Source organism: Phyllostomus hastatus, unplaced genomic scaffold (genome assembly GCF_019186645.2).
Source record: "Phyllostomus hastatus isolate PE091 unplaced genomic scaffold, TTU_PhHast_1.1 phas_contig_40, whole genome shotgun sequence".
Lineage (NCBI taxonomy): Eukaryota > Metazoa > Chordata > Mammalia > Chiroptera > Phyllostomidae > Phyllostomus > Phyllostomus hastatus.
In genome coordinates this window covers 80434949-80507037 of record NW_025333872.1, presented here as the reverse complement: position 1 = coordinate 80507037, position 72089 = coordinate 80434949, and the positions used below count along the sequence as shown (strand labels likewise).

The 72089-nt window shown below is 39.9% G+C and overlaps 1 protein-coding gene across 1 annotated transcript; it reads left to right on the top strand.

The window, feature by feature from the left end:
* Positions 1–27113: 27113 nt before the first annotated feature.
* Positions 27114–69817, top strand: TXLNB (taxilin beta). The gene is made up of 10 exons (XM_045843764.1): positions 27114–27246; positions 29725–30177; positions 38625–38716; positions 44359–44529; positions 51015–51209; positions 52918–53037; positions 56809–56883; positions 62963–63055; positions 65180–65275; positions 66513–69817. Exons 2-10 carry the CDS (start codon positions 29739–29741, stop codon positions 67323–67325), a joined length of 2094 nt encoding a protein of 697 aa, XP_045699720.1. The 5' UTR covers positions 27114–27246; positions 29725–29738; the 3' UTR covers positions 67326–69817.
* Positions 69818–72089: the final 2272 nt, after the last annotated feature.

Sequence of the window (72089 nt, the reverse complement as noted above, 5' to 3'; positions counted from 1 at the left end):
GATGTGACGGGCTGCACATTTTCAACAAGACCACACTGCCTGCTGTGTTGAAAGTAGATGGAAGGGGGCAAGGTGGAAGCAGGTAGACAAGTAATGGATTGTCTTAATAATAATTCAGGGGGGAGACGATGGTGCCTGGAGCAGGGTGATGGAAATAATGATGATCAGAAGTGGTTGGCTTCTCTAGATAGAACTGCAAGGACCTGCTGTGGGACCAGATGCGGGAAACAAAAAAAGGAGTCAGGAATGACTGACGTCAATAAATGGATGGAGCTGCCATTTTGTACAATGGAGAAACTGGAGGAGGAACTTCTTTGGAGGGGAATGTGAAGGGACATATTTAAAATTTTGTGTGCCCGTTAAATATGCTCAAGTAGATCTGTCAATAGGCAGTTGGATGTGTGAATCTGGAGCTCAAGGGAGTGATATAGCTGAGGCCATAAATGGAAACTACAAATGGAGTGAGTAGAGACAGAAAAGAGGTCCCGTGACGCAGCCCTGGAATACTCCCGCACGAAGAAGCTATTAGTTAGAATTCAAGCTGTTGGACATAACAGAAAATCCGAGTAACACTGTCTTAAAGGACTAAATCTAGAGGTAAGCCTTCCCGCACTGGTGGGCAGGTCCATGATATCAATAGAGACTCTATTCATTTTACCTCTCTGCTCCACCGTCCCAAGCATCGGGTTTCCATTCCACAGTTGCCTTGGAGGTGGAATTTGTCCACCATAACTCTAAGCAACACATCTTTTTCAGGCATGAAGAAGGAGAAGAGCTACAGGCTCTGGAGCCAAACTGGTGGGTGAGAATCCCCCCTCCACCAGTTTGTAGGCGTGAGGCCTTGGGCACATTGATTGATTTCTGCCACAGATTTGTCATCCAAAAAATGAGAACACTAATAGTTTTCCCTCTAGGTTGGTGAGTGGAATAAATGATATATGCTAAGAAAATTCCCTGCCCACAGTAAATGCTCCTTAGTGGTTTCACAGGATTAAGTTGGGATTTGATGAGCCAAGGTGCCAGGGAGGCTGAGAATCCAGATTCTAGCTGAGCACATCTCCCCCTAAATAACATGGAGAATGGAATTAGCAGTGTCTGCCAAAGAGGATGGTGTAAAAATCTCTAGAGCAGGAGTCTGGCTCTGTTGCTCCGTCAAGGGAAACTTGGATACTTCAACCACCCCGAAGGTTACTTTAGGCAACTGTTAAACAGAAACAGAAATGCCTCCTGAGATTCCTTTTCTGGGGTATCGGGAGGATCAAATGAGTTGGTGTTTGTGAAGGGTCTGTGTACTGCAAACTATCACATGAAATCAGGTATTATTCTTCATTGTCGTAAGATTCCTTTTCATTCCAATCTTACATGTGCATTCTTTCTAACATTACAATAGTACTCTTTATAATTTAGTAGATTTGCATTAAAATAACATATTTCCATTGGAGAAAAATAGAAAAAAATACAGACATATGTATAAAAAAACAGTAAAAATGATCCATAGTCCCACCAACCACCAAGAAATGACTGCTAGTTGCAGTCAGGGCTTCCTCACTGGCTGCTGTGACCGGGGAAACAAACCCATCTCTTTCCTGCTAGAAAGGGAGCAGAAACCGAAAGGAAAATAGGTGAGTGCTCAAAGTGGTGATTATTTTAACAGTAGTAAAGAAGTGATCTAATTTTATGGTCCCAAACTGGTGAGGTGGAACCTACATGCTTTCTGAAACCTGCCACCTCTGTGCCCCCACCTCTGCATGGTCTGTGACGTATTCTCCATCTCCCCAGTAATTGTTCCTGTTTGTTCTCGCTCCTCTCACTCGGAGGAGTGCCCTCTCCTTTTGACGATAAGTATTCATGGCGATTTCTAGTACCTTCCACAACAAGGCACTCCTTGCACTGCACATTCTTCCCTACATAAGCTCAGTGCTTCATCCAGGATTCCCAAGAAGATCTTGCTGATTTCAACGCTTTTGGCCATATTTTTATACAACTGAGTGTGCAAGGTTTCTTTGTTTCTTAGAGATTTGTTTTCCTTAATGTGTAGCTATATATCTGTTTTGATATTTTAAAGATTGTTATACAGTAAAATTCAACTAAATCACTAAATATTTGGTTCCTTTTTATCACTGAGTGGTGTTCCATACATACACATATCAGCATTTATTTATTTATTCACCTACTGAAAGACTTTGGGCTTGTTTCCAACATTTTGTCATTATGAAGAATTCTGTAACTATTCACGTACAGGTTTTTATTGTGACTGGGCATTGAATTTTGTCAAATATTTTTTCTATGTCAGTTGATACAATCATGTGGTTTTTTCCTTTAGACTACTAATGGTGGATTACATCAATAGGTTTCCAAATATTGAACCAGCCTTGCATTTCTAGAATAAACCTTACTTGATTATGGTGTGTTATTCTTTTCATATACAACTGGATTCAATTTGCTAGTATTTTATGGTGAATTTATGCATCTATATTTATACAAGATATTGGTCTATAGTTTTCTCCTCTTTTTTATGGGTACCATCTTTGGTGTTGGCATCAAGGGTAATGCTGATCTCACAAAATGCACTGGAAGATATGCTCTCCTCTTTGATATTCTCAAAGAGATAATGTAGAACTGGTGCTATTTCTATAAATGTTCAGTGACATTTGCCAGTGAAACAATTTGAGACTGCATATTTCTCAAAAAAATTGAAACCTCAAGGTCAATGTCTTTAATAGTTCAGGTTACCTATTCATCTTGGGTTAGTTATGGTAGTTTATGGACCTCAAAGAATTATATCTGTTTCATCCAAGTTGTCAAATTTATGTGCAGGGAGCTTTTTGTATTGTTCCCTTATTATCTTTTGAATGTCTGCAGGCTTTATAGTAACAGTCCCTGTTTATAATTTAATTCCACTGTGGTCATATGTAGGGTGCTTCTGCACATTCCTTATATCCCTATATGATTTCTAGAAGTGGTAACATTTAAAACTAAAGTTCTTCCACATTCATACAAAAACAGAAATACATTAAAATCTTTCTTCAGATTACCAGTGCCTCACCTCCCACCCAGGTCTAAGAACTTGGATTTTAGGTGCCAGAAGCAAGTTATAGAAGGATACTGAGTTTACTGGCAACAGCTGTCTGTCTCCAGAACTGAAACTGGCAGATCATAACAAGGAGGTTGTTGCCTTCATTATGTAAATATTCTTTGTGCTTTCTAGAAATTATTAAGGAGCAGAACTCTAAAGGAAAAACAGATTAAGTTCTTAAAATGCTAAGAATCCTGAATCACCAGTTCAAAAGAACCTACGCACCCCAATGTTCATAGCATCGTTATTTACAATAAGCAAGTGCTGGAAACAACCTAAGTGCCCATCAGTAAATGAGTGGATCAAAAAACTGGTACATTTATACAATGGAATACTACACAGCAGAAATAATGAAAGAACTCTTACCCTTCCCAACAGCATAGATGGAACTGAAGAGTATTATGCTAAGTGAAATAAGCCAGGTGGTGAAAAACAAATACCATATGATCTCACCTATAAGTGGAACCTAATCAACAAAACAAATAAGCAAAACAGAACCAAAGACAAGGAAATAAAGAACAAACTGACAGTGACCAGAGGGGAGGGGACAGGGGGATAATGGAGGAAAGAAGGGGAAGGGGCAAGCAAACGAACACAAATACAGGACTCAGGGGCACAGACAATGGTGGGAGGACTGACTGTGGGAGTGAAGGGGATCGGGTAGAGGTGAGCAATGGGGAAAAAGGTGGGACACCTGTAACTGAGCAACAATAAATTTTTAAAAAGGAAAAAATAAAAAAATAAAATAAATGCTGACCATTTTAACTAACAGTAATACAGATGTGATCTAATTTTATACTCCCAAATCAGTGAGTCAGAACCTGTTATACAATATTTTGGAAATCACTAGTTAAAAGGTATTACTTGGGTAACTTTAATTTAAGTGGGGGGAGAGAGAAATTGGAAACCAGGCACTAATATCTTCTAAAAGATTTAATAACAATATCACATTAAATTTTTAATAATTTTAAGAGACTTTCATTTAAAACAAAGAACACAAAACACTATTTAATAACCACAACAAATTATATTTCAATTCTCCATTATAGCTATAAGCAAAATATTTATAAGGAAGTAGAAATGTATTTTTAAACTGGTAAATTTTTGAGTTTTTACCCACCCAATCACCATTTTGGTATGTTGTGCATTGCTAAGTGTTTCCCAAATTTTCCCATCATTTCATGTTATAATTGTTTGTTAAATTCTACAATTTTTAAAAGCAATGGTCCATATTGTCATTCACTAATTAATGTGAAGTATCCATTCAAGGAATTTATTTGTTCTCAAATAAAAGAAAGGTAACCCAATTAAACCTAAATAAGATGTACTTTCTTTAGTTCCAAAAAAAGTTAATTACCTTTTATGATTTTATTGTTTTAGTCTATTCATTAAATAAACAAATATTTGTGAGTACCAATCAGTTTCAATGTGACAACAAATACTCTCAGATTTTCTGTGTGAGAAAAAATGTCTTTATTGTAACTTCATTTTGAAAAATATTTTCAGTGCATGTAGAATTCTTAACACTTATATTCTTAAAACACATTAAAAATATCATTCTATTATCATCTAGCATCTGTCACTTTGTTTCCCCTTAGAAGTACTGTATTTTGTCCTCTGGATGCTTTTACAATTTTCTCTTTGTCCTTGATGTTAAGCAATTTTACTAGGATGTGCCCAGATATGCCTTGGGCTTCACAGAGTCTTGAATCTTTGCTTCATTTTTTTGTACCAGTTCTAGAAAATGCTCAGTCAGTATGACTTCAATAGTTGTTTATCTCCCATTTTCTCCCTCTTCTCCTTCTGGGGATCCAAAGGCACATGTGCAAAAGCTTCTTACCATTTGTCATACCTTGTTCTCTCTTGTGTTTTTCACACTTTTAATTTCATATTTCCTACTTAGCACTTTAGCAGTCCTCTCTTCTGCTCTTCTAACCTGCTGTCACCTCATCTAGTGAGACCTTAACATTTGTGCTTATCAATGCTACAATTTCCAAAGGACCATAATTTTGTAGGTGCCAATCCTCTAGTAAAATTTTCTATCTTTTAAATCTATTTTCTTAAATCTATTAATCATAATTATTTAAAAGTTTCTGTCTGATAGCTCCAAAATAGAGACCACTCATGGGTCTGTTTTTATTGTTTTTGCTTTTATTTTTGGCCATTTTCCCCTGTCTCCTGGGATGCCTGTTGATTTTTTAATTAAATGCTGGTCATTGTGCATGATGAAATAAAGGGATCCTATGATATCTTGCTTCAGAAAGGACTTTTCTTTCTTCCCTAAGACAGAGATGTGCTAGATCACCATGGTCCAATTAGAGATTGAGATGACTAAAATCTAAGAGGTCCTTGGAAATGTCCAAATCTAGTTTTTTGTACCTTCAAACACTGATCTCTCAAACACTGTGACATTGCTAAAGTTCTGTTTACTATCTTAGTTTCTACCTTCTGCTTTGCTGCTTATATGCTCATCCTGTGCAGCTTATCAAATACCCCAAGGAGAAAAAGAATTGCAGGATATTAGGCTGAGTTCTCTGCAATTCCCTTTTCTCCAGGGTCTTGACCCCTGAGTCTTTCACTACCTCAGTCATGCTGAACCCCAACTTTTGCCTCCCCAGCTTTGTGAGCCTACCAAAAGCTGTGAGCCTTTCCTTTCTGCTCATCCTCTCGCCTGCGCCACTTCCATATTAGAAAATGGCTTGAAAGAATAACTACTGAAGAATGCCAGGTTTACCTCAATACACTGCTCTTGTCTCCAGGGTCTTACCCTACTAATCCTCACCAGTTCGGTTGCTCTCTGATGCCTACAAAAGCTGGTAGGCTTTTTAAAATGTTAATATATTACACTATCTTTTTCCATTGTTCTTGTCAGGGAAAGGGAATTGATGTGATACAAGGTACTCTAATCATAGCCAGAAGTAGAAAATTTCTGTGAAGATTTTTGCATTCTTCTCTATATATTCTTACCAAATTTATTTTCTCCCTATCATTTTTCACTTATTATTTCAGCTGAAAGGGATTTTACTATTATCATTAGACTATATAGTTTAGTTTTCCAATTTCTTTTGAATTTATTTAAACCTGTACCATTTATACATTCTGTTTCTTCTCAGTCTCTAACCTTAATCTTAACATCCCAATTCCCTCTATAAATTTTCTGTGTCCAAAATAGCATCCATTGTAATTCTCTTGATTAAATGGCTTATTTCTAAAGTTACACAAAAAGAATTCTGATCTTATAAAAACTGGCCCACATACATTTGATTCTGATTTATGTCAGTATAAATTCTTTTTCTTCTATCACTTATTTTATTCTCATAAAGAAGATCAAACTCCCTGGCCACAATCTCCATCCTTGCTTTTTACAGTTTCCATAAATATTCTACTTAAAGAGACTATGAAACTTGGAACTTTCCTGGGATGCTATAAATATTCTATTTGTATAAAATTTGTATTCAAGTAGTTCTTTCTTTACTATATCATTCGTATAAATAATAATCTCAGTGAGAGGTATGACAAATAATTACATGGAAGTAGATTTCTTCCAAAGAATACAAAAATAATGAATTTTACTCATAATTTACTCTGGCATGCAAGTAACACATTTTTTAAAAAATCAACTTAGTGTCTGTTCCAGATAAAGCTATTGTAAAGTCTGAAATCCCATTATGTATGGGGAAAATCTTACAAATCAATACTAGAGCCACACTCAACACCGATGGCTTAAAAAATAAGGTTGTGACTCTGTTCATATCCGGAATTTACCTCCGCGGCATGAGCTCTCCCACGTCACACTGCCCTGAGTTGTTTCTGAACGCACCACTGAGCTTTCTTTCCAATATGCTCAACAGCACATCCTACCTGTGGTTATGCTGGCCCACACCCTTGGCCAAGGCACTCTTTTCTTTTCTTTTCTGCTGATACATGTGCCAAGATCACCGTGGATACGAGAGCAGCAGCTTTCCACAAACAGTGGCCATTGCTGGTACCCACCCAACCTAAGGGACAGACCCTTCCTTTAACTCTCCACAATGCAGCTACGTTTAGGCTGCATCATTTAACAAAACCTTACTGTGGTTTCTCTTATGCAAGGTTCCCAGTGGAAAGGTATCTTATAAATGCTACCAGAGGTGGCTACCCTCACAGTTTAGTCTCCACCTGCCTTCAGGGTCCTTAGAGAGTCCCCTGAGCCATCCAGAACACCATTAAGTATTACAACCCTAGGAACAGTCTAAATATAACTGTGCCAAAGAGTCCAGGTCATTTAAGACACATTGAGAGAGAAAGATTTTCACCTTTCTTCAAGTATATGGTCTTAAGATTGTCTCCTCTTGCTCAATCACAGAGTGTGGTCTTGCATCAGACCCCACCAAAACTTAATGGTGCAGTGTTGGTCCATCTGGATTATGTCTTGAGTCATGTGACATATAGGCTGCAAACAGTCCAGCCCAGATGGGGCTGCAACAAAACCAGCCCTGTTATCTTTGACTGTTTTTTTCCCCCCCAGCATGTGGTCAAGATTCTTTCTACATGTCCTTCCTTCAGTTTATTCCAGCTCAGTGCATCCCATATGAAAATAAAACTAGCCACCACAGACTACTTGAGAAAGAGTGTATGTAGCTTCACAAGATTATACAAGAGGTATTTCAGCGGCAGATTTTAAATGAATAACTCTGGACATCACCCAAAACATCACAAAGCAGAGTCTCCGAGGCATGGCCTGGGCTTAATGACCTGGTCCAGTTTGCACAACCTGATGTATTCTCCCTGCATGCAGATCTGCCCACACATGCTTGATTAACATTTATATGACCATTATTCATTCAAGATGACTTATACAATATTAAAAAAAACTGTGCAGCTCAAAGATAAGCTGAGCCTCCATTTTAGCAAGCAGAAAACTTTGCTGCCTTTTACAATGTTTTTCCAGCTTCCACTGATTGAGATTTCAAAAAGTATTAGGGGCACATTGCCACCAGGATAAAAAGAAATCACCATTTAATGCGTATCTACAAAGCCCCAGGATCTGCACTTTGTGTATTGTGTGCTTCAGAAATCTTGTTGCAGGCAATAGAACAGATTCTTGCATATTTAAACTGAGAGAAACTTTACAGTTATCCCACTGAATCCAAGAAAAATGGAAAGCCAGGTTTGGGAAATGGTAGGAAATCTACGCAGAAGAGTCTTGGCTCAGAAATACTCTGATTAAGATTATGCTGCTAAAACCTTTTGTGATGAAAGTACTGGGACTACAGGAAACTTCTCACCCCTACTGGACACTTATCACCACTCCAGGAAATAATCTTTGTTCCCTGCAACACTACGGAACTCCCCAGGTTCAAAGTTTCAGCTGGAATTGTGTTTGGACAAGGCTAGGTCATGTGTTACCAGCTGTCGAGTGAGAAGGGAATGTATGCCCCTTTACCTTAACGGGGATGGGCAGGACCCTGCCCTCCAACAAGACTGGTGCGTTGGTGAATGAGGTTTGAAATGGAAAGAAGATTTGGATGCTGGGCAGCCAACATAATGGCAAGCATTCACTGCTATTCACTACCCATTCATTACTTTAGCTCCCTAGTATCAATATCTACATGGACCCCTCATCCTTTATGTTAAAATACAAGTTGTAGAAAAAGTAGGTTTGCAGATGCTCATGTGGAAAATAATACAACTAATTAATAAATAATACAAAAATAAACTGTTTCCCATCACAGCTGTAAACCTACTTTTGCCCCACCCTGTAAACATTTACATGTTAAAAGAAATGCTCCTACCTAATATAATACATTGGTTGATTATAGAGTAGAAAATGTTTCCAAAAGGAAATGACCCAAAGTCTGAATAGTGTTTGCATTCAGCTCCAAATTGAAGCTCTCCTGGCAATATTTATTTCTCCTCCAGTGATAATATAGCCTCACCTTTACATAACTATGGGCTAAATTGTAAAGTAAATGACCAACATAATTCATACACAAAAGTGTGGTGGGAAAGAAAAACAGGAAAATTTACTTGAAACACATGGCAAAGCAGAAAGGTAAATACAGGCAGAGGCTACAGTAGTCATATGTGTAGCTTTTCACATGATATTTATGAGATGCGGTATGTATGACTTCCCTCTTCCGCTACCGACTTCATTTCCCCTTTGCTTTCACACAGCATCTTGGTTGATCAGGGTTGGCTTTGGGTGTCCTTCCAATACAGAGAGATGTAATAGTCTTCATTAATTTTTGCAGCTGAACAGGAGTGTCACTTAGGTTCTATCCATACTTCCTCCTGTCCCTATTACACAGTGACTAGCTTACAGGATCCGGACAGCCAGAATCAGTGACTCAACACAACTTCTTAGCAATACCTCTGATGATGTGCCCCTTTGTTCAATAGCATCTAGAGCTCCAAGTAGCCAGGTATCAGTCTTGGCTTTAATTCTCATAGGACCAGAGAAGCCTTGTGGTAGCACTGCTCACTTAGATTCCAGGATCTCAAATGCAACAGAGTCCAGTGCCAAAGGGCACCCCCACTTCTACTCTTGGTTCCCAGACCTATGTGTTCTGTTTAAATGAGAGTAAGTTGTCTTAAAACACATGTCTGAGCAAAATCAATTCATCAAAAATATTTTAAGACATTTATACAAATAAAATGATGTAATTATTTCTTAGGCTTTGATAGTTCCTATAATTTGAAAAATTAAAACTTTAAATAAATGCAATATTGCCTTTAAAAAGCCCCTTGTTCAGATTTCCAGGTAATTTAAGAATGCATAATCTATTTTATCTAACCCTCTATGCATAGAGCATGGGCACAGCAGGGTGGACATTTTCAGACATTCATCACTGAGAAAATAAGCTGATGGAAAATATTCTTCAAATATTAGCAGAGCTATAGACACTTTACCTAAGCTGGAAATTTTTAACTTCAGTGTTTTTTATACTTACCCAATACCCATTTCTTTTTTTGCAAAAGAAATACATACTAAGTAAAGTTTTCTAACAATAGACATTTTCACTAAAGATAATTATAAGGAAACAGAAATCACAAGGCATAGTGTACTAAATCCTAAAAGTGCTGTAATTATTTGTGTTTGCAGTGATTGTTATTATATCAATGCCCCCCAATAAATCTTACTTCCTGGTACCCACCCTTGGGTACCTCCTTTCCTCACTGACTCTAGGTGTGGTCATGTAACCTGTTTTGACCCTAGGACACCAGCAAGCATGATGCAAATGGAGGCTCTGTTCAGTCTGGCATGTATGGCTTTCTCCCACTGAAATACAGTCACTTCCACGTGAAGAAGCTTGAACTGGCCTTCATGAAGATGGCAGACTACATGAAGGGAGAACAACCATTCAAGGTGCCCTAGCTGAGCCAAACTCGCTGATGATCCATCAGCTGCATGCCACCACTTGAGTGAGTCCACATGACTCCAGCAGGAGTCTAGTCTACCAATGGAACTCTGATAAATGAATTGTCATTGTTTTAGATCCCAAAGTGCTGGGTTGGCTTCTTATGTAGCATACTCTGATATAGTATGCTACAAATATCATGTTATTAATATTGAATCCTATTGCACAAGAATGAATAGGAGAGGAAAAGAATGAATGAGAGTAATAAGATTGTCTTGGAAACTTCTAGAAAAGCAAGAAAACTATTCCTTGGCAAAGTATGTTTCACTCTTTCATGAGAATAATCAAAAGGGCACAGTCTCTCCTGAAAATGGTACTAGAGACAATAACTACAATCTAGTTCCTTCTGTCAAATTCATGATTTAATTCACCAATATTTGCTGAATGATAATGCTGTTCTATGTGCTCTTCCCTCAATCTGTCTTACTCAATACTTTTATCAGTGACTTGGATGAAGATTTGGCAGTAAGTTCATCAAAAGTACAAATGGTAAAACCTTGAAATTTAAAACATTATGGTGGGGTCATCATTCCAAAATGTCTAAATCAACACTGGCTGGTGTGGCTCAGTGGACTGAGTGCCAGTCTGCTAACCAAAGGGTCACCAGTTGATTCCCAGTCAGGGCACATGCCTGGATTGAGGGCCAGATCCCCAGTAGGGGTTGCTCAAGAGGCAACCACATATTGATGTTTCTCTCCCTCTCGTCCTCCCTCCTTTCCGCTCTCTCTAAAAATAAATAAATAAAATCTTTAAAAAATGTCTAAGTTAAAAATGTCTAAGTTGGAATAATGAGGCAAATCTATCAGTTTAATACAGATTCAAATTAAATCCTTAGATTCAAAATATCAACTTAGTTCAAAATATACAAGTATGGAATTAGAGAATCATATTTAAAACATATCATATTAAAAAAACAACATAGAACAAAACACAGAGACCTGAGTTGGCTGCAAGTATGATGAAGTCAAGACCAAGCAGAGATAGCTTAGCTACAATGGATGTGCAGTGCCCAGGACAGGGGCAGCAACGGTCCCCTGCTCTCTGCTTCAGTCAAGCTACAACCTGCATATTGTGCTCATTTCTGCACTTCAAGACAATACGTAGGAGAAACATGGGAAAAGTAGACGAGAGAACCATGGCAGAGGAAAACAACTGAAGAAAGCAGGAATTGTTAGGCAAAAGAAATATGGTTTTCAAACATTTGAAGGGTTGTCATAAGGAAGTATTTTGGAATTTATCATCACTCTCTCCTGATAACAAATGTTCAGTTGGGGTCTGAGAGGAAAACTGTCTCCCTGCCTCAGCCAGGTGGTAGGCAGACCTTCTCACATCTTTTCACAGAGAATTCAAGGGCTGGGTCCCTGGAGCATTTGTAAACACAGTCTGGACTAAACATCAAAAAACATCAGAGGAATCCGTTCCCCTGTTTCTACTACATTCGGAAGTGGCTGCAGCAGGGAGCCTTCAAAATTGGCAGCTCAGTGTTACTGGGATGAGACAGACTCTTCCTGGTGTCTCCAGAAGAAGATACTGCTAAGGACCGAATCACCTACGGCCTTGAGGACCTCATTTATTCACTCATGAAAGTTTAGTGAGTACCGACTCTGGGCCAGGTACTGTGCTGGGAATGCTGGGATAAAAGACATCACCTTGCTCCCAAGGAACTCACTGTCTATTGGGTATAAAGGCAAATAGCTAATTGTAATAAAACTGAATGAAATGCTACAATCATGACTAATTTCCTTGGTAGGTCTCATAGTTCCCTATTTGTCACTAGTATTAATAAATCATTTTTATTCTCTTAAAATTTTTTAGGCTTAATTCTAAATCTTCTGAGGATTAAGAGTTGCATACTTATTAGGAAAGACAGTTCCCTTCCTAATTAATTGAGGTTATTTACTATTAGAGACAGATGGAGGACCTGGATACTTTCCAAGACCTGAGGATACATGCAAAACTCTACTTGTACTTATTATGTTAATAATTCCACAACTCTGACAGAAGTTATCACCCTGCCTGCTTTCCTGGATTTACATTATATGCAAGATCTAATTATTCCATCAGCTTATAGAAATCTACAACTCCCATCCAGGAGAATGCATGTGATGCGTTTGGATTTTTAAACTATGTAAATATCTCTGATTGTAAAGACTTATAAACTGATAACATCATAAAATATATAGATGCCTTTTCACTTTATTCTTTTCAAAATTGAATGCTTTATTCCATGATCAGTCCATAGACGTTATGACACTTTGTAAACAATTCTTAATACAGATGCTAAAAATTTAAAAATTCATGAGTTATAATCCATAGCAACCTTTCCAGTGATTTTCTATCATAGAATTTGTAGGGAAATTGTTTTTTAATAGAGGATCTCAAATACTAGTTTTAATAAATATTGATAAGCTGTCAGACCTAATTTCCCTCCAATTTATAATTTAGAACATAACACCACATGCTCAATATTTTCCAATTTTCATAACACACTAACCAAATAATAAGGAAAACTGGATAACTACCACTATGAAAGAGGTCACAGTTCTAATGGAAGAGCTAAGAACATGGAGCAGACATTTGTGGGAATAATTCTGAGAAAATAGGTTTTAAAAGGTTAGTCATTTAAAATTTTTGTCACGTGGAATACATAATTATGACTTCAAATTGGTATTTAGTTACACTTCAGACTGTAGGCTGTTAAAACTGCCCTTCTGCAGCTTACAGAAGGTTTGGTTGACACAAAAGACATTATTCACTTTTTTCAAAGCATTTGTACTTAAAAAAAAAAAGGCAGTTGCCTAAATATGGAAAAAAGAGAATGGAGGATGGGGTTATTTTCTTTAAAATGTCCTTCTAGAGCTACTGACAATTTGCAGTTATAAAAGAATCCACACAAATACCTCTGGATTAATTAGAAGAGACAGGCGAGGACCACAGGTGAGACTTGGTATGTGACACTAATGGACTTGACTCTCTTTGGTTTTAGTTTCTCTGGCTTCTGCAGGGCAGTCTCCTGTAGTTGCTTAGTTGGCTCCCTCGACCTTTTCACTTTTGTTTGCATCTATTTTTGTCTGAAGATGTGTTCTGTCCTGCTGCGTTTTGTGGCTTTGTGTCAACATGCACAAGTAGGCTTGACTGACAGCCCAGCCGTCACCTCTTGAACTCTTGTTTTCCTGAACCTTCGCTTGACTTGACCTCCTTTTGTGCCTCGTGATAGTGCTTGCCTGTTCCATCTACCTTTAAAGACATTTGTATGTGATGCAATTTTCCCTGTCCTCGGCATCATTTAAAAACTGATACAAATAAATTCTGTACTCTTCCCTTGACTTTTGTCTGACTTGTAGTTACATGTTATGGAGTCTTTCTACTGACATTCCCACCTTGTGTCAGAAAATGTCTTCTAACTGATATATTTCACATTAGCTAATTTTAGTATTTTTATGAGCACAATAAATGAGCCAATAACACCAAATAAATAACAAGGCTCAGCAGTAATAAATTCTAGTCCCTTCATCTTCTTTTGAAAGATTTCATGTAATTTTTTTCTTTTTGTTCATCTTTTGGAAATCATGGCATTTTTTCTTTTTTATTGAATTGATGGGGGTGAGATTGGTAATAAAATTCTATGTTTCAGGTGTACAGTTCTATAACCCACCATCTGTACATCGTACTGTGTGTTCACCACCCTAAGTCAGGTCTCCTTCCATCAGCACCCATCCCCCCACACCATCTTCTACTTCCTCCCACCTCCTCCCCCCTCTGCTCATCATCATGCTGTTGGCTGTAACTAGGAGGGTTTTTTCTTAATCTGTTCACCTTTTTTAATAGATTAAATGTGTTTCATTTGACTGGAGGATTCATTACCATTTTTAATGTCACAACTCTGGCCAGTGGTAGCTCTTCTTTAATGCAGATTCCTATGTCTTTTTTTGATAGGACTTTATTAATCCTTGAAAGCTTTCTTGCTTTCAGGCACAAAATGATCCAAGCTATCTTATATACTAGGCCAAGCATAGACTGAGATGTTTCTCCAAGAATCCAACGTTCTTTTAGTGAAAAAAGATATAGAGAACAAGACCATGGGGTAACACTGTTCCTGGGTTACTTCAACAAAATCATCAAAGCTACAACAGTTTTCTTTTAAAGTTTACATTGATATTTCTAATTCTGTGCTAAAATTGCAATGACCCTACTTAATTTGAGGAATTCTGTAAGTGTAGTACCTTTCTTTTAAGCAAGATGGAATAATTTCTTATTTTCTTTACTTGACTCAGAGTTCCAGGAAACCCACCCCAATATCACTATAAGCAATAAAGTACAGTACTGAAGGAAGCTCAACATTTTCTGTGTAGTCACTTCTGTGTTGAGAAGTGATCCCAGAAAAGGACGTGGATTCCAGCTCCTTGGTCCCAGGTTCATTCTCCAGCCACCATTCTGTACGGCTCTGTAAGTGCTCGTCACTCCAATTGTTGGTTTCACTCGCGTCTACTGGCTTGGAGTCAGAGGTCCTGGTCACAGCTGCCAGTTCCGCATTCTCAGAAGTGGGAGCTTTGGGTCACTCTTCCTTTCTTGGTGCTAATATTTGGTTTTGGAAGAGAGGTCAAGAGCTAGTCCAGTCTGCTCTTAGAGGATGGAAAGGGTTTCAGTCGTGTCTCCTGTGACTTACTACACAATTAAAAGCACAAATTCATTTATCCGAGTGGATGCTGGTCAAATTGATTCTTCCCAACTCCTTTTTCATTTCTCTATGACACATTTGATTAAATGTTAGCACTCCTACATTTTGCCTTTATCTTAAAACTCTTTAAATGTGTCTTCCTTTCCTGATCCACAAGCATTTTCTTGTAAATACCATTCAATACTTCCTCATTCCCTTAGCAACCTAATATATCATGAATATCATCGTATTTTATTCACATTTGACAAACCCAAGTGATTTGCCCAGTTAGCACCACCTCCATCCCAGTGCCAGGCCAGTTCAAAGTGTTTAATTTTCTGCAGGAAGATCAAAGACAGACTTTGTATGCAAATAACATACATGCAAATTCAGGCTTTTGAGGTTCAGACTGAAAGTCTCCTTTGACCCATGATTCAGATTTCATATATTTTGAAAAAAATCATCTGGCAGAATTTTGTTTTTCAAAAACTCATGCATTTTTAATTTAATTACAGATGACACCAGTACAGAACTCCAATTTCTCAGGGGTCTTTTGAAAAATAAAAATATCCATTACTTAATATTTATAAGTTCAAAGTTCCAAAGACAACTTAGAGTCTTACCAGAATACAGGCAAACTGTATCAAAATAAGATAGTTCAGAAGGAATATCATGTACATTTACTCGAGGTGATTGCATATTTTCACTTCAGTGTTTATGCAGAAAGCTAAACTTTCATGACTTATCCTTGTAGAGATAACACAAAATCCCATTAAACTTCCCAATTTCATTATATGGATCTAGGTGTGGTTACCTTTTGAAATGTAACACGTTTTTAATATGAAATGACTTGGTTTTGGAAAAAACATTATTGAAAACCCACCACATTAATTTTTGTTGTTGCCCCTGTCTTTCCAGAACTGGGGATTTCCTGATCAGGACAGATTTTAAATGGCCTGTTTCCATCCCTCTCAGAACTTTACTCAGTGCCCAGCTTCCTATTTCTTCCTTGGCCTTGCTTTTTTTTCTTATTAATACAAAACTAAATTTCCCTTTTTGAGCTAAAATCTTTGATATAAAAAGTATACATTTATAACAGTTTAATTCATATAATATTTAACTATGTACATTGTCATAGATTTGACTCAAGGTGCTTCTTTCCCAGTCCCTGAACTTAAATTAAGGAGCACACATGGTAAATTACCCTAGTCGGGGGACAAACTAGTCACATAAGAGATATTCAGAGCAGGAAAGGCATTAAATCCTGGACAGGCTGACAGACAAATTCAGTGGATGGTCTTCCTCCAAAACAGCAAAGTCTAGGCATCTGTGCCCCACAGAAGAGAGGTGAAAGGGGAACATAAGGAAGATCTAAAAAATAAGGTATCAGATGTCTTGGCATTTACTCATTCAGTCCCCTTCTGCTGACCTATGTTCTGTCATTCTCGGGGTCTGTGTTGTTTCAGATCCTATCAAAACCACATCAAGTTATTGTGGAGAAAAAGACCTCACACTTAGAATTTAAAAATATCTTTGGTACCGACTGCATTGTAAGAAGACAGGAGAAGAGTATGTGTCAGATCATAACTAGGCAAGCACCACACCCCTGTTTTTCAGCACATCCAAATGACAGGCTTTCCTCCAAACAAGCTCAACCTTAGGCCCCTTTGGAGAACGACGTTGTGATCAATGGGGGAAGGAGGCTCCGTGACACTCAGGTAGGGAAAGAAGGACTCATCATCCTGAGGGAGTAGAATCAGAAGAGCTTCTGATACCAATCAGAGAAGAGAAAGATGAGGCTTGTGGTCATTGCCTAGCGAACCTCAGAAAGTTTATTTGAAGAAAAAACTGCCTTTGTCAAACCTTTGAAAGGACACACAAGCTTGTATAGTAAAACACATGGATCTACTATTTCAATAGAATTTATTTTTTAGTTAACTCTTGGCAAGGAGTGCTAGCTTATTAGGAAGGGCTGATTTTTTTTTCATCCAATGTCATCTATGTAAGATCAAGTGAGGGTGGCTCCGGACAGGACCCCTGGGTGCAAAGGAGGTGAGGAGAGGATCTGTGAGGCCCCTCCCTCACCAAGATTCTCCAGATCCCACCGTACCCAGCAAACAAGGAGGACTGAGAAGAGGGAGGGGAGGGAAAAATATACCTGATGGGGGCGATCCCAGTCCAAGGCCCTGGGTGTCTTGATCATCTCAATGTGGGGACCACCAGCGATGGGCATTTCAGTTGATCCATATCATCACCTTCTGGTTGGTATCTTGTTACCATAGTTTTGTTGTGTTGTTTTGTTTTTTTTTCAAATGAGACATTATTCCCAAGTTTCCTGCAGGAAACAGGAGACAGAGGAGGTGGGACACCACAAAGTGACTGTGCCCCTGAAGTTCAGGAGCTTCTGCCCCTGAGGTTGTGTTATGATTATTCAAATGCCATCAGGATTGTCCTGCCACTCTGCAGCAGCAAGCAGACCCGCCCCCAAAGGACATCCTAGAACTTTGCTGGAAAAACCACTGATGACACAAGACTTAGACAGAAAGAAACAAGGGGAAGAACATCGCCATGCTTCAGCCCTGTGGCCTTGAAGCCTGCCTGCTGGAACTCAGAGGCTAGAAGAGTGAAGCCTGTTCCTGGGGAATGTCCTTGCTGAAGCCCTTGGCAGCCATGAAAACTCAGCTCCAGCCCTGGTCAGCGTGGCTCAGTGGGTCAGATGTCATCCCACAGGGCGAGGGGTCGCTGATTCAGTTCCTGATCAGGGCACATGCCTGGGTTGTGAGTTCAGTCCCTGGTTGGGGGCTTGCCAGAGGCAATCAATCGATGTTTATCTCTCACATCGATGTTTCTCTTCCTTTCTTTCTCCTTCCCTTTCCCCCCCTCTAAAAATAAAAATAAAGTAAAACCTTTTAAAATATACCTAAAGAAAGTATTTTAAAAAAAAAACCTCAGCTCTGTCCTTAGTGGACACATTATAAATAAACAAGGCAACACGGTCCCCGTGGTCCTGAGTCTCTACTACATTCAACAAAGTGGCAGGAAGCAGCCTTTCAAAGATGAGGAGTCTAGTATAACTACAGTACAATAGACCTTATTCTGGCCTTTCTTGAACAAAGTATTGACATGAACTATATCTCCCTGGTGGAATGCATGTGGCCAAATTCTGTTAATTCAGATGAAACAGAGAATCAGGGCAAAGGAGCTTACCCTAAAATGTATCTGCATTATTTATGAGAAATTCATGTTTCTATTGTTATCATGCAAAAGTATTTATGTATAGTTAAATAAGGCCACTTAAGATGGGGAGCTCTTTTCAAGCACACGTGTACCATCAAATATTTATGTAAATTTCAAATGAATTTATGCTGCAAAGCTAGTTCACATTGTCCTTTACTGAAGACAATCTTTGTTTGTCTAATTCTTGCTTAAAAGGAAGAAAGCCAAATTCTTTGCATAGGATGTGAATCATACTTTTTACTTCTGGAGACCAACTACACACAGCTGGTACAAATTAAAGAGGTGCTAGTTAGGAATCGAACAGTGTAACTTGCTGCCCGGTTTTGTATTTAGACTAATTGAAAATAATCTCTGCTCAGCCACAAGTCCACATTTTCCTTTATTCTACAAACACAGAGGTGATTGCTGAGTAGGAACAGAGCATACAAAGATTTCCTCCTCACCCCAAGCCAGATCTAACCCAGATCAAGTGCATGTATACCACAACTAGGAGATAATAACAATAGATTCTCAGGCTTGAACTTGTTTTTGGACAGCAACAATTTCAAAACATTAGGGTAGAAAATATTAATTCCCATTTCAAAGGCTTCACATAAAGACATCATTATTGGAATTGTAACATATTATGTGTTTGTTATCGAGACCACATTTCCTGTGTTAGTCCCACAACAGCCATGGGAAATAAGTAGTCTCCGTTTTGCAGGGTGGAAAACTGAAATTAAAATATAGCCTAAGTAAGAGACAGATCTGGAATTCATAGGGAAGCTGCCTGATTTTCAAGTATATAATCTTAATTATTATATGATGTCCATTTCCCTTAAGCCCGTAGCAGAAATGTATAGAATTCATAAACTCTTGCATTTGAAAGAGAGCTCTTAAGTGAGTCATTTAATCTGACTCTCCACCCCACCTCCCCATGCAGAAAGTTCTTCTCCAGTGTCATCAAGAGAAAGAACAACCAGGCTCTACTGCATATTTCTGAAACTGTAGCTTCTTACTTGGGGGACAGTTCACTTCAATACTGAAGTGCTGTGATAGTTAAGCAGGTCTTCGTGACTCCAAGACAGCATTGTAAAAATCTTTCTAACTTCTTTCTCCTCTACAATGCACTAGCATCTTCTTTGGGACTCTCGGTGCTTCCTGGACTGGCATGTCTATTTCCTTCACCAAATGAGGGAAGTTTTCATTATTTTTTCAAACATATTTCCAACTTTTTACTCTTTCTCTTCCCCTTCAGGCACCCATATGACGTGGGTGTTGGAATACTTGAAGTTGTCCCAGACACTCCTTATACTACCCTCATATTTTTGGATTCTTCTCTCTTTTTGTTGTTCTGATTGGTTGGTTTTTGTTTCCTTATGTTCCAAATCATTGATTTGATTCTTGGCTTTATCCACTCTATTGTTGTTTCCCTGTAAATTGGTCTTTATCTCAATTAGTGTATCTTTTCTTTCTGACTGGGTCTTTTTTATGCTGCTGAGGGCCTCACTTGGTCCTTGAACATCCTTATAACCAATGCTTTGACTCTGCATCTGATAGATGGCTTACCTCTGTTTTGTTTAGTTCTTTTTCTAGAGTATTGATCTGTTCTTTGATTTGGGTCATGGTTCTATGTCTCCTCATTTTGGCAGCCTCTGTGTGTTTGTTTCTATGTATTAGGCAGAGCTGCTAGACTCCCTGTCTTGGTAGTGTGGCCTAATGTAGGTGTCCTGACCCTACAGTAGGTGTCCTGTAGGGTCCAGTGACACAGCCTCCCCTTCAACCAAGCTGGGTACACAAAGTGCACTTTTCATGTAGGCTGAGTATTCCCTCCTCTTACAGTTGAGCCTTGATTGGTGTTGGCAGGTCAATGGGAGGGATTTACCCAGGCCAGTCAGCTGCAAGGACTGGCTGTGACCACTGACCACCAACCTCCGCACTCCATGGAGGATCAGCTGTGTGGGGGCAGGGAAATAGCGCTTCATCATGGTCTGTTGCTGTCCACTGGCAGCACAGGCCCTGGGATTTCCGGGGTGGTAGAGGCCAAGGTCAGCCCCCCGCTTACATTTTGCGTTGGGCCATTGTGCCTGAGCTATAAAGCAATCTGAGATAGCTGCTACTTGTTTTGGGCTTGGAGATTCCAAGTGAAGCCAAATTGTGAACCAAAGCTGGCTGCTGCTAGTGCTGGGCCTGAGGCCACTTGGTAGAGGTATGGGAGTCGGGGGTTCATTGACTCTGGCTGTTGCTTGTTTGAGAGGATTTAGAAAGTTGTGGAGCAAAGGTGAGAAACAATGATAAAGGGAGAAGGAAGTTAATGGCATTCATATGTAAAAGCAGTGTGGGTGGGCCCAGAAGTTGGGAGGGAAGGAGATAGATACAAAGAGGGCCACTCCAAGACACGTCATAATTAAAATTCCAAATGTTAAAGATAAAGAGAGAATCTTAAAAGCAGCAAAAGAGAAGCAGTTAGTTACCTACAGGGGAGTTCCCATAAGACTGTGAGCTAAAAGTCTGCAGGCTAGTGTTGGGAACTGCCCTGACTGGTATCAGAAGCTGAAACCCCCGCCTAGCTAAGGCTAAGGGAACACCCTTGGAACTGTAAGCCAGCAAGGAGACAAAAGCTTGTCTTCCTGGCAGGAATGCTGCTTCTGCTGCTTTATTCATAACTGAACCCCAAAAGCTTGGTCGGTTAGCCAAAGACGGGTAAGATTCCCCACGGGGGGAACAACCCAAGCCAGGCACGATCACTTTGGGAGGCCCCCCAAAAGAAGGACTTGGGGGGCTGCAGCAAAAGGGGGGTGATGGACCCTCACTCCTCGGCTTTGACAAAGTCTGAGTTCTCAGCGTCCGGAAGAAAATCTCCTTATCTCTCGGTGGCCTTAGTTCCCGCGCTCCACCTAAGCCTGAAACAATGACAGGGTAGTACAGCTCGGTACTGGGAAGTGCGGATTTCCCAGGGTGATCAGGCCTAAGAAAGAACATGTAAATTACTGTGAAACCTTCTTTGTTCAAGAATGCTCTCAGCTGAATGAGAAGGGTCTTAGGAGGAAGCTAGTTTGTTCCTCAGCCTTACAGCTCTTTGACCCCCAACTCAATAGACGGGCAGAGTTCTTTGTTTTCTGTAGTTCCTTACTTCCCCTAATGAGTACTGTACTTTACCTGAATTATTATGCAGGATGAGCCTAATAAAAGCAGGTATGGACGGTGGATCGGCGCGCTCCCCACTACGGGGGGTGGCCATTTCGTCCCTACTTCCCCACAGAAACTAGTTTGTCTCTGTGCATGTGTGTTTTTTCTCGCGTATTGTCGAGCCATCCACAGCGTTCCGTGGTCACTGCTGGCCGGTGACCCACGCGCAACAGGCTAGAAGAGATTGGCAAGAAATATTCAAAGTCATGAAAAGCAAGGACGTGCAGCCAAGATTGCTCTATCCAGCAAAGACATCATTAAGAATCAAAGGGCAGATAAAGAGCTTCCCAGACAAGAAAAAACTAAAGGAGTTCATCATCACCAAACTGTTAGTATATGAAATATTAAAGGGATTTATTTAAGAAAAAATAAAAGATCAAAACTATGAACAATAAAATGGCAATAAATACATATCTATCAAAAATTGAATCTAAAAAAACAAACTAAGCAAACAAGAAGAGCAGAGATGGAATCAGGGACACAGAGAGCATTTTAGTGGTTATCAGAGAAGAGGGGGATATAGCAGAATGGGTGATGAGGTGAGGGGATTAAGAAGTACAAATAGGTAGGTACTGAATAGCCATGGGGATGTAAAGTAGAGTATAGGAAATGGAGTAGCCAAAGAACCTATACACATCAGCCATGGACATGAACAATGGTGTGGGGATTGCCTGAGGGATTTTGGGGTGCTGGGTGGAGAAGGGAGAAGGGAGAGAAAATGGGACAACTGTAATAGCATAATTGATAAATGTAATTTAAAAAATAAAATGCAATAGCAAACCAAAGAAAGAGAAACAGAAATAAAAACTCTAACACCAGGGAAACCAGGGGAAATGAATCCATAAACCCCACACCACAATGACTGAGGACAAAAACACAGTATGTAATGGTAAATGATTCAACAGAAGAAGTGTGCTTGACAGAAATGGGGGTGGGTGGTGGCAGACAAGGAACCAGGAAACGGAGAGGCTAGCTAATTTGCCTGGTAGATTCTGAAAAGACTAAGACATTTGAGATGAATATTCATCAAGTGAAGATAATATCAAAAGTAGTAGAAAGGCAGGGAAAATATAATAGTATCATTTGACAGCTAGTTTTTTTGTTTCTTTGTTTTCTAATTAGGAAAGTGAACAGTTAGACCCAAAGGTCCCAAATCCCACTCACAAAATCAAATAAGTTCTCTCCATCCTTTCAGGATATCTGAGGATCGCTCTGTGGAGCAGCTCAACCAGAAAGGCTCTGAACTCAGGGATGTGAGGTCCAGTGAGGGCAAAGGTGAGAAACAATGATAAAGGGAGACGGAAGTTAAAGACATAAATCTCCAGGTTAAAAATCCATTAAGCATCCGATGCAATAAATGAAAAAAAAACACACATCAAAATTTTATCATTGTGAAACTTCGTAATAATAGGGTTAAAAAGAAGATCCTAAAAGGTTCCAGAGAGGAAAAAAGAAACAGATCATACACAGGATCAGGAATAAGAATGATCTTGCACTTTTAAAGGAATAATGTCTTCACATTTCTGATGGACATGTAAGAAAAGTTTAGTCAGAAACATTTTTTTTTACATTTTGTAAAAGTTTACATCCAGCCAAACTACTAATCAAGCAAATAAAAGGATAGCAAAAAGGCATTTGAAACATACAAAGTCTCCCATAAATGCTTTCTCAGAAAGCCAAAGGACATGTTTCACTAAATGAGGAAGGAAACCAAGAAAGAGGAAGAATGGGAATCAGGAAATAGGAGAGAGGTAAAGGGAATTTCCAGGATGACAGTGGGGGAAGTGCTAGGACCACAGCTGTACAGTAGGCTGAGACAGTTACCAAACCAGACTGCATCAGGAAGTCAAAGTTCTGAGGGTACTTACATGTGGGGTGATAGTGCCAAGAAAATACTATAATGTGTATACTATTGTCTGATAGATTTGATCTCAGGGAAGATTGTGTAGAGAGGCATTTTCCAGAGCTCTTACAGTTAGGGAAGACAGAGTATTATTGATACTAAGCACATAGAAAAAAAAAGGTGATCATTAACTCCAGGAAAAAACAAAAATTTTCAAAAGGATGGAACTATAGTCACAGTGTTCTACCTGATTTAGCAGTATATTTTATTTCAATAATGAAAGTATAGAATATGAATTGAAAATAAGATGTAATTTTACTGAGAAGTGAGGAGAAAAAAAGAGGTGTCAATAATTTGTCTTCATCTATCATTACAGGAAGACAATAGGCAACATCTGAAATTAATGAGTTGACGAACAGCAAGATAGGTGTATTTACAAATGAGAAAGTAAATCACAGAAGAAATATCTGCAATAGTGTAACATAATTTACTGTTTCTGGGGAGTATGGCAAGGAGAGGGTAGAGATTATTGTTTCTTGTGATGAGCTTTTTAGCATCATTTGATTTTTAAACTATCTTTTGTAATATTTGCATAAAATTGAAAATGCTAGTTTTAAAAAAATTTACCCTTTACAGTAACACAAAGGTTGATTTTCTAATAAACACTGAGCTCTGTTAATTTGTCTTCTTAAACTCTCTACTCCAGATCTCTGGGCCTCTAGCAGACCACAGATGAATTCTTGGGAGTCAGGGTTAGTGCAGTGCTATTCATTTCATTTATAATTAAAATGTAGGTGGGAATGTAGACTGGCACAGCCACTTTGGAGAACAGTTTGGCAGTTCCTCAAAAAATTAAGAACAGAGTTACCACATGACCCAGCCATCCCTCTCCTAGGTATCTACCAAAAAAACTCAAAAATATTTATTCACAAAGATATATTCACCTCTGTGTTCACTGCAGCATTATTCCTGGTGGCCAAGACATGGAGACAACCAAAGTGTCCTTCGATAGAGGGCCGGACAAAGAAGACGTGGTGTATGTGTGCACAATGGAATACTACTCAGCCACAGAAAAGACGAAATACTGCCATTTGTGACAACATGGACGGACTATGAGAATAGTATGCTAAGTAAAATAAGTCCATCAGAAAATGCTAAGAACCATATGATTTCACTCATATGTGGGATATAAAATGGAAACTTGTGGACACAGCAGCGTGGTAACTGCCAGAGGGATGGGTGGTGGGGAAGTGGAGAAGGCCTACTATATGGTGACGGAAGATGGTTTGACTTTAGGTGCTGAACCCACAGGGCAGAGTGCAGGTCTAGAATTTAATTTGAAATGTATGTATGTATCCATTCTGGATCATCTGGATAGCTTGTCATTTTGGTGCCTTCACTATTGTGTGTGTGTGTGTGTCTAATCCAGTTAGCGAGTGCCAAGTAGCCCCATACTCATAGTTGCAGGAAAGTGAGAAAGAGCAGAAAATGATGCATTTGTATCAATGAAAGTCCAATTGAAATGATGGCAGGCAGCCCTGGCTGGTGTAGCTCAGTGGATTGTGTGCCAGCCTACAAACCAGAAGGCTGCAGCTTCAATTCCCTGTCAGGGCACATGACTGGGTTGTGGGCCAGGTCCCCACTTGGGGGTGAATAAGAGGCAACCAACTGATGTTTCTCGTCCTCTCTTTCACCCTACCTTCTTCTATCTCTGAAAACAAAAACAAAAAAGAAGGAAAGAAATGATGGCAAGTAGTATGAATGAAACTTAGGTAAGAATTTGAGTGTTAAAGGAAATGAGTCCTTTTACAAAGCAGGCTGTGGAAGAGGTTCCTGAACTCAACAAACCACCAGTACCATATCCATATTTTAAGTCGCAGTTTAGGTTCAGCAAAATATTATCTGTCACATAAAAGCAATGTTGTTAATTTAAATTGTACTTATTGATTTTTTAGGGTTTTAGGTAATATATTTTTAAAGTTTATAATATATAGTAATAAGCGTGAGAAGTTTATACCTGTTTTTATATTATTATACATACATGTATATCAGTACCACTAATAATATAATAATATAGTTAAACATGTCAAGGTCTTTTTTTCCCTTTAATTTATTCTGTTAATATATATATATTACTTAAATTTGAGAATGACTCATTTATTGTTTGTATTTACTGAAAGATCTCACTGGTTCAGTTTGCTGCAATTCAATATGGAATATCACCCATCTGTGGCCTCACCAAGTACTCATTACTTAAAAGGAAGTACTTTTTCTCTCACCCCTTTTAACTCACCAACTTTATTATCAAATGACACAGTAAACAGTTTGATCATCCTTATCACTGAAATTTCCTTATCCTGACCTCTACTTGTTGGGTACAGTCATCTGTATATAATCAATGCCTCCTCTGAACTTGGAGAAAAAGGTAGGGAAAGTCAGAGAGTAGGATATTTTAATTTTTTCTCACTATAATAACAATTTACCACAAATCTAATGGCTTAAAAACAACACAAATTTATTATTTTACAGTTTTGGGTGTTAGATATCCCAAATGAGTTTCACCGCTAACATCAGGTGTCAACAGAATTGCAGTCCTTCTGGGGGATCTAGAGAAAAATTCATTTCTTGACCTTCTGACCTCTGCTTGAGTCACCAAATCTGCTTTTCTGACTCTGACCCTTCTGCCTCTCCCTTTCTTTTATAAGAACGCTTGTGATTCCATTGGGCCCACCCAGATAATTCTGGAAACCTCTCCATCTCAATATCACCAAATCACATCTGCAAAGTCCCTTCCACCATGTAAAATAAGTAACGTATTCACAGGTTCCTAGGATTAGGATGTGGATGTGATTCAAGTGGCATTATTCTGCCTACCACAGGGGTGTCACAATGTCCAGCCAGTCCCAAGAGCAGAAACTCGATGGGGGAATTCACTTTGGAGAAGTGTGGAAACACACTCTCCCGAAACAGCCAAAGAAGGGATAGAGGGTTAAGAGAAGCATGTTAGGATGAATGGGGAAGGAGGAGGGTCGTCTTCTGAGGAATTAAGGAGCAGGCTGAGGGTTTAGAAAGGGTGGGAAAGACCTGGAAACACTGCTTAGGAAGGTGGGGAAGCCTCCCACTAAAGATGAAAAACAACTGCTTCCCTGAGGGCTCATCTGAAATGTCAAAGCAGCCACCTGACTAAGACTCGGGACCTGAGGTCACGCCAATTACCATGCACATGAAGATGACACTAAACCCACCGCCAAAAGAGCCATCTAAATCAGCGTTTCATATTTTTCAAACAAAGCAAACAATGACATCAGAATTAAAGTAGCTGCACCACCTCCTTTTTGTTTTGCCATTGTTTTTCTATTTCCATGATTCCTATAAGAAACCTGACACTAATTCAGCTAGCATAAGAAGAGAAAAAAGGAGATGAATCATAGACCACACTGGAAATAAACCAAGAAACAGGAAAACTGATCTTGGCCCCAAAGAACAACAATGGTGAAAAACTGCATGGGCAAAGGGGCTATATATACTGAGAATTTAAATTTCTCAAAGGGCTAAACCTGGAGTTTGATAAGATCTACCAGCTGCTTCTCCTCTGTAAGATTTTCCCCCGGGAGACAACTACTGAAGCTGGGGCGCATTTCTCTCTTGCTGTGTCATACGGTGTTCCTCTCCCCTCCCCCTCCCGGCGCTCCTGCTGCCTGGTGTGTGTGCCCGTGTGTGTCTGTGTGTGTATTCAGTTTCTCTCTCCCTGTGTGTAAGAACACAGCTGTCTGCCTTCGCCCGCTGCTGCTGCTGCTGTTCTGACTAGCTTTTTGCTGCCTCTTTGCCTCTCCTTTACTCTCTCTGCTTAGCTTCTTGCCTTCTGGTAAGTGTGACCAACACTCCCCCAAGCAGTGTGAGAAGACGTGGGGTGTGGTTTGTAGTGTTCGAAACTTGCAGCGTTGAGATTGCCAGTGAACTGTGGAAGAACTTTTCATTGTTTTATTTATAATTAAAATGTGTTGCTCAGAAAGGGACGTGTGTGTGTGATAATCTGCTGGGAGTGCTGGTTCAAGGGAAAAATGGTCTCCCAGCAGAGGAAAAAGCAGGCAAAAAAGTTTACAGAAGATAACATTTAGAAATAATTTTTTTTGCTGTAAAATTAATCTAGAACGAGAGGATTTAAAAGTCACAGTTCTTGTTTTTTTTTTCTCCCTTTTGTTGATTTATCTTGAGGCTACTTTTAAGAATTGAGTCAGTCGTCCTGTGGTTTACAACGACTCGGTTATTCCATTTTAAAGTGAACATGGTGCATGAAGTTGAAAGGCTGCCCGTGGGATTAACATAAAAACATCAATGATTACTGTCTCCAATCAATGAAGAATAAAGCTAATACAAACAAAATGCTTGCATTTAGACTAGCCACACTAACACTCCTACGGAGAGTCAGTTCTAAATTCATTGCTTAGAAGTTTGGTTTACTCCAGATTTTATAACATTCTAAGAAGGCTTCCTAACACTCGAAAACCCACATATGCATTTAAGCCAATAAATGTTTACTGTTTTCAATTTGTATTAAAAAGTACTCTTTTCCCTTGATTTTCAAGGATAAAGTGCTAAATGCCACAGCTCCTTTTAGAAAAACTTAAAATAGCTTCTGGCTGAACAGCAGGTGCTGTGTCTTTCTCCAAGTTCAGGGGACGCATAGTTATATATAGATAAGTGTGCCCAACAAGTTGTGGCTGGGATAAAAACACTTCAGTGCTGAAGACAAGGCGACCGCTCACTGTATCATTAGATAATAAAGTTGGTGGATAAAATGAATCAGTGTGGGTTGTGGGGCTGGGTGGAAAAGGTGCAGGGATTAAGCAAAACAAAAAAAAAACCTCATAGACACAGATAACAGAATGGTGATTATCAAAAGAGGGGGTGGGAAGAGGTAGAAGAAGGTGAAGGGGTATAAATGGAGATGGAAGGAGACTTTACTTGGGATGGTGAACACACAATACAATACACAAATGGCACATTATAGAATTGTACACCTGCAATCTATATAATTTTATTAGCCAAGGTCATCCCAATAAATTCAATAGAAAAAAAGTGTGAGAGAAAAGGGTACTTCCTTCTAAGTTAATGAGTACTTGGTAAGGGCCACAAGTCGGTGGCGATGACTGTGTGTTGAATTTTCTGTTCTTGCTGGAGTTCAAGCATTTGACACCTGCTGCCCTGAGTCCGGGAGGAGGGGCCAGGCATAGAGCAGTGTGTTTCTGTTTTTGCTCTCATGTCTCCGCAGCTGCAAAACCTGTGCATGACAAGGACCCTGTCATTTTTTGACCCTGATGCTCAGCCGCTTCACCATTAAATATCATCTACAAACAGAATGCACCATAACTTAAAGCCCTAAGCCAAACCTACTTACTGCAAGCCTAGCCATGGTGACAGCCAGAAACCCTGGAACCTGTGACTTGGCTCATTCCTTTCCCCCTGTTTCCAAAGAGCCCAGATTATATCTGGGTTATCTCTCTAGTTAATTTCCGCCCTGTTCATTAAACATTGATATTTCTTAAAAATTATTAAGTTATCCTAGAGCTTCTGGAGTGAAAAGAGAAAGTTGTAACCTGTTCTTATTCTCTAAAAGATAGTCAGTTTTTATATTAGAACAAAAAAGCATCAGAGAAATTTAAAGAATTTCTTAATTTACACCTTCTCTCATATTCTGTCTTATTCCAAAAGTGATGCTGGTTTTAAGCTCAAAACAGCATTTTCATTCTCTGGGAAAAGGAAAATACCAGAAAAAGCAAGAAAGTTTGTCCTATATCCAGTATAAGAATTCATGTATATCAATATACTCTTATTAATCAAATCTTCATTTATAGATTAAAATAGTTAAGAAATATTAGTTATGAAGGATTTTAGTAAGTTCAGTGGCTCTAATATTAAATATTTTAACTTTGAAAAAATACCATTTAAAATGTAAATATTTTAAATGTATACATCCATGTACTTCCAATAATTATAAATCTACATAGAATTATTTAAGAGAATGGTTATACAAATTGGCTATTCTAAACAAAATGATAAATATGGCTGTAAAAAGAACATCTTGAATTACTCTGTTAATATCAATAATAGGAGATACTACTGGAATTTAAAGACCAAAACCAAGTATCTGCTAATAGCATGACCTGATTTGGAAAAAATGGCTTCCCACTATTCCTACCTACCCCATGCAATATTGATGGTTTGTGACAGTACATTCCCTCTGTGTTAGAAACTGTAATTAGCAGGTGCTCATTTGGGGATATCCTTATCATTTACATGTAACTGGGTTAACTACAGAAAGCCCGGCTGTGCTTGCCACTAGGTACCACACCCAGCATGGAGGCTAACCACTCCGTACAGCTCTCGGGAGAACCACAGTCAACACCTCCAGGGGACGGTTCATCATCACCCCGTCAAAATGGCCTGGAACAGCAAGGGCACCAAGACTCCTTATCCCCACTCCAAGCACCATTGAAGGAGGCAGAGGCGAAACCTGAATCAGGGGCTCATGACATCTCTGAAGAGTTGAATAGACAGCTGGAAGACATCATTAACACGTATGGGTCTGCTGCCCATGCCACAGGCAGAGAGAGCTCCACCAAGGCCAAGGAGCAGCCTGAGAACACAGAACCCACTGACCACGAGGACGGGGACTGTGAGGAAGCCACTGAAGAGGCTGAGAGAGAACCCATCACTTCTGGAGAGCCACCCACAGCCAAAGAGCCTGTCAGCAATAAAGAGCAAAAATTGGAAAAGAAAATCCTAAAAGGATTAGGCAAGTAGTTGTATTCTATATTATGATTTTTCTTAGAATTCATTAAAAAAAAAAGGGATCTTCCTCTAACCTTTACTAAAAGACACACCTCATATTTGGATTACTACAACAGCTTCCTTCAGGGTTTCCCTACACACTCTTGCTGTACTTGTCCCCAGCTGCTTTCCCCCAACAGAGCTGCAGTGAACTTTCCACAGGTTACCCACTTCCCCTCTGCCCTCAGTGGCTTCCCATTGTTCTTAGAACAAAGACCACAATTCGCAACAGTCTTTCAGGTGCTACTAATGGTCTGACCCGAACCATTCTTTCTAGCTTTATCTCACACCACTCTACCCCACAACATCCCCCTCCTGAACACTCTGTCCCTATCACCACCACCACTGCTGCTGCTGCCTAATAACTAGTCATTCTGCTCACTTTCAGTTCTTTAAACTCGCCATAGGGCCGGCATACATCCTATTTTTCTCTGCCTCGATGTGCCTGCCCATTCCCCCAATTCAGACATTTGATTGCTTATCTCATCAGTTAGCTCACAACTCAAATGGCACTTTCTTAGCCCAACTATAGCTTTCTGTTTCTGTTGGTATTATGTATCTTTCCTTCCTAGCATGTGTCAGCATTTAAGAGTGTGCATTTATTTTGTGGTTATTTGGTTAATAGGTATCTTCCCCACTAGCTCTTTTTTCAAGGGCAGGGACTGTGTATATATTGGGCATCGTCAGGGACCTAGTGTGTAGGACAACAGATGGCACATGGTAGGTGCTTGGTAAATATTTGTTGCAAAGATAAATGGCTGAATAAAAGGAAAATTATTTAAAGCAAAGCTAGTGGAATTTGGATTTAAGCAAAATGTGAATGTTGGAATTGTTTTGTATCTGTGAAATGATTTTCAGTTGGATCACTTGGCAGTATGTCCCATTACTATATAAACTATTTTTTATTTAACAAAGCTCTTTAGAAATGTGTCAGTTTCAGAATGTCGACAATGGCAGAAAATATTCTTACTCTCATTATTCCATTGGTTCAGCAAATACTTATTAATGCCTCATCCTTATGAGGCCCTGTGCTAAGTGCACAAAGATAAGTAAGTGGTCATGGCCTTTTAGTCAAGGAGCTCTCAGTATATAGAGAAAAATTGACACATAAACTGATTATTACATAAGCGAAGTGCTAGAACAGGTACAGCAAAATTGTTAAGAGAGACATGAGGGACACCAAAAACGGCTGTGAAAGAAAGGTGAGAGAATTATCATTTTAGCTAGGAAGGGAAGTGTGTTACTTTGCATATGAGTGCCCCTCTGCCTGTGTTCCTTGGTGAATTTCACTGAAACACTCATCACTAATATCACCTCCTAGGTGATTCATTCCCTGACATGTCCAGGTAGAGTCTGTATCACCTTCCTTAGTTTTTTATTAAATTTCCTGCAGCAAACATTTGTTTACATGTCTACCTCCCAAGCTGGATGGAGAATCTATCAAGGGCAGTGGTCACATCTTCCTCATTTCTGAAGACAACAAGGCAGAGTGAAAGATTGTGTTAGAATCAGAACTGGGTTCAGAGTCTAGTACCAGATTATCTGTGAACTCAAAAGTATGTCTGTGCTGGCACAGGACATCACAATGATGCTTAAAATCCATTCATTGCTGGCAATGCTTTCAAAAAGGGCTAAGAGACTCATTCAAACAGCCTACCTGACCCACCCAGCAAAAGATTAACTCAAATAATATCTAGTTGCATCATGCAAGATTGGAATTGCTCTAGTGTTTTAGCACTTTGGGAAGGAGAGTAAAGTTGATCTCTGTCACAGAGCTGTTTTTCCTTCACATTCCAAGGTACCTCAAAAGAGTCCCTTAACAAAAACTTCCCAAAGGCAATACAAAAATCACATGCAGAGGTGAATGATTTCAAGCGTTTCCAACCAAGAAAGTTCTTTCGCTTTATCACTCCAAAAGCACATCTGCACAGGAATTTGTATGAGTTGTATGGAGAGGATGGATGTGAGGAAAGTAGAAGTAAAGTTCAAGATGGCCAAGTTTGGTTTCTATTCTGTTTATGAATTATTTCAAGATCTGCATGAACCTCTTAATCACCAAATAATTTTTAAAATTTGAGAAAAAATTCCACAACTCTAATTCTGCCACTACCTACAAATTACTGAATTTTAATGGACTGTGTTTGGTCAGAACCAACATCTGTGGGTCGGACTTCACAGGTGGGTCCATTCTAATGATACGTGCCCATGCTGCTGACCCTCCCGGGCCATCCCTCTGAACACCAGACCCATGTTCTTCTAACCACTGTGCTGTTCCAGCTACAATAGGAGTTAAAACAACATTTAGGGCTAATCTAAATATCTATCCACCCTTTTAAATATTATTTCAGTTGTCTACAAGTGATTTTAATAGGCTTCTTGGCCATTTTTCAATTAAATGGCCCGGCACTATTACTTGCCAGCTAAGCATTGGAATCAAATGCACAATTTGTCAAAAATGCTGCTTCTTAACACAGAGATTCAGCACTGGTAGGTCTGGATTAGGGCCAAAGCAGCCTGGGTAATTTTGACACAGATTATAGAAGCAATGGTCCTAGCACTTCTAAAAGTGTTTCCTCTACCTTTAGCAGAAAATAGAAAGTGCCAGTTGTGATTGTCTTTTAAAATCTATCTGGGCCTTCCAAAGAATTTTATTAAGTCATTCTACCCATACCCAAAGACATATTCTTAGATTTCACTCATATATTTGATCACAGGTGAGTTTTTAGTTATTGCATGTTTATCAGAAATTTTTCACTTTGTTGGTATTTTTAAGATGCTGAAATGTTCTGACTCTCTAACCCAAAACTTTCCAACTTTGAAATATCAGATATTTCAGACCAAGTTACAATTATCCTACTGCCAGAATTCTCTGACCTTTAATATACAACAACAAAGATCTCCAATTATGATAGGCATGGTTTACAACATTTCCTAAACTTACTGGACCCAAATAGCCTTCTTTCATAGAACACCTCTGCATATTAAGAAAATGTGTCTGCAGCCTAGGCACCCAGGACTTATGTTTCCTGTAGGGGCTGCAAATCCTGCCACAACCAACACACTGTCCCTTCCGTGTGCAGAGTCACCATCTCTTTAGTGGGCACTTCCTCCTTGGTGTCTGAAATAAGAGGAACAAGAACAGAGTCCGTGCTGGAGAGCACCACGACATGTCCTGTTAACATCTCAAGTGCCCCCTTGCTTCCCTCACTCCAACCTTCAGGCTCACAAGTGATTTGCTAATCATTTCTCTGCTAACATTATCTGGGCTGCACAAGATCCACATCATAATAAGCACAAAACTGATAAAATATAATATGCTTTCTGATGTTTCGGTTGATAACTAATTGAGTAGGAAATCAGTTTGAAGCACAAACCCAAGAGAAAGGCATAGCTAATCCACAGGTCCATTCTGAGCTCAGGATCCGTTTAGTCAAACCACTTATTATAGACAGGGAAATTGAAGCCTAGAGAGTTGGGGTTCCCCCCCCCCTTTGATTGATTCTAGAGAGAGGGGAAGGGAGAAAGAGGGGGAGAGAAACATCGATGTGAGAGAGAAACATCGATTAGTTGCCTCTTGTCTGTGTCCCAACTGGGCTTGGTCCATGACTGGGAATCAAACCTATGACCTTTTGTTTTACAGCAAGATGTTCCAACTGACTGAGCTATACTAGTCAGGGCAAAGCCTAGAGGGTTTTGAGTTTTAAAGAGTGAAAAAAAAATGTAATTCAGCTAGTTGATATGACTGTAAGATTAGTCATAATGAAAGCAAGGGGAAAACCTGAAGTCATTAATATTGCAGAACCAAATATATATAAAAATACAAAAATAATTGGTACATTAGATGAGAAGTATTTATTTAGCTCACTTAATGTGTTTCATTTTTCTAGTTCAGGAGAGTTTCAGTTGTACCTTTTGAAGGTACCTTGACTAGGGCACTGGGATTCTGAAATGTCTTCAGCCATTTACTTAACTTTGCCTTAGAATGGTCCCTTTCCTGGGCAGTCTGGTTCATCCATTTTAGCTTGATTTCTGCTTTTACTCTGAGAGGGACATAAACTGCTGCTTTGAAACAAGTGCTGGATTTTCTGGAAGAGATGGTAGGAGACCAGATCCATTCACAGAGAAGAAGAATCAGCCAAGACTAAAAGGTTCATGAGTAGACTCATAGTGATGCTAAAACATGGGCCAGATTCTGAAAGGAGAGAGGGTTTAGAGAAGTAGGTGGAAGGAGAGAGAAAAATATGTCTCAAGCAAAATAATTTGTACTCCCTTCTGAGCTGAATTGGGAAAGGATATATTCATTTCTTATTGCTTTTTCTAATGTGTTTCTTTTTTATTATAAGCTTGGCTTTATTTTATTTTTCCTGGAATCATCTCCTCAATATGACTCTTAAAGATTTTTTTCTTTTTAAGAAATTTTTCTTTATAGTTACAGCCAAGAAATTACTAGTAGTTTAAACACATCGTCAACCAACCTAATAAGAAGTCCAGGTCCACTGTCCAAATGAGTAAGAAGCCAAAGTTCCAATTACATATAATAAGGCCACTAAAATACAAGAGAAATAAAATGTCAGCTGAACGGAAAACTATGTGACTAGAAAATACAGGGAAGGCAGTATTTTCAAAACTGATACAGTTAATAAAACCAGTCAAAGCAAACAAAAACCATGACTATGAGAGGTGACAGTGAGAGGTGAGAGAATCTTTATAAATTTTAAAAGTGGACCAACACATTTGAGGTAAACATATATGCCAGCCAAACAATGTTGTTTTTTTGTTGTTTTTATCGAAACCAAGCTAAAAATAGTTAAAGCTATTTCAGGAATCAAAATCTTAGAGGCTGAACTCAGAATCCATTTAGCCGACCCACTCATTTCATACACAGGAAATTGAGATCCAGTGAGTTTAAGAATTGGTATAAGATGTTACTCAACTGGGGTTAACTCTGCAGTTGGTCCTAGATCCCAGGGCCCCCAGCTGGAGCCCAGTGTTAATTTTGCTCTACTGTCCTTCCTATCTACATACGTATTTCCCTTAAAACATATCAATAGGTTCCCAGGAATGATTTGTATTATACTAGTTATCTTTAAATTATATTAGAGGGAAAACAAAGTTGATATTGAAATATAATTCTGGGTCTAATATTTGAAAAGAACATTCAAAGTCTTTTCCTGCTTTCAGCTTTTCCCACCACTCTTAGAAGTCAGGGAGAAGATAGATGCATATGTATATCCAAGACCATAGTTTAGCCACAAAGTTCTAAAAGATCCTTTAAAAAAAAAAAGCATAGTTTTGAAGACTCATTAAATCTACATACTTTGTCACCAAACTTTGCATAAATAGTCATTACTACCCTAAGAGTTCAAGAGAAGCCCCAGTCTGTAGCTAATTTCATTGTCTCCCTTTAAAGTTTTCAGTTTCTTTGATGTAGAAATAATACTTTTGCATTACAATACTCCTTCCATCTACAACAGTGCTGATAGCCACAGCCATGTGACATGGTTGTTCTTGCTGCATGGGTGGGTCTACTTTCGTGTAGACTTACAATGAAACTGAGCATCATGTGCAGTGGTGGCCATATGCCACCATGTCCCTTGCCCAGCTTTATGAGGACTTCAGGTCTGCCCCTTGCTTTCTTTATGACTAAACTCACAATCACGTTGCTTTAGAATGACACATTGGGAATAAGGCAGATCACCCCCTCTGAACAGATGTCCCTGAGTAGAGGAATTTTTCCTTTTGTGTCCAACACTGTCACCAAATGACGCTATTTTTATGGCCTATAACTACAGCCTTTCTTAGAAGATAAACAAACCTCTCTGTCTATTTTGCTGCTTTGTCATAATCCCACATACCACTCCAGTCTAGCAAAATCAATGGAAGTTTAAAAACTAAGTTCTTTGGTGTCACAAATTTATGAATTCTGCACATGCCTGTTTCCAATTTCTTGGATTTTTTTTGTTGATGGGAGAAGTCACTTTTGAAGAATAGATTGATGCTTCTGAATGTTAATCTTCTATACAAAATAACGGTATATGAGAAGAGATCTCAGTGAGTGCAATGATTAAAAAAAAACCCTTCTCATAGTTAAAGAAAAAAGTAGAAAATATACTTAATGTGGGGGGAAGAGAGAAACACTAGACTCACTCAAGTGTTTCTATCTCCCACAAACGAGACATGTAACGGTTTTTCGTGTCAGTGTTCATCCTGGGAGGTATCCCAGCATACACTAAATGTCACAGGTGACAGTAAGACCTATCTTTCCTCTAGCCAATTACACAGTTGTCTTCAAGACTCTCCATTTGATTGACATGATGCCAGTGTGTACTGGTCAGCTGTTTTGTTCCATCATTACCAACATTTACTGAGCACTTATTACGGACCAAACACTGCACTGGATCCTGGACCTAATCTGATAGTAGTACAGTGTCTTACCTTTAACAGGTGACACTAACACAGGACAGCAGTCTTCACATGGTCACCTTCCACAGACTAAAGACAAGTGTGAAGGGATGCCCTGGCCGACACCATGCAAATTCATCCCTATGCTAGAGAAATTACGCAAGCCCAGGCGCAGTGGGGTGGAGCAGCACCGGTTATCAGTTTAAAGGCAGCCTGTTACGCCAGGCCGTAACTGGAGAGCTAGTGGGGCACTTCTCATGCCTACCTTCTCCGTCTTAGGCCGTGTCTCTAATGCAAACTGACTCACTGGGCAAAGATAGACAAAACCAGCTGTTAGAGATGAGGTCATTTTTTTTTTCCAAAAAACAGTTTCCTTTTATTTCTCTCGGTTTCCCTGGCATCAAGATTCCACATGGGAGTGAAGTGATTTAGAGCAAGTGGACAAACTTTGGACTCAAGCCTTGGCTCTGCCAGTACTAATCATGTAACTCTGGACTCTCTGGGCCTCAGGTTCTTATCTGTAAAATTAACCAGTTGTCTGTGCGCCTCTGAAGTTCTCTCTAGATCTAAAGTGTTTTGAAGCCATTGGAGTCACCAGATTTAGCAAGTAAAAACAAAGGATACCCAGGAAATTCTTAATTTAAGATAAACAATAAGTAAAAATTTTTCAGAAAGACTATATCCCTATATACCCTAAGACTATATGTGCTGTATTTTATCTAGCAATCCTAATTCCACAATTTATCTGCCTATCCAAGATGAAAGCAAAAATTCCAACAAACAGGAAATGCCTGTTCTTGAAGGAAAGGTTGTCTAAGTTGTTAATATCCTTACGCAGATTTATGCCAGGAAACGTGGGCCCTACTGTGCCGTTTGACCTCCCCACTCTGATTAGACAGAGTGGTCGTCAGTCTGATCCACCCTGACTGGACTTTTGAAAAGACAGGCTCAGTGGCACCGATAGACCTCAGAGTCCCTACCCTCCCTCCCAGCACTCAGCCCAATAGCCACTTAAAGACAAGATTTCCGGGCTCCACCGAAAGGGAAAATGAGCACTTGGAGCCGAAGAAGACAAAAGGAAGAACAATGAGGGGGGAAAGAAAGAATCCGAGGCTTACCATCAAATAATCACGAACAGATGAGTTCTTAAACGTAGCATAAACTCCAACTGGGAGCAGAAATGAAACTGCCAACAGAGATTAAGGCCTGGGCGGGAGAAGGGGAGGCCCAGGAAGGCCAAACTTGTAACCACAGAGACACACAAAGGCCTGGACAAGACCCTGCAGGCCATGGGTCCATTTTCTCTATTGATTTTATTCTCTGCTTGGTAGATATATGATCGGAGTTATTCCCACCTAAAACTCATGGAATGGGCTTATGCACAGAAACAAGAGAAGTGAGTTCCCCCCAAAAGAGAGAAAGAGGTACTAAAAGAACAGCAACACCAAAAAAATTTTTTTCTAAAATAAAAAGGACAGACCAAATTGTCAAGTTTCTCTGCTTCAGGCTGGAATTAAAGCAACTCCATGTATCAATGGCAGCTGTTTCATAGTGGTCAGAAATTTTGATGGACTGCTTTGCTACTTTAAAAAAATTAATTAACATGGGGAAATGATTGATTTATTCTTTCATAAAGTCAGTGTTTTTGATTCCTTTGAATATTTTCAAAGTATTTAAAATTCTTTTGAATATTTAGACTATGGGGAGGGGAGTAACAAGAATGGATTCTTGGGAACTACTGTTGTATTGAGGAACTACCATGAGCCTGAGACTGTACCACATACTTTCACAAACTTCTCAACGAACCCCCACTTACTCTGTAAGGCAGGTGCCATAATTTCTTATAGGAAAAGAAAATTATATTTGAGGTTCAGATAGGTTAAGTGGCTTAGTCAGGGGTGGGTAGTAACTAGCCAATGGACAATCTGAGAGATTCCAGCCTGTATCATATGACTTCAAGTTCAACACTTTCTTTTAAAAACATCTTCATGGTTTTTGTTTTCTTTTAAGGCAAGGAAGCCAACCTGCTAATGCAAAATCTGAACAAGTTGCAAACACCTGAAGAAAAGCTTGATTTTTTATTCAAGAAGTATGCTGAATTGGTAAGATCTTTGATTCCTTCTTTTTGTCAGAAAGGTTCAGGCTCTGGGTAGAGCTGAGAAAGGAAGCTCTTAGTTTTTTGGGTACATCATTATAGATCAGGACCAGTTAGTTCAGACGAGCCAAAGCTAGAATTCATAAAAGCAGAATTTTTTAAAGGAAAAAAAAACAGAAGAACTGAACAACAGCAGAAAGGAGTAAGAGGATAGTGTCGGCGTCTACTCCACCTTCAAGTATAGGTATAATTTGGCAGATAGAAGAGAGAATTATACATAATTGAAAATTCTGGATATTTTTAAGTTCTTTTTGCTTTGCAATAGAACAGATACACACTGAACATAAACTTTCACTCCATGGTGTGCCCAGGTTTGGAGAGGTCCCCTCAGGAAGGCAAAGGATTGAGTTAATCTCACTGCCTCCCTTTGTGACACTTTCTCATTGGGTCTTGATGATTTTTAGTTAGATAGTTATTCATTCATTTATTCTCTTTAATCTAGGCCTCTTCCTCTCCCCCACATGGCAAAGTGTTTGATGTGGACTGCATTGTGCCCAGGTTTGGGTGTTCCCCACTCAGCCTTGCCTCCCAATAAGTCAGGGCTGCTGGGAGGAAGGAAAGCCACTCCCAGGCACAGAGAACGCATGGTATGTGTTGTGTCTTCACCAATGGGCAAGCTAGAAGAAAGGGACTATTCAGCGAAGCCAGCACGTCTGGTTTCAATGAACCCTCACAAACACTTGCTAAAGGAGTGACGTCAGAAGACTGCGTACTACCCTGGGGTGCGTGAAGCCTACCCCTGAGGGGTGACATCCTCTCAAGTGAAGCGAGGCAATGTGCTTCTCCCTGATTTCTGCCTGTCTTCTTAAAAAAAATTAACTTACTTCTTTTAGAGAAGCAGTGACAGAATGAAAGTTATGTCCACACGCAGCTGACCACGTCCTGCAGGTGGGAGGTTGGCCTGCGCCCATGAGCAGATTTACCTGGAAGCCAAAGGAGAGGAAGTAGAGTCAGGGCCTCTCGCCGCCATGGGCCCCTCAGAAGCCCTGGATATACTGCTCTTTGCTTAATTTTGTTGCTTGTTATTTATTTTTTTATTTTAAAAAGAGGGCCTCCAAAACTGAGTAAGTTTCAGGCTCACAAACCCCTCAGGTCCCCAGTTACATCTTATCCCTGCTGATGGAGTAGAATTTAATGAGTGACTGGTTTTCCTTCCCTTTCACTCTAACTTCAGTCTTATAATCTGTTTGTTTTTTCTTTTCTTTCACTTATCTCGACGCATCCTGCTGTACTAAACCGTCTACTCGGTAGACCCACAGAAACTCGGAAACCCCCAGTGACCATCTGATTGCCTAACTCTGGCAATACTACTTTTTAGTTATTTTTTATTATATTAACCACATCACAATGATATAAGAAAAATGCTGAATACACGATGCTAGGAAAAATTTCTCTAATCCCATAATCTAAAACACAAACTTTAATTTGTCCATCTTCCTTTCAAGTTCTGCTATATATGCAGCACTACATGTATTATAATTATCATCATGAAGTACATACACAGCTGACCCTAGAACAACACAGGGTTTAGGACCCCGATGCCCTTCGCAGTTAAAAATCTGAATACAACTTACTTGCCAAAGACTTAACTGCTAACAGCCTACTGTGGACCAGAAGCCTTACCAATAACCAACAGTCAATTAACACATATTTTGATATGTTATATACATATATATGTAAGTGTGTGTGTATAGTACTGTATTCTTACAATAGTATAAACTGGAGAAAATGTTATTAAAAACTCGTAAGGGTAAGAAAATACATTTACAGAAACTACACATATGTATTGGAAAAAATACATGTATAAGTGGAACCACCCAATTCAAATCCATGTTGTTCAAGGGTCAACTGTAATTTGGACTCTGGTATTTTGGCTCACAGCACAGACATTTTCCCACCAAGTTTATAAGTCATCGTAATATTTTGTAAAAGGGTGGTCGTTTTCCATTAAGTGGCCGTATCTACTGGTTCTCTAATTTGGGGACACTTAAGATTCCTTCCACTGTTGGCTGCAGTGAACATCATCAGCCATTTGATTTGTTCCTGCTCTCTCTTTTTTATGATATTAGGGTAAAGTTCCAGAATTGGGGTTACTAGACCAAACATTATGAATGCCTATTTTTATGGCCATATTGCTTTCCAAAAGAATGGGTGAAATTTATAAAGCAAGTATCAGTGTATCAAGTATATTTTAATTTATTGAACTTTGGCTATTAACTATCTATGAACAATTTCAATGCCATAAAATAAGTTAGGTGTCAAAAATAATATTTTTCAAAAGTATATGGCTCCCCTTCTCATCTGTCCGTTCTGCTCCCTTGAATATTTTCCATATCGTTTCCCCATTACCCCTTCAATGTACGTATTCATACTAAGGCCATTCACGTTTAGTTTCTAACACTATGCACCATAGTTGGCTGGACTGGGCATCACTCTAGACTCACTTGGGAAGCCCTTTATGGGATGGCAGCCCCACAGCAATACATGGAAAAAGAATCACTTCTCCACTCTGCTCACCCTGGTCTCAGGGCGCTCCCTGCATCTACCTACTCACCCACCTACCCAGGCAGTCATCCCACAGAAGTTTTTTCCAAGGATCCTACTGAGTTCAAGCCTTACTTACTAAACTTTGACATGTGTATCATGCCTAATAACAAACTTTAAAGCCCCAAAGATCATTCTATTTAAAAAAATGAATAATAAAAAATTCACCAAAAAAAACCCCCATTTCATGTCCTTTTCAGAAAGAAAATGTTATGAGAAATTTCAGTCTTTTACTTGGAGATGAAAACCTATTTCCCTGCTCACTGATTTGAATATTAATATAGAAACCATCTGAAATATGTGTTAGCATAGAATAAATCATCAGATTCAAAGCTGTGAATCAGACTGCTTCTCCAGCTCACTCCTCCTTATATATTCAGAGTTTTGCAATATTACCTACTATAGTATTCATTAATAAATAAGGATAAATTCATTAATAAATAAGGACACCTCGTGACTAAATTAAGAAATGAGCTAGGAGAAATATTTTTTGCAAATGTCCTCAATTTTAATGTAGTTACAACAACATCACTAATACTATTCTAATTTAGTTCTTGAGACTAATGTTGCTTCTTTAACTCACTAGTACAAAAGAGAGAACAAGAGAACTTATAGAGAAAAACCCTATATGCCTTTTACAATGGTACAGAACTGTGTCTAAGCGCATTATTAAATCACAAAGCCAGCATCTGTCTGAAGTTGACTCAAATGCAATATGTTTGTTTTCATTCATTAAGAAACCCCATATGCATTCACAGAAGTCTGAAGTAATTACACAAAATTAGTCACACTCTAAAATAAGAAATTATCAGAGAGTTGAGGGTTTTTAGGTAAGTAAAGCAAGACAGACCTAGCTAAATTTCAGATGTGTGTGATCTTGTGTAAACTACAACATTAAATGGTTGATGAGCAAGCACAGATTATCTCTCTTCCAACTTATGAGATACACATACAGTCTCCTCCTCCTGACGCTCAGATAAATCAGATGGAGCACTGTTCCTCCAAAGAGGGCAGTTTTGCCTACCACAGGACAACAGGCAGAACCTGTCTGGAGATATTTTGGATGTCACAATTGGGAGACACATCTACCAGCTTCTAGTGGGTAGGGGTCAGGACTGCTGCTAAACAGCCCTCAATGCACAGGACAGCCCCACAACAAAAAATCATGTGTCCCAAATGTCAATAGTGCTAAGGCTGAGAAACTCTGACATATGGTTTGGTCTTCAAAAAGCAAAGTCTAAACCGTAAAGGCAATAACCATAACAACAATGTATAAATTTCAAGAAAGGACAATACGTCTGTCAAGTCTAAACGTAAGCATGCGATGTTCCAGCCCTATCCAATAAATACAGTACGAAATGGAAGGCTCTCATGTATCCTAGGAATAGGAGGTAAGCATGAAAAATATATAATAAAATATCATTGGCTTTCCAATTGAACATCAAGAAGGCTATCAATTTTAATCAATATTTATAGTAATATGGACCCAGTTTTTCCCAATGCTAATTCCCACTGGTAATTAAAAATTGCCCACAAATATGAGGATAGGATATCATGTATGAATATCCCCAGCTGGACGTGGCAAGGGTTTATCACGGACAGTTCAGCGCTACAGGAGTAAAATAATTGTGAGCTGAAGAAAGTGTGACAGTCCTGTTCACAGAAGGAACGCATGCCTCTTCAAGACGGGGTCTCGGAGACGCACATCAGGACTCACGTGATGTGTGTCCATCTGCCTCAGACTCTGTGAGGTGCCAGGAAAAAAGACAGCCCTGAAGCACAGGGGGGCTTCCCAGGGCTTTCCTCTTCATTAGCCAGTAAGGTCATTGTTACGACAAGTACGTACCTGGCTTACCCACCAGTCAGGCCGGCGGAGGAAATGGCTCTGAACAAAGGGCTGCCACTGCCATGCGGCCACACTGATTGTCAGGCTGTGATCCACAGCCCAGGGTGCCAGTCTCTGGTGGCTTCTGGAGGTTGGTCCCCAAGCTGCCCCAACCCGACTAAAATTTCATTAAAATATTGCCAAATTTTGCAAATAAAAATACGAAATGCCCAATTAACCTTTCATTTCAGGTAAACAAACAACAAATTGATTTAGTAAAAGTATGTCTCATAGAATACTTTGAGTATACCTTTACTGAAAAATTATTCCTTATTGATTTGAAATTCAAATTTAACTGGTTCTACATTCTCTCTGGCCACCCTGCCCCAGAACTGTAGTACCCTGAGATGGGAAATCTGGGGGTACGCTGGTTCCATGTTCCATGCCGTCCCTGATACACCTTCAGTTCTGGCTGCCGGAAGAGGGTGAGGAGTCCCACCTGTGCCCAGCGGAAACAACCGTCAGGACTTCCTCAGCACGAGCACGAAGGCTGCGCCAGTGGGCAGAGGGCAGGGCATGCTACAGACACTAGACATGCGCCGTTAAGTTGCGCAGTGGCTATTTCTGAAACTTTGGTGACAAACAGTCAATGCTTAGGTAGTCAAGGGCCACTTTCTCTTCTCCCCCTTTCTCACGACCCCTGACTTCATCTCCTATTTACCAGGAGGCTGCTTTTCTCTTTCCTACTTTCAAAAATAGTTGCAGTAAGCTTATTTTAAGAAAGGGTGTTGAAAACTAAAGGTAAACTAAGCAGACACACTGTTGACCACTGCCCCAGCACAAGGCATTAGTAATATGGCTTCTGGAAGTTTACAGGGCATGAGTCATGCCTTTCTAATGCTGACTGGCACCATTAGAGAGACTCAAGGAAGCTAAAGCTACTTTCTAGACCATGAGAAAGAAGGTAAAAGTAAGAAGAGAGCAATAACGATCAGGGTAAGGAAAAATCTATAAACGTTGTGCTGTGAAAACTGTGTCTGCCAGTACTACAAAGGTAGCACTGGTGAAGTTCATTTGATTCCAGAGGGACACTGATCACAGCAAAGAACACACTTCCAAACAACCAGAGTAACCTTTAGGCATTTCCCCATTTGCTCCTTTTTTATTGACTCAGAAGAGATTTCTGCCATTTTCTCTCACATTTGCATGCTCCTGTCTAGCTGGATGAACATCGCACTGAGCAAAAGACCTTAAAGCTCCTACAAAAGAAGCAGGGTCAAATCCAAAAAGAAAAGGACCAGTTACAAAGCGAACACAGCAGGGCTATCCTTGCTCGAAGCAAACTGGAGAGTCTGTGTCGGGAACTGCAGAGACACAACAAGACACTGAAGGTATGTGTCCCCATGGCCCGCACAACACATCTTCTTGCATGCGGTATCGACACAGGCCTCTGGCACTCGTGGGAAGGGCGTGAGTTTCAGAATCAGAGATCTGCCTTGGGTTCAAATACTAGCCCTGTCACTTGCCTATTTGTGGCCTTCAACAAATTATTTTACTTCCCCAAGCCTGTTTCCTCATCCATAAAATGGGGCTTATGCTAATTTCACTGTGTGCTTGGAGAAAATTAAATGAAGGCACATACATACAATGTCCATGTTGTATCTGACACAGACCAGGCCCTTAGTGAAATGTATGCCATTCCCTTACCTTCCGCTTATGTCAAGCTTGTTTAGTTTTGTTTTTTAAGGTAGGTTTTCATTCTACTCTTTAAAATACCCATTTGTAAAAAGGTAGCATTTTTTATATGATAATGAAATATGCATGACGTGAAATAAATTGACAAAAAGCTAGTTGACACAGGAAAGCAAAACTGAGAGCCAAAATGTCAATAGTCATCTGAAAACAGCAGCTGCTTGAGGAAACACCGAAGTTCTTCATACTTAATTATTCAATCTAAAAATAATAGACTGACCACTTCATTCAGTCTGCATGGGTTTCATTAATTACAGTGTGAGCCTCTAGTTGTGTGGTTAATTTGATTACACACAGATGCTAGCTCCATTCAATGAAGCAAGATGCAGGGCTCTCCAAGATAATACTGTCTGCATTCACAATCCCCTTTCCAGCTGAAGATGCTGAAGCTTTTGACAAACAAGAATTAATTAGACACCAATATTCCTGGGAGAGAGTTATTAGTACATGTGTTTAAAAGGAAATACTTAAAGAAACAGAGAGATTAAGATCATTGCTGAGTTTGTACAATTAGGAAAAATAGAAGAGGATAATCTCTCCTCGCATTCAAAAATTGCCTTTTAATATCTGGGAAGTGGGAGGCCAGTGTAATGAACTTGAACTCGAACTCTCAAATTATGAGTTGTAGGAGATGGGCCTCTGGCATCTCTTCAATCATCGCTCTCAGGACAATCAAAACCCAGGTTAGATAGGGGTCTGGGAAGGGAAGCACCATTCCCAACTTGAGATATGTATTCGAGTAATAGCCCTCTGTGTTGACATAAATCTCCTGGCTCTCACAGCTCCATAATAAGGAGATAAATTAAATCTGATGTAGTGGGCAGATTTTTCCACAAAAAGATTTAAAGAGTGGAATAATGTGCTGTGGTCTGCTCAGGTGGCATTCAAAGACTGGATGACGGGGAATGGCAGGGGCTGTGGGTGCACACACACCCTCAGGAATGACTTCCGGTTACGGACAAGGAAATCTGGTGCCGTTGTTGTGCCAGGACTTGTGCCAGCTGCACTCCCTGTGTTATTTTATTTCATCTTCACAGTGACCTTACGAAGGTTAACATCTCATTTTATTGAAGAAACTGAGACTCAGCAATCCAAATTACTTGTCCAACGTCATGCATATTTTAAGTGATAAAATCAGGATTAAAATTTTAAAAATATTTCTTAACTTCTGATATTTTGTCTGGTCCATGGGTTTTTTAGAAGTCTTCATTTTTATAGCCCATCCTGATGAACATACCATATGCACTTGGAAAGAATGTCAGTTCAGCTGTTCGGTGTATGTTGCATAAGTAATATAACAATTAGCTCTAGATGATTCATATGCTTACTGAAGTTTTGTCTAGTTGTTCTATCAGGTTTTGAGGGGTGGATGTTTAAAGTCTCCTAATATAATTGTGGAATTATCTACTTCCTTTAATTATGTCCATTTCTGCTTTAGGTATTCTGAAGTACTAATATAATGTATATACATAGTTATGATTATACCTCCTAAATAACTTGACTGTTTTATCCCTATGAAATGTCCTTCAGCAATAATCTTTATCCTAATGTTTATACTATATGATATCTATATAGCCACGCAAGTTTTCCTACTTTTATTGTTTGCATGGTATATCTATTTCCATCTACTTACTCTCAACTTGGATCTTTATATTTAAAATACATCTATTACAGACAGTATATAGTTAAACTTCATTTTTTTCATTCTTATACTACCTGCCAGTTAATTAGCATATTAATCCACTAACATGTAATGTAATTATTGGAATGGTTAGATCTACATCTACCATTTTATTATTATACAAATATATGTGAAAAATTTTCTTCATATTTATCCTACTTAGGATTTGCTGAGCTTCTTGAATCTTTAGCTCATTGACCAAATTTGGGGGAGTTTCAGCTATTATTTCTTCAAATTGTTTTTGCCCCATTGTCTCTCCTTCCCTTCTAAGTTTCTAATTCCATGTGTGTTAGACCTTTTGCTAGTGCCTCACAGGTCCTCAAGTCTCTCTTCATGGTTTTCAGCAATCGTTTTTCTCTTTTATTTTCAGATTAGATCATTTATATTGGTCTATCTTCATATTCACTCTTTACTCTCTAATGTCTATTCTGCTCTAAGTCCACCCAGTGGTATTTAAATTCCATATTTTATAAATTTCGACTTTAGACTTTCCATCTGCTTCTTTCTTATCATTTTTCTCTCCTGAGATTTCCTATTTTTTCATTCATTGAGATAATATTTTCCTTTATATCAATGAGCATAGTCATAATACCTATTTTAAAATTCAAGTCTGAAGATTCCACATCTGGGATGTTATGGAACAGACCTCCTCTGGTCATTTTTTCTTTTTAGAATGGGTCACATTTATTGGTTCTTCTAAGTCATTGCAGATTATATCCCAGATATTGTAGCTGTTATGTTGTGGAAAATATGGTTTCTAGTATACTCCTTGAAAACTGTTGGATATTTTTTTTTAAGCACGCAATTAACTCAGTTAGAGTCGAACTACAAATTCTCTCTCTTGGGCAGCAAACCAAATCTCAGTTCATTTCTTTTTTCCTAAATAGGCTTCTTTGAATCCACCCTGTATACTTACGATTTGGGGCCAGTCAAAGATTTGGGTGGAGTTTATTCAAAGACTTTATGGTGTTCTCACTCTGACTCTCTCCTTCCTGGGAATCCCCCTACCTTCCAGTGGCTGTGGGGGCCCAGAACTCTGTAGTCTTAATGTTCAGACCAGAAAGATAGTAGGTTTTCTATGAGAGTTTTACCTATTTCATTCAGCTGTCAAATTGCAGTCTTCCCTCAAGCTAACAGCTGTAAAAATAGAAAATTTATAATGTATACTTCCCATTTTACAGGTGTAAACTTCCCTCCAGAATCTGCCTGATTTTGTTTGCTTTACAGTGTCATTAGGTAGTTGTTTCTCACACTTTGTCCAGAGTTTGTAGTTGTTTCTTATGCTTTTTCTAGAGTTTGTAGTTGCTACCTGCAGAAGGGTCAGCATGGTATAAGCTTCCCTGGCCATACTAGTGAAACAGCCTAAGTATAGCTATATGGAAAATCCAAGGGCCAGCAGCTTGGGAAGATACAGAAGGAGAATACATAGCAGGCTCTTTCCACAACCATAAAATTTACCTTATTAAATTTTCCTTATTAAAATTGATTTTCCAGTAAATAAAAAAAAAATCCACAGAATCTCACAATTTAAAATAATTTAGAAAAAGACCAGTTAAAGTCTGAGATATGGATTCATTTAAACAAAATACTGCATATATTCAAAGCAATAAATCTGTGCCTCAAATTATACTGAAAAAGAACTGCCCTGTAAGGAATGGGTAAGTGTTTCGGGCATGATTTTAGTAAAGGAATAAGTATGATTTATCATCACAGGATTTCACAGAATCTTAATGTGGATTATAGGAATCATCTAGTTAAAAAAGTACTCATATGTCTATATATAAATTAATAATTCATTGATTCACTTAAAAAAATTTAATGAACACCTATGGATCATGTGCCAGGCACAGCACCAGTTTTAAGATAGACAATGATGCTTGCAAAGATTATTTTCTTAAGTATTCAGACTTTGTTCTTCAATCTCCTTTGCATTAATTTGCACTTTGAATAATGTACTTAATAAAGAAAATTTTATCTCAGACACCATTCAAATGATTGCATTTTTTTTACCAGTTGACTCAAATTTTATAAAATTGTGCTAGATTCACTTTTCTCTCATTGAAAAACAATTCAACCACTGTAGAAGGCAGTAAGTATGGAGATAACCTCAAAAAATTAAAAATGGAACTGGCATTTGACCCAACAATCCCACTTCTGGAAATATATCCAAAGAAACGTGAAGCACTAATTTGAAAGAACATAAGCACCCCTACATTCATTGCAGTGTTATTTACAATTACCAAGATATGGAAGTAGCCCAAATGTCCAGCACTAGATGAGTGGATAAAACAACTATGGCACATTTACATAATGGAATTCTACTTGGCCATAAAAAAGAAGAAAATTTTACCCTTTGCAACAGTATGGATGAACCTGGAGAACATGATGCTAAATAAAGTAAGCCAGTCAGAGAAAGACAAATACCATCTGATTTCACTTATATGTGGAATCTAATGGACAAACTCAACTAACAAGCAAAATAGAGACAGACTCATAGATAGAGAGCAGGCTGCCAGCTCTGGGGGGCATAATTAGGGGGTGGAGGGATGGAGCAAAAAGGATAAAAGACTCATGGACATGAACAATGGTGTGCTGATTGTGGGAGGTGGGGAATAATGGTAATGGGAGAAATACAATTAAAAGCTTCAAAAGAAAAAAGAAAAACAATTCAATGTAAAATACAAGATGCCCTTTTGTGAGCCAGCAATGGATGCTATGATGGTTTGACATGTGTCCAATGCCCTCATAACATTTATACCTTCTTTCTGTGTCTAGTGGCCAGTGAAAAACTCAAGAGTTACTGAGTAGCACAAGATGCTTCTTCCATTGACTTACTCATCCATGGACGGAATTGTTATAAATGCCAATGTCATTCAGATCATGGTCTGTAATGCTATGACTAGGAACTTGTTGGCTTCTAAGCTAACCAGGAGCAATGATGAAATAATTGCTACCATATGTATATTTAATAATATACATGGTCATGAGCATTTTTAGCGAAATATGTACAATACGTATTAGCATACAAAATTCAGGGAAGTAAGATCTCAGATAGTGAATTTCTTCAGATTAGGAAGTACAACTATCTTCTACAATATCCCTAAGATATTGTCACTCAAGAAATGTTTTACCATGAATAAATTATAATTCTGATATCAGGAGTCATATTGGAGTTAGAAACTATGTTAATACTGTAGAGGAACGAGAACACCTAATAATAAATTAAAATATTTTCAGCATCAGCTTTATTTTGATCACATTATTCTACTATTATAATAAAGATTTACACAATTACTTCTGTTTAAATCATCATTTCCTTTTCTTAAATCTTGCTACATAATTTGATAGCAGTAGGGAACTAAATGTAGTGTAATTTTACTTGCCAACAATGAAGGAAGCTTTCATAATAACAATTAATCAGAACTGAAAGGAATCCTAAAATGTCTGTATCACTTGTCAGCAGCGCCTCTATCTTTGGTATGATGGAGCAAGATTAAACCCTTTTATTCTACAAGAATGAGAGAAATAATCACAAAGCAAACAATTCTCAATATAGATATGGGAGAAATGTGGGTGCTTTGTTACTAGTTAGCATTGAAGGGAAAGTTTTGATTTAGGAGAAAAGAGAACAAAAATCACATAAAAGCTAATTTCCACTTCTTAAATGTTAACAACGTGGAAGAGGGGAAATTAGATGTTTCATTTTAGAGTTAAAGAAGATTTGAAATTTAATATTGCTTTCAAATTCAAAATTTACATTGAATGTTTCAATTACCCTACATGACACATGGGATGATTATTCTTCAGAAATAAAATATCCAGCACGTTTTCTAAGGTTTCCTCTTACATTTTTGATTGCTGCAATTGATCTCTAGCTATCTTGGTTTCCTTTTCAAGCTTTTTGATGAGAGTTTTTTCTTACCAAGGAAAAGTTTATATTATAAACCACTTATATTTCCAAAACTTGGGTAATACAATTATGTTTTACAGCCCATAATTTTTGTAGAGGACTATAAGAGCTCTTCTTCTTTCTGTACCAACCAATGGAACTCATGATCTGTCTCATCTATCAGTAAAACCGAGTGGCCTTTTTTCCCAGGCCACAGTCAAGGGATCAAAACCGGGTGACTGCATGTTTGTTAGAAATCACTGCAGTTGATCCACTACACAGGAGACCCGTCATCCTTCAAACAAGCCTATTCATCACCAGCTATCAAAGTCCAGACTCGCACTGCACCTGCTCTGAGTGACCGTATATTCACAGCTGAAACCTTTGCTCACACATTGGTTTTGGGGGTTGAGCATCATAGCTCCAGAGAACTGAGAGAAATGGCCCTGCTTCCTCCTGCACACGAATCTCCTTTCATGGACCTAACCCTGAATCCTGTAAACCCAGGGTGCATGGAAACCAGCATAACAAAAGATGTTGCTTTTTATTCACAGGAGGAAACCCTTCAGCGGGCACGGGAGGAAGAAGAGAAAAGAAAAGAGATCACAAATCATTTCCAGAGTACCCTGACAGATATCCAGGCCCAGATTGAGCAGCAGAGTGAGCGAAATATGAAGCTGTGTCAGGAGAACACAGAGCTTGCAGAGAAGCTGAAAAGTATCATCGATCAGTATGAGCTCAGAGAGGAGGTAAGAACCACATCAAAGAACTTAGAAGTACTGGGTACGGATCCTGATCCGGGTTGTGAAGGTGGGGAACGTGGTTAATAAGAAAGTTATGGCCAGCCTTCTCAATTGATTAATATTTAGGATTGGATTTTTTCTACTAGCCAAAAAAAACAACAAAAAAACAGATGGTATTGCAAAATACCTGGCAGAAAGTCATATGGAATATCTTCAAAACTGGAATCACTGCAAAGCAAAGGCAATAAATAGAAAGTGGTAGGCTGTGAGTACAGTTATCCGCAGCCTTTCTTAAATGCTCTCTACAGAGCCAAGAAATATCATACACACCCTCTTAAGAATCAATATGGATTTGTATTCTATACACCCCCACTAGCCAATACCAGTATTAATAATGTAATAATTATAATTATCATGGTATTATTCAGAGTTTAGTTTGGGCCATGCGCTAAAAACTATACATATAATATGTCATTTCATTGTCTCAGCAATCTTATGCACTACATGACATATTGTGCATATTTTATAGATGGAAAGTTGAGACTATGAGATTGAATCACCCATGGTTCAAAACTCATAAGAGTTTTGTTTTCAGCCATTTACATTCAGGGGACTATCAGGATTCTTTCATTATTCCAAGATTATATTTTAATATTTGATATGTTTTTAAGACTCCAGAAGTCCCTTCAGGATTTTGATATATCATATGTCTTTCCTCATCGCACCCAAATTTTAAATCTGTTTCACCATGTAACATAACTTAGTCGAAGTGGTTCTGTCGGCAACATGCTAAGAAAACTGAGCCAGTGGCACACGGTAGTACCACTTAGGCACATCAAGAAACTCTTCGTAATAAGCCAAAATGCCATGTGAACATTTTATCTTATCAGGAAGATCAACCTGCTCCAGAGGGAAGGTTCAGTAAAAGGGAAGGCACTAAAAAGTCATACTCTTCAGAGAGATCTCAGATGGGAATGGCCTGGTGGACTGGCTACATATTTCTGGGGCTGTGCTAAGCAAGGCCCAAGGGCAGAATTCCACATGTCCTCTTGCTGATGGAACCTCCTAGTGACCAAGAAACTCTGCACATTGGGATAGAGTTGGAAGCTTCTCTTCACCAAGCTGGCAGAGAGGTCAAGGTGTGGAGTCACACAGCAGCACAGTTGCATGTCAGCTCATCTGTGACCCTGGCCTTGTCTTGCCCACTAGTGTTGGACTCGGGGCTCCTGCCTTCGTCCCTGATTTGGGGCCACATGCTGGTACCCCAGAACTTCTTATGCCCTTGAAGGAAGAATGTGGATGGTGTGGAGGAGAATTCACCGTGATACACTGTGTTAATGTTGTGCTTAAAGGTGGTTTTATATCCATAGAAAGAGCCAACATACAGAGCGATGGTGCTGTCACGATATACCTCCCTGTCTGTGCTGTCTAGCATAAGATCATATCCAATAGTCACCAAATTTAGAAAAACAATGTTGGAGCCTTTAGAGGAATAATTGCTGAATTTTGGCAAAATTCAGGGGACTTCACCAATTTATGGCTTTTCTACAAAGCCATAAGTGATGCCGATGCATTTATCACAACCCCCCCCCCCCATTTTTTAAAATCTTAAAACCTGGAGAATATGTGTTTATATCAATATTACTTTTTTATTTTATGTTTTCAGCACCAATGACAAATCATGCTTGACATGTGACTTTTTTTTTCCCCTTAGCATCTGGACAAAATATTTAAACACAGAGAACTGCAGCAGAAGCTGGTGGATGCAAAACTCGAGCAGGCGCAAGAAATGATGAAGGAAGCAGAGGAGCGACACAAACGCGAAAAGGAATATGTACTTATCGTCTGAGTCAGTGTGCTTGTGCTTGTCTGGTCTGCCTTGGGCTCAGGGAGGCCCTAAGGAAGCTGGTTTTGAGAATGGTCACAGAACCCTAGGCTGATGGAAAAAGAGCCTGAGCTCCCTGGAGACTAAATTAGTCAGCCCAGTAGGAGGCACTGTACTTAAATTACTTTCTATATAAAATAGTCATGCATCCATTCAACAGATCTTTTCCCAGTGCCAGTCAGATGCTAAGCTCCATCCTGGGTGATGGGGTATAGTGGTAAGCAAGATGGAGAACATCATGACCCATCACGGAAATTAGAATCTAACTGGAAAGAGATAAGCAATTAACAAGCAAACAAACAAGGAAGGGTAATTTCAGATAAGAGTAAGTGCTACGAGGGAAATAAGCAGGAACTGAGAAGGGCAGAAGGGAGGGACCTACTTGAGACTGGGTGGCCAGAGGAGATGGCTTGGGCTGAGCCCTCCTGGATGAGAAGGATGTCTGTAGCAGCAACCAAGGCCCTGATGCTGGAACCAGCTTGACATCCTTTAGAAATAAAAGGTTAAGGTAGCAAGAGCAGGCTGACCCAGCGGGAGAAAGTTTCACAATGATGCTGGAGTGGAAAGCAGACGCCAAGTGGTATAGCTTTGTAGGCTTGGAAAGTAGTGTGGATTTTATTCTAAAAATAATGGGAAAGGACTAGGTAATTTTTGCAAAGAAAGTGACATGATCTGCTTGGCATCTGTAAAAGATAAATTTGGCTCCTGGGAGGAAAATGAGCCAAAGAGGAACGCAAACACAAGAAGACAGTTAGGAGACTACTGCAGCAGTGTGGACGAGCTATGATGGCAGCATGGATCAGGGAGGTGGCCGTGGTGATGGAGAGCTGGACGTGGATACAAGTTGTGTTTTTAATGGAAATCCATAGGCAATGCAGTGAACCGAAGATGGTCACAGGGAGAAAAGAGGGGAGTCAAGGAAGACTCCTGAGTTTCTGGTTTAAGAAACAGAGTGGTGGTTTTTACTGGCATCTCATTCACCCCAAACACTCCTGGACAGCGCTGGGCCATTCTACAGACAAGAGGTTCAACGAGGATATACAACTTGTTTAATTAAGGTCACACGCTGCTAATCAACCAAGATGTACAGTACACCCAAGTGTGTCTGCCCCCAAGCTAAAGCCCTGTAACAGTACATCACATGCACAGGCGTGTTTCAGAGGCAAAGCTGAAGTCTGTGTCCACTGCTGGGGAGAGAGAAAGATTTAAGACTCAGTGGGCCAGTCATTAGAATTTGGGCATTTAACAATTGATCTCAAGGTTCACCTTTGCTGGAAACCAGGTCAGAATCACTTCAATTTGTTAGAATAGTAATGCAGACATGACTTTGATTTACAAATGTAGCAACAAAAGAATGAATTTTTGGAGAACATAACCTAGTGGACACTGAATAATTTTAAATCAGACAGAAGCCCACATGCTGTTAATAAGAAGGTGAATTTATTAATCCATCTACAACCTAGCTCTCAAAGTAAAAACTAAAATATAGAAGAGTAGCCCTCTCAGTTCTTCAAAGCTGGCCAGCCTCCTATCCTGTTTCTAGCTCTGATGCTTCTTTCTGAGAGTGATGAGATGATGTCGGCGCTGGGAAGTGCCTTTCATCCAAATAGAACAGGCAGCCACCTGCCTCCTCTCTGTCGGGGACCACCCACCGCAACAGGTCTCCTCAACCCACTTAGGGATGCAGGGCCATGCACACGGCCACCATGCCACTCAGATGACCAGAGGGGACACTAGAGGCCTCCTATCTCATGGCTGCCCCAGACCACTCAAATTATTTCACTTCTGTAATAATTCACCTTCACTGCGTACTGGCAGGCATAGGGGAACATATAGAACCCATCTTACAAATGGAGAGGTTGAGCCATAGGAAAAAAGACAAACTTGGATAGGAAAAAAATGTCTTCAGGTTTTTAAAATGATAATTTTGTTGGGTTTTCTGTTGTTGTTCTGATTACAAAAGTAATACATGAACCTCAGGGACACTTTTCTACAGTAGAGACAAAGAAAAAACTTAAATCAACCTACCTTTAAATACATTAGAACCTTCTTAACTGATGGCCACTTGACTGACCGACTGACCAGAGCAGTCCACAGCGCTCACCACTCTCTGTGTGCGAGCACTGCCAATGAGCCCAGAGCTTGTTGAATCCTGCAACAGGCGAGTGAGCGGCCCTGGGCGGCCTACACATGGTTTTCCCATTAAATAAGATGGGGCTGACGAAGAATCAGCCCTCTACTCCCAAACCTTTATTTCCAGCCATCCTTGGGATTGGAGTATGTAAATCAACAGAATCGTACGTTTACTAAAGAAAAAGAAGTATGAAAAGAAAGTGGTCCTAGGAAAATTACACTTAATGCTTTGAAAGACTAGAGTAAGTGAAGAGCAGGTGTCCAACTAGATGTTAGCAGCTGTAAAAGACCGGGAGAAAGTTGTCAAACTCCGCAGAAGTAAAAAAGTCGAGCTATTTCACAAGTGTCTTTTGGTCTCAGGTTCTAGCACTTTTGTTTAAAAAAGAATAAAAAAACCTAAGTCTTTTTTTACTCTATTATTTTTAATTCAGTTTTAATTAATAAACAACAATAGATGTAACCCACATAAACAAAAGTTATTTGGGAGTCCTGAACCGTTTTCATCACATCAAGGGGTCCTCAGACCAAAGCACTGGACAGCCAAAGCGCCAACACTAACGGACACCGGGGCTCTGCCAGCGACAGGGCCCGTCCACGTCCCCCACAGTGGGGACCACAGACCACACACGGTCCCCACCAGTGCACACGGGGCTTCCAAAATAATCTAAATCTTAAATGGCACATTATGGATACGATTTTTGTAAAAACAGGACAAATTCTGCTGACTTATATTATGAAGGTCCACACCCAAAACAAACACCAGAGCCCTCCATCAAAATGGATAAATAAATGAGCATACATCTTAGGTTAAAATAACATTTATGCCATTTTTTCATGCCTAAAACAACCTTTTCAATTTAACCCCTCAGCTCTTGAGTTCTGACCCTGTTTCTTATGAGGGCCTTGACTGTACTTGGAAGGCTGCCTTATGGAAGAGGGACCTTATTCTGCAAACTTACACAGGACTTACCTTGCAGACCTTACACAGGACTTGGGACAATAGGTCGAATTTCTACTCCTGTGTTTCTCAGAATGTAACCCATGGACCACTGATAGTCAAACCATCTTGGGTATTTGCTGTAAGCATGGATTGCAATTGTACACTTAAACTCCCTAACTGCCGTTCCCTGAGAGGGATCAGCATTTGCACACGCTCCCTGAGAGATTCTGATGTGCGCTGTGGTGGAGAACACTGGTTAGGGGACTCATTCTGGGTTTAATATAAAGGAACACGACAGTGCCCCAGGTGGGGACGTTACGAAGATGTTCAGGCAGAGGCCAAATGATGGCTGGGTAGGATTGCTAGAGAAGGTTCTAGAATTTGGTGGGAGTTCGAATTTTGTATGATTCATGCTTGACTTGAAAATGATTTCCCTTTTTTCCCCAATAAAACTACTAATTTTTAGTTGAGAATCCAACTACTGAGACTAGTTGTTGTCTTAGATTTCTTAGAGTCTTCACAAAGTCCTCCAAAAACGACTTGAGTGTGCTAATTAGCAAGTTACTATGTTTTATACACAGATTACAGCCAAACGGTCATTTAAAAGACAACTTGACAGACTTTCCTTGCCTTCCTTCCTCTCACAGTTGCTGAACCAGGCAGCAGAGTGGAAACTTCAGGCCAAAATGCTGAAGGAACAGGAGACCGTCCTGCAGGCTCAGGTGACGTGGGGAGGCGATGCATGGGGCGGGCCCTCCTTCTGTTCCCAAGCAACATGGCTGCGACCTAGAGGCGGTCTGCAGGAGGCCTGCGTGTGGCAGGGGCAAGGGGACAGAAACCACAAATGAAGAATAACTTCACTTTTATTATTAAGTAAAAATAAAATCCCAACGTCATATCTTAGAAAAATACATGTTCTGCACCAATAACATCCAGTCAAAAGGTTTGTTGACATGCACAGAAGGGCACCCAAATGGCCAATGAGAACAAGCTGGTAACCGGGTTCCCACCTATCTATTCGTTTGTCCTCACTCTGTCTTCTCCCATTACCCTATCCAGGTAAGAATAAAGTGTAACCTGCTCAGATGCACCATCTGTCAATACTGAAAATGTCCTTGCCTGTTTGGTACTACTTATAATAAAAGGAAGTTAGAAAACTAGAGTCAGCACCCAGGTTGTTGTGCTCTCGGAGGTTGGCTCCGTCAGCGGCAAATGACTAAATGGCAGACAAGTCAGGAATCATTTTCACTTGGCTCCGTGATGTCCAGAGTGTGTTGGGACTGGATTATGGGAATTCATCTTTCAGACTCAAAACTGAAGCCTCATGTAGCATCTGACTCTGGGGGAAAGCCAGACCTATCCATCTTCCCTGGGCCGTGGGGGACCCGCCCCTCTGGGCAAACTCTCCCTGTCAGATTCCAGGGGAGGCGCCCCGGTGCAGGCTGCAGAGGGGCGCTGGCTCCCCTGCCAGGGGAGACACAGGCCCTACAGGCACCGGGCGGTCACTTAGAACAAATCCGCAGATGGTGAGGAGAGTGGAGGCCTTCCGAGCTGGGCAGCATTAATTTAAGAGTTGGGCAATTTACTTGTAAATGTTTATGTGCTGACTGCTGAATACTTGTTTACTGTAAAAGAAAAAGAAAATAAGAAAACCGAGAAAGTTAAAGTCACAAATGATATCACTGCACAGACAAAAAAACAGACAACAGTTTGGAGTCTAAGCTTCTTCCTAAAGCACACTTTTCCAATGTATGTACTGAATGCAACAATGAATTGTTTTCCCTGGTAATATGTCAAAATACTTCTAAAATACCAACTACATAGACATTGGAGCCATAAAGTTTTTGGCTATTAAGAGAATTGAGGGACACGGGGTTCAAAGACTAAATTCAAAATCATCCTTTAGGCAGTCACAGAGCCCGTCACAGCATTGTGTGGGGCAGGTGGCAGAGGGGTGGCAGAGACAGGCAGGGGAAGGAGATGTGACCTCGCAGACCTGGGGTGGGTCTGGAGAATCAAGCCAGAGCTTCTGGCTCTATGTCTGCCCCATTCACAACACAGAGCCTAGAGGGGTACAATAGACACTACTTGAAGTTATGCATTATTCACATCATGTTATAAGCAATCTCTACTCCTCTTTGCTAAATAAAGATAATGAACTTGAGAAGAGTGTATTAATATCATCAGACTCCAGGATAGAGAGTGATTCATTCACTTGGCATGACAATCTAGGCCTTTAATGACCTATAAAATCAAAACGTAAGGTGGTCTCTAATTCTCCACCTATAGCTCCTCAAACTCAAAAATGCATCTACCAGGGGTTCTAGACTTGCCAATATTTCTTGCTCATCCCTCAGTGCTGGACTGAGTCCAGGGACTGGGGTCAGAGTCCTAGCTCTTCTGTGGAAAAGCTGCATGACCCTGTGCAATGCGCCTAAGCCTCCCTGAACTAAATCTCCTTGCCTGTAAACTAAGGGTGATGCAATGGATTCATGATCCCAAGCTGGAGCCCTCTGACCGCTGGGAGACCCATTGCTTTTCCCTATCTCCGAAACATAGCACGTAGGGCAGCAGCTGCTATGCAAAAAATGTAGTTGTTTTTGACATTATACCAGCTGTCTGTCAGCAACTATGGACAGCAATTATTCATATGTTTGATTACGTTTTTAAGGGAAAAATGAGTTCACGAATATGTAATATATACAGTTTTTTTCCAAATTATGCATGCAAAGAACTTAGCTCAGTGCCTAGACCGTAACAGACCTAATTAATTCAACTTAGGCTTACTGAGTACCTACTAAGTGCTGGGCATGCTTCTAGGTGTTGCAGATATAGTAATCAATAAGAGACAAAAAAACTTCTGCCTAATTAAACTTACAATCTAGTCATAATGATAATGTTAATAAAATGCTAATGAGCAGTATATGCACTAATATTAGTATTATTTCATAGGTGAGGACCCACATAGGGATAAATGAGTCTAAGGGAGTCTCTGTAAAAAAGTTTAAGAACCACTGGAAAGGACGATCCCAAGGATCTGTTCAGCGCTAGTTCATGAACGTAATGAACACTTCCTTCTCCTCTGTTGCCCTATTTTTCACAGCACACGGCTCTCTCTACAGGGACCCGCCTTTGTCTGTCTCTCACCTTTGAGGCACCTTCAGAACTCCAACAGTTACTTAATCATCAAGAAGACTGTAGAGGTCCCAAGTCCCTAAGTATAATAATGCTCAGATAAGTTCAAGTCCCTATGTATAATAATGTTCAGATAAGTTCCTCTAGAAAGATATTGACATTATCTATTTAAAACATTTAAACCTTGAAAACTGAAGCCTGTCACAGATTCTTTTGCATAGCCCTCAAACACCTCCTTTGGGGTAGGAGGTTGGAAGGGGAAGCCTCAGTCCCCACTTCTACCATATGAGCAAGGGAAACACCAAAGGTGAGTTGTGTCTTCCTCGATGGAAATCACTTTTCAGTCAAACAGCTTGCCAGTTTGGGGCATGATTATCACTTAGGGAAAGGATGTCTGGCTTTCAATTATACAAACCAGGGCAATAGAGTAAATGTCAGAGATGATCAATGGGATGCAATCATCACTACAAATAGAGTGTTCACTGGATCGATAAGGAGGAAGGCGGTAGCAGATGTGGAAAATCAGCAGTCCCTGACAATGCAGACACAAAATACGACCCAAGGGAAAGAGCAGTGAGTAAATTGTTAAAGATGGGTAATCATCATCTTTCAGACCAAAAGTCCTCACCTTATCGATACAAGATGAGAGGAGAATCCTCTGAAAACACTATTATAGTTGGACCAAATCTCACAAGTTTGCTCAGAAAATTCCCGAGCACAGTTATGTTCCCTCTACACTACGAATGTTTGTAATTAAATTTGGTGCTCAGTTAAAAGAATGTGTGTGTCATTCAGCCCATTTAAAAGTGAAATGTTGGGATGATTATTGCTATTATTAACACTAGCACTGTTTGTTTCTAATATTTCTGCCTCTGGCAGGAGAAGCATGGGAGTGACCTCTGGGTATTGCTTCCACGCTTCTCTGAAATACCAAAGTGAGAGCAGGAATGCATCAAAGCAAACACGTATCACATTTGATAGAGAGAGGAAAAACACTAGCAAACAAATATTCATACAGTAAACAGAAGTGTACCTTTTTAGTTAGTGTAAGTAGTATTGGAGTTGGTTACCTAAGAGAGATATAATCCACGTGGATTTTGCTGTGTATGCAATGGGGTCAAACAGGAAGAAAAGCAGAGTATTAAAAGTAGTCACCAGGAGGGGGGAAATGGGGAATTGTTGTTTAAGGGGTATAGAGTTTCAGTTTTGCAAGAGGAAAAAGGTCTGGAGATTGGTTGCATGACAATATAATTAACACTACTTAACTATACACTTAAAATGGTTAAGATGGTCAGTTTTATGTTATGTGTATTTTACCAAAATTAAAAAATTTTTTAAAGAAAAAAAATTAGAAAAAGACCAGAAGAGGTGATAATAAAGCAAAACATTACTTCCTGGCACTCTGGATGTGTCTGTCATCTCAATCTCCCCAGCTGATACAATAAAAAGAACATTTTGCTCAAATGAAGATGAGGGCTAGCTAGGGTAGATGTGTTACTTCCGCTAGCACTGTCAAGGCTGCTCTGTGAGACAGATCACATGTGCGCTCACTCCTGCCCTCTCCCGTCTGCAACCTGCAACTACAGGGCTACAAGAACGGGCTTGGAAGGAATGGCTCAGAAGACCCAAGTGTCTGACACTGCCATGCAACTCTTGTGGAATCGCTGAAAAATGGGGCACGGGGCGGGGAGACAGAAAGTAAGAAAAAAATTAATAGGAGTGCATAACCAAGAATGTAAAAGAACTGATTTTGTAATAGAAGGTGAAGAGGATCAGCTGGGGGTAGTTACTTCCACCCTAGGCCGCAGGATCATGTGCAGTATTAGTCACCAGGAATCTGCAATAGGGCAGAGCCTCTTAAGTTGAGAGGCTTGATCTAGTCATTGGGCACTGAAATCAATTCATTGGATCCCAACCATGTCTTTGGAAAAAAAAAAAAAAAGAAACAGCATTAAATCTGCTTTGAGAATGCATTGCATTTAATAGAAGTATTGTCGTATACACAGAGACAGAGAGAGAGAGAGAGAGAGAGAGAGTGTGTGTGTGTGTGTGTGTGTGTGTGTGTGTAAAACCTTCCTGGCCATGAACTCCCTGACGCCCCTTTCCTCAGTCTTCCCCAATCTGAATGTCACAGAATCACATTTTACAGCACTGGAGTTGCTCCAAACTCCATCACATACTCACAGTGCTGATGAACGATTTTAGAATGATGGTCAGCTGTTGTTTGACTTTTCTTTTGAAAATTTGTATTCAGTGAAAAGGGTTTATGTTATCATTTTGTTGTTCTGAACGGCAATAAACCCTCTGCCATTCTGAATCATTTATGAATGAGCCATTCTGGACAAGCAAGCTTTCTGAATTCTTGGGGTTGATGCCCACACACTCCCTCTAACTCCCACCTCCAAGGCTAAGAGCTCTATATTCTACTGGCTTTCCTCTGGTGCACTCTTCTCTGCTTTCAGAAGGACAGGCTCACAGGTACGACCGGCTGGTCAGCTGGTGCCTGCCACCTGGCCAATAACCCAACCACCCCCGTCTGCAAGGGCAGCCTCAGGTGCTTGTTTGCTGCCGGATGTTGCAAACTTGTTTCTTCCATACAAAAGACATTTCTGTACCCACTTGAGAACTCGGGGCTGTTCCAGGCACTCAAGGGTAGCAAAGACTCGTTTGAAAATGTAGGCTTTACTCACTTGAATCATCCATGTTAAATCACGCATCAAAACATGCCATCCTAAAATTATTTTTAAAAGCAGAATTTTACTATTGTACAATATCACTGTCACTAACAATCCAGTACTCACGCACTGCCCTTTCCTGTCCTGCCTCGTTTCTGCCCCAAAGGCAAGCTTTGGGACTGAGGGTGTGGAGGCACAAAAGCTCTCCTCTGTGCTCCCATGGTGAGCCACACACTAGCCAATGCAACGAGGTTTCATGCAAATCAGCAAAAGGCATTCCTTCCTCTAGACTCATTATTTCCATGTGCAGAAAAGTGGTAAAAAAAAAACACACATGATTTTGATGAAAAGGGACATTTAACAGCTATTGACCAGAATGCTGTATTTATAAATATACAAAACCACCTGTCTAAAATGGAAATGGCAATTGTTTAGAGCGGTACAAACCGAGTTATGGCAGGAGCCCTAGTCCATGTAAGGTCCACATTCCCTTTATCATTTCTTTTCATTTGTCTATATTCTCACATCCTCCAAGACCAAGTTCAAGGCTCACCTTCTTCCCATAAACATGGCTCCTTCTCTGTGTTGGCATTTCATGTTATCTGAATAAAAGTCAGCTTGCCTTTGGGACTGTCTTCCCATCAAGAATGTAGGTTCCTCAAAAGCAGGAGTTGCATGTCAAATACTTTTGTACATACAGTCCATGCATATGCTCAGAGCTCAAAAAATCCTTGTTAGTATAAGTTATGACATAGTGAAGTGGTAATGACATATTTTATTATTTCACTTTTCTTTAAAGAACTACTTCAATCATGGTCACTGACCTAGGTTGATCTTGTAGTACATAAAAGAACTGAACATATTACTAACACTGTATTGACAACTCCCTTAAATCATTTTTCTTAACAAATAATGAACAATGGCATGCTGTTTTGTTCTGGAAACATTCTGAAAGCAGCCCTAAAATAGATCCACTCTTTCCCATTTACAGCTCACCCTGTACTCTGGAAGGTTTGAAGAGTTCCAGAGCACGCTGACAAAAAGCAATGAGGTGTTTGCCACTTTCAAACAGGAAATGGATAAAGTGAGTACTGCTTATCCCATACAAAATGTTGACATTTTCTGTTTTGACAGGCAATTCTCCTTTGGATTCATTTTTCTCTTGCTAAGATATTCCAGTGCACTTCACAAAATAATGAAACATTTACAGGTGCCAATGAGATTGGGCTGTATTTTTTTACTGGTAAGTATCTAGGAAATTAATCTGAAGGAGAGTCCAAAAACACTAGGACACATTTTTACTTTGAGGAAGATATTTTTTCTAGTCCATGGAGAGTTAAAAAAAAAAAAGGAAAGACAAGAGCTAGCAATTTAACATTATGTTGTTTATACTGAAATAAAAGAATGTCTAATCTTCTAAAGATAAAAAAGCTTTCATATATAAGAGTAAAATTTTAAGGTAGAAAATGCCATTTCATAGGATCCTTCCTAGAAGATATGTAGTAAGATGTAACTGACAGAGTCTTTGAATAAGACGGAAGTCTGAACTGGATAATTCACTCAATTTCCCTCAATTTTATCTACAATTCAAGGCACTATTTCCCTTGCTTGCTTCATATGAGTGTGGAGTTAAAATTAAATTAATATATCTTAAAAGCTTTTCAACTTTTAAAAGTTTTAGGGTTTTTGTTTTTTTTTTACAAGTATAAGGTACGCCTGTGATTGTGGAATATAATGTTTAAATCTTATTCAATTCTGTGTTTTTCCAAAACAAAATGAGCATCAAAATTGTGTTTTGAGAGCATTGGCATTAACCCTTTTTAAGGGTAGAGAGCATCCTTTTCAAACATTTTCATAAAATAGTAAGATAAATTTTACAGTTCAGCAAGCAAACCGAAGTAGACCAACAATTATTAACGGTTACAGTTTTCCCACTCCTGAAGGGATCTATCCATTTTTTGAAAAAATGAATCAGAGTTTTAAAAATGAAATAAATATTAAAAAGGAAAAAAAGATTTTAATTCAAAATTACATAGTTTTAAGATTGGAGTAAGTCTTAAACAGCATTCTTAACCTGGAATTCATTTATTAACTTTTTAGTAGTAAACCTGAGAATTAGCCAAAAACTTTGATAGGCATATTCGCATTTCTCTGAGTGGTCCCACAGACCTCATCAAATTCTTAAAGGTGTCAATGACCTTTAAAAGTTCATAAACTTGGTTAAGAAATGGTCAAAGTGAAAAAACCACTGGAGGCTCACCCAGCTTCCCTGTACAGCCTGGGGGCCCACAGCTGGGCCCAGCCTCTGGCCTCCAAGGTTACCCAGCCTCAGGCAGATTGGCACAAAGTAGCAAGTGCCAGCTGTGGTGAATCCACTGTGCCTGGGTTACGTGCCTTGTCCTCTACTTCATTCAAGCAGAGAGGAGATCCTACAACCAGGAGCGTAAGCAGTTTCGGGTTCAGAAAAGGCAGGCTGTATTTCAGTCACTTGTGTATCTGCCTCCCCCCTTCCGGCCCCCCCCCCCACACACACAGCCCCAGCCTGGTGACCTGCACACCCTGCACTAATTGGGGTGAAACAACTCCAGCCACCTCTGTAACTCACCTAACTATTACTCCACCTCTCTTAAGCTTCAGTCCCCCGTTTCTAAAGGGGAGGCGAAAACAGAACCTTCCTTGTGGGACTGTTTTGAGGATGAAATGGATAATGTGTGTGATCACATCCTGTGAGCCTTACTGCATTCCACAAATGTGCGGGCCGGGAAAGCTGCCTTTGTGTGGCCACTTGTCTGATGTGCCTAGATGTCGTCCGCATTGTGATGGTTAAAGAGCCTGGCCAGCTCTCTCACTGACGGTCTCTACGCCAGAAAGTAAATAATCTAAAGTGTACGCTTATCTAGGGGACTCAATTAAGGTTTTCTTTGTATTTTAAAAGAGAGAAAACCCCCTGACAGAACAGTGTGGCCCTCAGCAGTTTCCTTTTCCCTGAATTGGCTCCAGCGCAAATACGCCTGTTCACTGCCGACCTAGCTGCTTCGGGAATAAATCGTGACCTTGCCCACTTGCTCTTCATTCCTTCACCTAGAACTTGTGCATGCTCCAGCAACCTGTAACAGAAGGGCTTCTCTTGACATCACACGTGGAACTAATAGCTTCTTTGATAGATGAACTCTTCAGGATTAATTTTAAAATGCTCTAATTTCTGTAGACGACTAAGAAAATGAAGAAGCTGGAAAAGGACACGGCCACGTGGAAAGCCAGGTTTGAGAGCTGTAACAAAGCTCTGCTGGACATGATTGAGGAGGTGAGGAAGCCTTTCCCTTCGCTTGTTCTTCCCCTGCCTCGTCAAAATATTCACAATTAGAAAATTACATCCTAATAGTATAAATGATTACCTTTGGAAAAGGGCTGACGTTTTCTGGGATGGGATATATGACATCGTAATAAAAGTAATTAGAGCAAAGTAATTTAGAATCAGGTCTGGACTCCTGAAGAGCTTTGTGTCCCTTAAGTCACCTGTCTACTTGTGGATTCCAAAGCTGTCCCCCAAGTGGCAGAGGCCTGCTAGACTGTGAATTCCTCAAAGGCCTGACCAGTGTCTCACTGGTCTTTGAATTTCCCCAGAGCCTGGCATATAATAGGTACAGAATGAATTCATTGATCTGAACATACTGAGAGAAGACACCAACCCAAGCACCCAGGGTGTGTGTTATTTTATAGACAGATACGGAGATATGTGGTGTAATGCCTCCAACAGGCATTTAAACACTGAGATTTTGTCAGGCTCTGAGTAGGTATTGAGACTATAAAGGCAAAGATACATGGCCTTTGATCTGAGAGGCAGGTCTTACAGGTGACAGTTTTTCCATGTAAACAAGTAAAAAAAAAAGCCTTAAAAGGTACAGAGTAGCACAAAGATGGGCTAAAGGAGCAAGATGATTAGGAATGATTTTATGCACAAATGCTGGCATTTCTAGAGAAAAGGAAAAATGAACAGTTTGAGCGGCCAGCATTATGAATTAGCATGTGGAGAGTTTCTGTGGTTATAATTACTGTTCTAACAATTCATCCCAAATTGCAACCAATTCCAAAGACATGAGCTTATTATCCATCAACATAAATCAAACAGTTGCTGGATGAGCACAGAGCAGTGCATCCATAAAGCAGATAAAGCACTGCTCACTGCCCAGCCCCGGTCTATCTCATTCATTTTGCCACCAGCAGCTACTTACACCCTCTAAGTCTTAAAAGTAGAACATCCATCTACAATTTTAGAGGCTCTGGACTGAAGCAAAGAGAGGCTTCGCCATCTTTCTTTTCTAAATACTGCCAGCGTGGCTAAAATTCTACCAGAGTCTAGCATACAATGCAAAAAAACAAAATTGATTTTCTGACCAAGTATCTGTCCAGCCCCTACTCTGTGGTCAAAGCCCAGAGCCTGGTAGGCAAATTCCTGGACAAATGGTTTTGCATCTCCCCAGAGAACATCCTGGCAATTTGGTTTTTGACATTTTATGTGAGTGTTTATTTTCAAATCGCAGAAAGCTCTGAGGGCCAAAGAATATGAGTGCTTCGTGATGAAAATCGGGAGGCTAGAGAATCTCTGTCGGGCTTTACAAGAAGAGAGAAACGAACTCTACAAAAAAATCAGAGAAGCGAAAATGCCTGAGAAGGATGACCAAGGCCAGCACAGCTCTGACGAAGAACCAGAGACGACAGTTTCTGTGGGTGAAGAGGCTGACACAGAGAACGCCAACAGTATTCACAATACTGTGACAAACCTGGCCACAGCCTTCATGGTTATGCATCATTCAGAGCCGACCCTTGACCAGTCCAAAGAACTCCGACCGGAATTCAGCAGTCCTCAAGGGGGCGCTGACGTGGCCCTCAAGGAGCCAGAACAACCCTCTCTGGGCCCTTCATGCCCTTCAGAGAGTTCTCCACCTCCCCCAGCTTCTCAGGCTGAGGCTGAAGGAGGCCAGGAGGCAGAACCTCCTCCCAGGGCCAGTAATCTCCCTGTGGGGTCTGGCGCAGAGCCCCAAGACCAGGGTCTCCCCACTGGAGTACTGGCTGATCAGCAGGCACATCCAGAGGCGGAAGCTGCCGGTCAGGCCCCACAGTCCTCAGTAGAGGCCTTGCATTGGGGGACGGAGGCAAGTGGTCCTGCTCTATCACCCGCAGCAGATGAGCAAGTGCCGGCTGGGGTGCCTGGAGAGGAGCCTAGTAGGCAGCTCCCAGCAGCGGCAGCAGCAGCAGCAGCAGCAGCAGCAGCAGCAGAGGGCCTTCCAGAAGGGGACTCGGCTGGAGCCCAGCTGCCCAAGGCAGCCGGCACCAACCTGGAGGAAGTAGACTAAGCCTCACGGTGCCTCCAGAGGCTGTTCTTCCTGACTTCACGCCTTCATCATGAGAGACTGTCTTCTGAAAGAGGCATTAAGGGCTAGCGGTGTCTGATGGAAGAGACTTAATTAGAGTCAAAATATTTTTTAATGTTATGCAGAGCACATTCAGCCTTTGCTATTTGTTCTCAACTTATAACTGATTTGGAGCTTTTCTATTTAACACTGGTTAATAGTATAATTTTCCCAAATGGCAACAAAGCATGCAAAAAGAAAATTTATATTAACCTGCTATTAAGGTGGCACTTAATTCAATGTTAATCAACAGTAAGATTTAGTATTTAAAGACTTCCACTATAATATGTGATGTTCCATCTTTATTTTCATATATAGTTTAATAAGTTCTATAGAAAGTAATGGATGTCCAGGTTCCCTTTATATATTATATATATAATATATAAATAGGTACAGGTACATCTGTTTAAATACATACATGTGTATACATGTGTGGGTGTATACATGAATGTGCTTGTGCACACATATGTATATCACATATGTGTGTGTTTACATACATTTCTTAATCCTTTTTAAAATTTCTCTCATGCAAAATATTTAGATGCTAAGTAAAAAATTATCTTTTACTTGCTCTTAGGACTACAGTAGACTAATGCTCTAGGAATCAGACACAGCTTCAGAACACAAGTATTTAGGCCATGTAATGTTGGGCAAAAATAAGTAACCCAATGATAGGTCAATAAATTCAACCAACCGATCAAATGACAGAACCACGGTTGGGCTAGACTGCAAGGCCGTGTCAAGTGCACAGGTGTGAAGATGAGCACAATCGACCCTGAACTGAAAGGGGAGCAACAACAGGTGTAGACTGCTCTCTTCTTCCAGTGTCGTCTTCTATTCGACTCGGCCCACTGCCCTGCCACCCGGCGTACTTGTGGCCTCCTGCTCAGAAGGGGTTGGAAGTGGGAAAGGGAGCTAGGGCACGGCGGGACTGAGGGTCCTCAGGCCAAGAAGAAGCTGTGTTCGTTCATCCCCTGCCTCTTGTGCTGCAGAGGCCTTGAGACAGTGTGCGCACCTGGCCCTGCCAACTCCTCAGTGCCCTCCTTGTCGCCTCCCGCTCTCTCCAGAGGGTTTCCCACCTCCCCTGCCCGTCACTGTCTCAGTCTCTATTCTCAAAACATCTGCTCCTTCTTACTACCAGGAAATTTCCATTTCCTGCCCTCATTTCAATTATTGCTAAGTAAAAGCTATTATCGTTCCGAAACAGGGTCTCAATATGAGTGATGAGGCCTACAAACCAACACATTTTCTACTTTGAGGAATTCTCTACTGTCACAAGTACAAAGCACAGGACAAATGGCTCCCTACTCAACATGACTGGAAAAATAAGTGAGGATTCAGAACAAGGCAAAAGCCTGAAACACCTGGGGTTGTCTGCCTGAGTACTACAGTACCCTAACTTGACAAGAACCTCCTATACTAGTGACAGCATTAGTTACTCTACCTAGCATAAAAGGAGACTGCACCAAAGAAAAGGGAAGGAAAAGAGGGAGGGAGGAGGGAAAGAAGTTCTAGAAAGAGGGGAAAAGGAAGGAGGAAAGAAAATAGGAATCTAACTCAGCCCTACCTTAAAAGTCGAACTCAAGTAGAAAAATGGATAAAAGCAAGGTTCTCTACTACTCATGCAGGAAATCATTCTTCAGTGTCCCTTGTGCCGTCTGCCAAGGCGCACACAGTGCTCGTAGGCAGCAACCACATGCTACAAGAACTGTAAACTGCATAAAATTTGTTTGAAGCAGACAGTGAGGACAATAACAAAATGCTATTTTGTGGGGAAAAAGAGCTTATTGTTATTTGAGGACCCATGTATTTTTTAAAGACCTACGATATTGTAACTACAGGGTATCCAGCCAAAATCAACATCACTTGAAGTCTTAGAGATTCAACCATTCATTTAATTCAGACCCAAATATTCACCATAACAATTCAGGAGGGTCTTCTTTTCCACTATGTACTGGGGCTAAACTTCCAAGAGCAGAGTAAGATTAGATAATCATAGTAAAGTCTCAGTTTGAATGTTTAGCAAAGAGAAACAGGCAAGAGAGGAGCCAAAATCTGGGAAATCAAATATTCTGATACTCAGGTGTTTTGTTTTTTTTTTCCATCCAAAAAGCTTTCACAGCAACACATTACTAACTATATCCTGGGCAGAGTTTTGGATATAATAACTTGCCTGAAATTTGCAAAACTTAATACAGACTTTGGGAGAATTATTTTAATATTCAAAGAATGTTTTATTAGAGTCCTTTTTGTTAGAATGTGGCCTTACTAATTATAACAATAACTCATAAGACCTGAAAGAATAAGGTCTTTATCAAGTTCATGTAACTATTTCTACAGATGCCGAGTCTGCTTTCCAGAAACACTAAAGTTGTTTGGTGTTTTTCAAGTGAAACAACTATGATTTATGTGTCTATTAAAATGGTACTTTGTTTCCCAAATGTTCTGGCAGTGATTTTATTTTTAAATTTTAATTTCTATTTATGATTACTTTTGTTCCTTCTATGTTTCAACAATACCTAACAAAGGTTATGGTTTTATTCTACCGTTGGTTGATACTTTGGTCTCTGAGCAGAGTGTAACAGAGTGAACTTTGAAAACCTTGGGTGAGGTGGGTTTGTGTGTGAAGGAGAAGAGAAGGTGATAGAGAGAACACGATGCCAAGGCTAAGAAGGGGGAAATCCCGGCTGGAGGACAGATGCCACGTGGCTGAAGTTTCTCTCCCTTGATACTGTGTGTCCACATGTGTCCTTCAAAAAGGCTCCGCCCTGTGTCTGTCCTTCAGAAACACTCTGAGGAGTAAGGGAGGGAGTGTAGAAGGTGTCAGCTCATTTTGCCTCTCTCTATTTCTCCTAGCTGCTCCAAGAATTTTCTCTAGTAAGACCCAGAAAGGCCCAGCTCTTCTACCTTTTGCTCTATCTCTCACCCCAGACCATACTGACCTGGGAAAGGCTTTTTGAACGTGGCATTTCCTAGCATAGTTGGGGAAGAGGACTGCTTAGCTAGAATGGAAAAAAAGATTCACCCCTGCCCTTAAGGCAGTTTTTCCTCCCTTTTTGCGGGGGAGGCTCATATAGTCACACATTTTTAAATTGCTCTCTCTCTCTTTTTTGAGACAATAAAAGTATTATGCCTTCATTATAAAACTGATGTTGCTTTTCAATAATTTCTCATTACAAGAGAAAGCATCTTAGGAAAATTTCCTCAGCCCCTCCAACTCTAACTAGTAGTGAAATTCAATATTTAGGAAAAATAAAAGTAATTTAAAATGTAAAGAGTTCACTAAAAGAAGATATTCAATAAAAATGATGAGTTTGGTCTCCAAAATTTGTTTCCATCATACACTGGCAAGTAGGATTTAGGAAGCGAATTAGGTATATGGGCTAAATTTACACACAATTTAAATAATTTCCTTTTCAATACTTTAGAATCTGAAAGTTAAAGTTATTGAATCGACCACGAGGACACTCCATTGGGATAGAAGCATTCCTAAATGAAAGTAATAAAGATTTTTCCCACCCTGGTAAACTGTATCCTCAACACCTGAAGTTGAGTCTCACTGGTGGTGTCTCCTGATAGAAGTCAGGAGAAGTTAGAAGATAGAAGAAGTTCAACAGTGCCAGTTGCAGCTGTATGTGTGTGTGAATGTATACACATGCATGCACATGCACATAAACACACATGTATGAAATCTGACCTGGATTTAATTCTGCGGCTGTAGGTGAGTCTTGACTCCTGTACTTTCAAAGGATACTAAGTATAATCTTTCCTGACAAGAACAAACTTTAAAAAGAAATCATTTCCTGTGTGAATAAGGATATGTGATAGAAACATTTAACTAGCAAAATAAGCCTACAAATTCATTGGTCCATTGCACACAAGAACTCACAGAAGCTGTTTAACTGCCAGGAGGTGAGAAATGAAGCACATAAGTTCAACAGCATACTCCAGCTGGCTGAATCTAGGGGCAAGTCCTTCTGCTTGCTGGGTTTTAGAGCCTCAGCTTTCTATTAACACCAACGTCCACCCATGTTAACTTTGAATTGATTTAAAAGTGATATATTATAATGTAAAATTACCACACATCATAATTAAAACGTACCTAGGTGTAAACTCATCATTTCAGAACTGACAGTTGATTTGATGACATTTTATGTCAAAAAACACAAAACCAGCATAGAAGTCAAGCAAGAAAACATTATGTTCAGAGAGAGAAAGATGAGAGAGGAAAAAAGGACTTTCATTCCGATAGCTCTTCTACAAAGGATAAAAATGAAAAATAGAACTTTAAGATGAGTAAGAGCAATAAAAGGAGGAGGTACATAAACTGGTGGATGCTATTATGAAAGCAGGGTGGCGATGGGAGGCCACAGCCACAGTGACGGTAACACCCTCCACAGCAGGACTGCAGCCTGGGAAATTTTTATAAGCATGTTTCTCAGCATTGGTGCATTACTGTATTTCTGCTTGTTTTCTACCAAAGTAATAAATGCATTTTATTCAGCATCAAAGTAATAAGACTATATTATAAAACATTTAGAAAATAGAGAAAAGAGAAAAATTACCCATAATTCCATCACTCCAACGTAACCACTGACAGCATTCATTATATCCTGGTTTATTTTAAATTATCTAACCATCTTTTTTATTTAACATGATGTTAACCTGTCTTTTGGGGAGGGCACAGTGGTTCAAGTGAGAGTAATA

What these genes read in the sequence shown, in the direction of transcription:
- TXLNB (XM_045843764.1), top strand. Translation starts at nt 29,739, where the DNA reads ATGGAGGCTAACCACTCCGTACAGCTCTCGGGAGAACCACAGTCAACA. An exon ending in ACAAACGCGAAAAGGAATAT is followed by an intron (nt 53,038 to 56,808) that starts GTACTTATCGTC and finishes TTCCTCTCACAG; the next exon opens with TTGCTGAACCAGGCAGCAGA. An exon ending in TCAAACAGGAAATGGATAAA is followed by an intron (nt 63,056 to 65,179) that starts GTGAGTACTGCT and finishes TAATTTCTGTAG; the next exon opens with ACGACTAAGAAAATGAAGAA.